General features: G+C 42.3%; 2 protein-coding genes across 7 annotated transcripts; one reads left to right on the top strand and one right to left on the bottom strand.

The window, feature by feature from the left end:
* Window positions 1-33175: 33175 nt before the first annotated feature.
* On the top strand, window positions 33176-52632 carry LOC120054119 (aryl hydrocarbon receptor nuclear translocator-like protein 1). Of its 2 annotated transcripts, XM_039001525.1 has the most exons (19): window positions 33176-33357; window positions 39044-39270; window positions 44077-44129; window positions 44246-44393; window positions 44690-44710; window positions 45167-45205; window positions 45492-45649; window positions 45755-45834; window positions 45925-46017; window positions 46135-46252; window positions 46511-46660; window positions 49647-49893; window positions 50331-50437; window positions 50554-50704; window positions 50886-50974; window positions 51259-51367; window positions 51675-51762; window positions 51973-52063; window positions 52196-52632. In XM_039001525.1, the coding sequence occupies exons 3-19, from the start codon at window positions 44117-44119 to the stop codon at window positions 52342-52344; spliced, it is 1851 nt and encodes a 616-aa protein (XP_038857453.1). In that variant the 5' UTR covers window positions 33176-33357; window positions 39044-39270; window positions 44077-44116; the 3' UTR covers window positions 52345-52632. The 2 variants fall into 2 exon arrangements, with proteins under 2 accessions (XP_038857453.1, XP_038857452.1); XM_039001524.1 differs by lacking the exon at window positions 39044-39270.
* Window positions 52633-53131: 499 nt separating this feature from the next.
* LOC120054120 (BTB/POZ domain-containing protein 10-like) lies at window positions 53132-71176 on the bottom strand. Of its 5 annotated transcripts, none has more exons than XM_039001527.1 (9): window positions 71002-71176; window positions 69318-69454; window positions 61885-62093; window positions 61163-61472; window positions 60961-61063; window positions 57475-57595; window positions 55227-55424; window positions 54115-54225; window positions 53132-53815 (listed from the first exon to the last, which is right to left on the bottom strand). In XM_039001527.1, the coding sequence occupies exons 2-9, from the start codon at window positions 69446-69448 to the stop codon at window positions 53511-53513; spliced, it is 1488 nt and encodes a 495-aa protein (XP_038857455.1). In that variant the 5' UTR covers window positions 69449-69454; window positions 71002-71176; the 3' UTR covers window positions 53132-53510. The 5 variants fall into 5 exon arrangements, with proteins under 5 accessions (XP_038857455.1, XP_038857457.1, XP_038857454.1 ...); XM_039001529.1 differs by lacking the exon at window positions 71002-71176 and adding an exon at window positions 70737-70846; XM_039001526.1 differs by lacking the exon at window positions 71002-71176 and adding an exon at window positions 70433-70564.
* Window positions 71177-72089: the final 913 nt, after the last annotated feature.

The following is a 72089-nucleotide window of genomic DNA, read 5'->3' as shown; positions in this document are numbered from 1 at the left end:
TATTTATTTTACTGTACATTACTGTATGTGTCTTAGGGCAGAATGTTGGTGGTTGAATAGTAATGTACAAGATGGCAGCAGGTAATCCACAGGGAAAAAACTTTAGCTCTTCTGTAGGAATCCCGGCATCGTGTCTGTCCACTTACATGACAGAGCCGAGACAATAGAGAAGTCAAGCGTCAAACTGATAGGCCTACATTTCTGAGCTACTATAAGGAAAACCAGTGTTATTAATTGTATAATTTTAAGCTGCTAGGTCATCGCCACACACCAGCAGTGAAAGCACATTCCTGCCCTGAAACTCAATTCACTTTCTCTCTGACGCACCTTGAAATACAATGTTGGCCTGGCAACCTGTTGCCACAGCACCTGGACACAGATTAAACCTGAGGCCTGTCTGCCCTGATGCATGTCCAGCAGCTCCACCTACACTGTCAGCACGAACAGTTGACTACTCAAAGTAGTTACTGAACATTCAGGTGACACCAGACCTTTAAGGAGCTTTTGCTGTAAAGAAGGGGTAATTTGGAGTTCATTCTTCTCACGGTTAACAGCAACATTTGTGTGGATTAGGAAAAACGACAATGTATAGCAAAGCCTAGTTCGCGACACCGAGTAAACCTAACCAGTATTGTGAATTTATATTATGCAAAAGCATGTACCATAGAGGTCAATTAGCTTTGTTGGGTTGTCTAAAATGGGAGTGCCTCGAGGCCAAAGCAGTTTACTGAACTGAACTTGCTGGTGCCATCTCGCTTTACATCACCAATATAGGGCAGCTTAAGGGGTAGAGCTATATTCATCAACTCCAACCCGATAGGCGCACCGGAGATACAGCGTGTAGAGCCTGCGCAGGATATCCTGGACCGAGGAGGTGCACTGGAGACCAGGAGCGCTGAGCCGGCACCACCCATCCTGGACAGATGCCCACTTGCGCACGGCAAGTGCGGAGCTGGCACAGAACGCACTGGGCTGTGGATGCGCACTGGAGACACAGTGCGTATCACCGCAAAACATGGTGCCTGACCGGTCACACGCTCCCCACGGTGAGTACGGGGAGTTGGCTCTGGTTCAAACCCTGGCTCCGCCAACCACCCTGTGTGCCTCGGGCTTCCGTCGTGGTCGCGAACCCCGGTGTCGTCGTTGTTCCTCCCTTGCTGCCTCCGTCTGCTCCCATGGAAGGCGATCCTTTCCGGCCAGGATCTCCTCCCACGTCCAGGATCCCTTCCCGTCCAGGATCTCCTCCCATGTCCAGGATCCCTTACCGTCCAAGATATCCTCCCATGTCCAGGATGTCTGCTCCTCCTGGCCACGCTGCTTGGTCTGTTTGTGGTGGGATCTTCTGTTACGCCCGTCGTTGTAAGAATGGTCGGACCAAGGTGCAGCGTGGTAGGCGTACATCTTACTTTATTCAATGAACACCGAAAAAAAAAATATACAAACGAAACGTAAAGTTTAGTAGGGCTAAACAGCACAGTACCAAAACAAGATCCCACAAACTACAGGTAGGAAAAAGCTGCCTAAGTATGATCCCCAATCAGAGACAACGATAGACAGCTGCCTCTGATTGGGAACCATACCCGGCCAACAAAGAAATAGAAAACATAGATTGCCCACCCTAGTCACACCCTGACCTAACCAAATAGAGAATTAAAAGGATCTCTAAGGTCAGGGCGTGACATTAGCTAGCCCGATCGTGGAAGAAACCCAGTTCATTAAAAGGTAGCATGACAATAGATGGGTTAGCTGACAACGTCACAAAAACGATAAACAGAAAGCTACCAACAATGACAAGGAACTGTAAGTAGCTCGTGTAAGTAGAATCGTAAGTAGCTCGTTTCAGCTAGTTTCATCTTGTTCTTGGTACCATATCTTGTTTTGAGGTGTTTTGACTGATTTCATGTCAATGCTAATATGGCAAATTCACTTGCTACCTAACCAACAACTGTAACAATATATTTGAGAGACAACAAGTGCTCATTGTGCAAATGTATTTATGTTTTCAATAAACATTAGAGAAGAAATATAGTTTGCATGTTGTCAATAATCTAAGCCAACCCTGTCTGCTTTTCCCCGTAGTTGCGTACCAGTCAGTTTTGTTTCTACACAACCAACCATTCATATAGAGAGAATGAGATTTGGTTTCACTGGCCTATATTCCAGAGTACATGAATGGCAGTCAAATAACGCTTCCAACACACTGACAGTGTATTTGCATTTTGGTACACCAGAATTACATTAATTTCCAATGAAACGCTGCGTTTGCCTTGCAGCATTGCAGAGGCAGTTGCAGTGTGTTCGGTGTGGTGCATACGTTGGATTTATCTAACGCATGTGTCAAACTGTATGCTTCGATGGCTTGACAGAAATGTTAGCAGAAGGTGAATGTTGAACTGTTGAACTTTTGTTGCATACATATGCAGATGATGCTGCGTACTATTTTGCGCAATCACGCTGCCGGTGTGTTCGAAGCGTAACTCATTATGTGTGCAATGGTAATAGTCTAGCACAGTATGAGTCATAATACCCATAAAATCTAGAGGTCAAACATGGAAATGGTTACAATTGTTTTTCCACCATTCATTTTATCCATTGTGGATTTTAGAAACACTTCAAATAATGGCTGTTTCGTGTAGGCTTACCCTGGCGTAATGTTTTGATAACCATCTAAATCTCTTGGACTAGGTGACTTTAATCAATATATTCGCCTGTATTAACCCCCCAAAAATGAAATGCTAATTAGCTGCTAATGTGGCTATCATACAGAACTAAAAATGCCTGTCTCAAGCTTCACATTACTCACCAGGGCCATGATGATCTGGATGAGACTGACGAATTGAGGCAAAGGTAAGAATCTCTGGATTAACTAATGTTAGCTAAATTTAGTAATTAATAAGTTGTTTAAATTGACAATTCTGTGAACTGTCTTGGACAAGTTTTAAATGTAAAATGCCTGCTAGCTAGCTCATGGTTAGCTAGTTAGAAACATTAGCCTGGCTAGATGGCTACATTAAACTTAAAACTTGCCCAACTTGCTCAATGTAAAACTTGCCCAAGACAGTTCACAGAATTCACAGAATTTCACATATTTTCTAGCCATTTAAATGCATGAAAAATTCATAAAAACAAGTATATCTTTCTTTTTGCTTTTCTAAACCAACAGTCTAGCTTGCTAGTTAACTAGCTAGCTAACTTTGATGGTGAAGCTAGGGCTAGGCGTTCTTGATAATGTTTGTTTGTGTCTGTGGGTGAGGGGTGGGTAGCCTACTTCAAGTACTACTTGACTTGTAGCTACCATAGCTAGCTGTATTATTTTAGTCTGGCTTTTTGAGTGGTTCCAGAGAGGACTGATAATCATCCTCTCTTGAGTCAACAGTGTGCTTACTTTACTGCTGCAAAACATGAATATGTTTGCTGTTACCCTCTGGACAGCAGATCATTAGTATAGCTAGTGGGCAAGGTTATGTAATAAATAAATATGCTTATTCATTAATGATTATGGATACATTCTGCAATGAGTTAACCTGGCTTTAAATCTGCAACAGAACATGTCAACAAGTTAGTTCTGAAATGCATTCTGACACCATGAAATTAAATCACCTTGTTCACATACAGTGCATTCGGGAAATATTCAGACCGCTTGACTTTTTCCACATTTTGTTACGTTACAGTTTCATTCTAAAATGGATCAAATAAAAAAAAATCCTCATCAATCTACACACAATACTCCACAATGACAAAGCAAAAACAGGTTTTTAGAACAGATTTTCAGACCGTTAAATATGAGACTCGAAATTGACCTCAGGTACATCCTGTTTCCATTGATCATCATTGAGATGTTTCTACAACATGATTGGAGTCCACCTGTGGTAAATTAAATTGATTGGACATGATTTGGAAAGGCACACACCTGTCTATATAAGGTCCCACAGATGACGGTGCATGCCAGAGCAAAAACCAAGCCATGAGTTCAAAGAAATTGTCCGTAGAGCTCCGAGACTGGATTGTGTCGATTCACAGATCTGGGGAAGTGTACCAAAACATTTCTGCAGCATTGAAGGTTCCCAAAAACACAGAGGCATCCATCATTCTTAAATTGAATAACCAAGACTCTTCCTAGACCTGGCCACCTGGCCAAACTGATCAATCGGGGGAGAAGGGCCTTAGTCAGGGAGGTGACCAAGTACCCGATGGTCACTCGGACAGAGCTTCAAAGTTCCTCTGTGGAGATGGGAGGACCTTCCAGAAGGACAACCATTTCGGCAGCCCTCCACCAATGAGGCCTTTATGGTAGAGTGGCCAGACGGACGCCACTCCCCAGTAAAAGGCACATGACAGCCTGCTTGGAGTTTGCCAAAAGGCACCTAAAGACTCTCATGCCATAAGAAACAAGATTCTCTGTTCTGATGAAAACAAGATTGAACTCTTTGGCTTGAATGCCAAGCGTCATGTCTGGAGGAAACCTGGCACCATCCCTACGGTGAAGCATGGTGGTGGCAGCATCATGCTGTGGGGATGTTTTTCAGTGCCAGGGACTGGGAGATTAGTCAGGATCAAGGGGAAGATGAACGGAGCAAAGTACAAAGAAATCCTTGATGAAAACCTACTCCAGTGAAATGGCTAGCTAGTTAGCGGTGGTGCGCGCTAATAGCGTTTCAATCGGTTACGTCACTCGCTTTGAGACATTGAAGTAGTGGTTCCCCTTGCTCTGCAAGGGCCGCGGCTTTTGTGGAGCGATGGGTAACGATGCTTCGTGGGTGACTGTTGTTGATGTGTGCAGAGGGTCCCTGGTTTGCGCCCGGGTCGGGGCGAGGGGACAGACGTAAAGTTAAACTGTTAACTTTAACTAACTAACTAAAGTTAAACACACAGCCAAGACAACACAGGAGTGGCTTCGGGACAAGTCTCTGAATGTCCTTGAGTGGTCCAGCCAGAGCCCGGACTTGAACCCGATCGAACATCTCTGGAAAGACTTGAAAATAGCTTTGGAGCAAAGCTCCCCATCCAAACTGACAATGCTTGAGAGGATCTGCAGAGAAGAATAGGAGAAACTCTCTAAATACAGATGTGCCTAGCTTGTAGCGTCATACCCAAGAAGACTCGAGGCTGTAATCGCTGCCAAAAGTGCTTCAACAAAGTACTTAGTAAATGGTCTGAATACTTTGTAAATGTGATATTACAGGTTTTTATGTTTAATAAATTAGCAAAAATGTCTAAACTATTTTCTGATTTGTATTCATGAGGTATTGTGTGTAGATTGATGAGGGGAAAAAATAATTTAATCTATTTTAGAATAAGGCTGTAATGTAACAAAATGTGGAAAAAATAAAGGGGTCTGAATACTTTCCAAATGCACTGTAGTTAGCAGAAATTATAGGGGATTAAATAAAGAGCTCCACCTGATCAAGGAGAAGAGGATCTAATCTAGTCCAGATCCAAATGCAGATGCCAAATCCAAATGCAGAAATAAGACAATATTAGTTAAATAAAATATTGAACAGTAAATTAAAATGTTCAGTATATATTTCATTTTGTATCAAGGTAGTCAGTAGCTAGCTAGCTGACAGCAAACGTGTCAGCTAGAGATGACGTGCAGGAGCCTGCAGGGATTTGTAGTCTTGCATGATGTCTTCTTTGATGATATTTAGCATTTTCGAATCTGAGAGTAAATAGAGCTGAATATATTGATAAAAGTCACCTTGTCTGAAAGATATTTACATGTAATCAAAACTTCATGCCAGGGTAAGCCTACACGAAACACAGCTCTTTTTTGAAGTGTTGCTAAAATCCACAATGGATCAAATGAATGGTGAAAAAATGATTGGAACCATTTCCGTGTTTGACCGCAAGGTTTTATGGGTATTATGACGTGTCCACTGTGGGACACAATAGTCACAGTGCTTCAAGATTAGATCACTTTTAGGGAATGGACTAGTGTCATCTCAGTCAATTGTGTTCCGAATGATCCTAGAAAGACCAAAGACCACGAGCGAAACATTTAAAGATGGGCGTCATAGATGAGGATGTGGATATACAAGGGAACACAGCCTGTATTTAGGCACTGGGTCAGTCTGGGTTAACTACGCACACGTAGAGGAGCTGTGGGGACTTGCAATCATCTTATCAGTCTAGCTTATCTCTCTCTCTAACATCAAAGATGTATCTTCTAAAGAACCTGCCCACCTTCACGTCAGAGGAGAACAGACAGAGGCCTATATTGCTTTGGCCTGTGGGGAAACAATGGAGTCGGAGATATTCAAGCTTAAACCCCCTCAATGAACAGATACAGCAGATTGTTCATGTCATATTGATATTACTCTCTCATTTCTACAGGTTTCCTGACAGACGGCAGGTTAATACAAAATCAGTTAGAAAAGTGATCCAGTAACACAGAAAAAAAACACAACAATCAGGTTATCAGGGTCATTAATAAAAAAATGACACACCACAAAAGCTCACCAAAACAAGAGACGTTAGCACTTTGCAGAGGTCAGCCAAACATTAGAGTGGTTCTAAGGTTGGATAGTGAAGAGTATAGACAAATGGGCTGTTGAGGTGTTGATGTCTTCTAGCAGGACTAGGTGAAGTGATGATGTGGAAAAGAGGGCAGAGGTCCACAGTAGCAGGAAACCTGATACAGGGTAGAAGGAGCTCTGAAAACAGGACAGTGTGTATGGCTAAAAAACTACCTGGGACGGAGCCAAGGAACACACACTAGACTGCCCAGAGTAATGTAAAAGCAGAAGAAGAACAATGCAAAAGACCTACCTAGCTGCATAACAACATGGCTGTTTTCAGAAGCAACACATGGTCAATTTTGAACCTTGAAAGACGTCACAGAATTTAGCCATTTGGGAAGGACTGGTTAATAAGTGAGGCGTAATAGTGATGATATGAAGATCTGTTGAGCTCTGATTTACTGTACTGTTTTGCATCCCAGTTACTCCAAGTTACATAAAGTTATAGTAGACCTACAATATCAAAAATCAGTAGTTATGTCAACATCTTACAGCATGTCACATCATTTCTTATTCCCTTTCGTTACGCAATCCCCTGAGACAGAGAGATCTGAATTGCTTCAGTGACTGATTAAGAATGAGGGATTGAATAATCCCATCTCATCCTTCCATCTGTGTAGCCTTTCTGGATAAACTCCATGAATCCAAAGTAAACAAAGGGATTTTTGTATCCCACATGCCAAGATCTAAACAGTGTTATAACTGAAACACAAATACAAAACAGGCTGCTTCCTGCCTTTGGACAGCAGGACTGTAAGCTTTTTTTTAGGAATCTCTTTAAATAAAACTCTCAGGAATACGAGACAGGTTGCACGTTGTGAGATTATACAGTTCATTCAAGAAGAGTTACGCAACAACTGATATGATAAAGCATAGCACATGACCCGCCAATACATCCACTCCTTCCCTCCGTTCAGGGTAAGCTCAGGTAGGCTGCCATCTTGCAGATATGCCATTTCACAGATGGGTGTTCATTCAGTGTGTGACACGTGTGAACACTAATCTTAGACCTAACTAAAATACATGATTACCGTCACTTTGCTCTACCCGGGCATTAACTGGTAGTTGTACACTGGTCCTAAATTGTAGCAGAGGATGATCCCCCTGCTTTTCAATACGTGTTACAACAGGAATCTCTGAGAGAACTTCAATGTATTGACTCTATTACGTTTATTACTCCATGAATTCAATGAATGACATGTATTCACTCATTCCTCAGAATTACTATCAACTATCTGGAGCCATAACAAACCCCTAGGGTTTGTAAGTAATAGTGTAAGTAATAGTTTGACGCTTGTTATCATAAACTCATGAACTTCAGGACCCTGTCTTTCAAAGATAATTCGTAAAAATCCAAATAACTTCACAGATCTTCATTGTAAAGGGTTTAAACACTGTTTCCCATGCTTGTTCAATGAACCATAAACAATTAATGAACATGCACCTGTGGAACGGTCGTTAAGACACTAACAGCTTACAGACGGTAGGCAATTAAGGTCACAGTTATGAAAACTTAGGACACTAAAGAGGCCTTTCTACTGACTCTGAAAAACACAAAAAGAAAGATGCCAAGGGTCCCTGCTCATCTGCGGGAACGTGCCTTAGGCATGCTGCGAGGAGGCATGAGGACTGCAGATGTGGCCAGGGCAATAAATTGCAATGTCCGTACTGTGAGACGCCTAAGACAGCGCTACAGGGAGACAGAACAGACCGCTGATCGTCCTCGCAGTGTAACAACACCTGCACAGGATCGGTACATCCAAACATCACACCTGCGGGACAGGTACAGGATGGCAACAACAACTGCCCGAGTTACACCAGGAACGCACAATCCTTCCATCAGTGCTCAGACTGTCCACAATAGGCTGAGAGAGGCTGGACTGAGGGCTTGTAGGCCTGTTGTAAGGCAGGTCCTCACCAGACATCACCGGCAACTGCGTTGCCTATGGGCACAAACCCACCGTCGCTGGACCAGACAGGACTGGCAAAAAGTGCTCTTTACTGACGAGTCGCGGTTTTGTCTCACCAGGGGTGATGGTCAGATTCGCGTTTATCGTCAAAGGAATGAGCGTTACACCGAGGCCTGTACTCTGGAGCGGGATCGATTTGGAGGTGGAGGGTCCGTCATGGTCTAGGGCGGTGTGTCACAGCATCATCGGACTGAGCTTGCTGTCATTGTAGGCAATCTCAACGCTGTGTGTTACAGGGAAGACATCCTCCTCCCTCATGTGGTACCCTTCCTGCAGGCTCATCCTGACATGACCCTCCAGCATGACAATGCCACCAGCCATACTGATCGTTCTGTGCATGATTTCCTGCAAGACAGGAATGTCAGTGTTCTGCCATGGCCAGCGACGAGCCCGGATCTCAATCCCATTGAGCACGTCTGGGACCTGTTGGATTGGAGGGTGAGGGCTAGGGCAATTTCCCCCAGAAATGCCCCGGAACTTGCAGGTGCCTTGGTGGAAGAGTGGGGTAACATCTCACAGCAAGAACTGGCAAATCTGGTGCAGTCCATGAGGAGGAGATGCACTGCAGTACTTAATGCAGCTGGTGGCCACACCAGATACTGACTGTTACTTTTGATTTTGACCCCCCCCTTTGTTCAGGGACACATTATTCAATTTCTGTTAGTCACATGTCTGTGAAACTTGTTCAGTTTATGTCTCAGTTGTTGAATCTTGTTATGTTCACACAAATATTTACACATGTTAAGTTTGCTGAAAATAAACGCAGTTGACAGTGAGAGGACGTTTCTTTTTTTGCTGAGTTTACATTACCTAAGGGTAGATTCCCATTGTGTATTAGTTTGCTGCTCATTAATTACTTTCCTGGCAGCTGACAGACTGTTTGTCAAGCAAATATCAACTGGCACGAGCTGTTGCGCCTGATGTAAACTAGCCTAAATCCACTGAACAGGTGTCTGGTGACAAAGAAAACCTCATAAGGAAAAGATTCAATTAGAATTTCAGCACAATACAAGCTAAATTAATCTCCATCAGGGAACCAAACATTCTATGGGCTCTTATTATTCATTTTATGAAATAACAAATATTTTATGCCAAACGTTAAGTTACAATCTGCTTCAAAATGCTCTTGTATTCCTATACAGCAACATGTCAATATTTGAGCCACTTGGCCTGTGCCTTTCCTATTTCTGTTCATTTGAACTGTAGGCTCTGGCTCATACTCCTGGTGGGGCAAAGATCTCCCAGAGCAACGGGTGCATCACGAGGAGATAGGGCCATGGCGCTCTAGCAGTAGCCTAGGCAGAGAGCTTCTGTACATTGTCTTTTCTTTTTACCTACAATCTTTTTGGTTTAGGAATGAACAATGAATATAGATGTTTTCTTGATTGGCTAGCTAGCTAAAGTTAGCTGGCTAGCTGTTTTGATTCGAATGCCAGCCAGTATGCGGAGGTTGAGGATGGAGGAGAAGCAGAAAGCAAGACGGCAGAGGTGTGCAGCGATGAGGATCGTAGGGAGGACGAAGTTACAAGGCTGCTTTTGAATTATTATTGAAATGTGGTGGGCTTTCTGGCGCCATGTAACTACCGCAGCATCATCCAAGTGGGTGCATCGTTTTTGTAGTAGTGAACTAGTAACTAGTTAGCTACCTACTACGGAGTCCATTGACTGCAGTGGCATAGCCGGAACTTCATCTGACTGAGATCTACTATGGGAAAACTAGAGACAGCGAGACACCTTAATGAGACTGCTCTTCCTGCCTGCCTCCGGACTTTCTCTCCCTGCTTGAACACCTCCCTCAGATGACCACTCAAGCCATGAATGTTCTAATGACTGTCCATCTAATGATGTTGTTTTTCTAAATGATGTGTCTTTTTTGTGTTGCTTTGAGATTCTTTGAAATGCGCTATAAGCATTTAATCAATTATTATTATGAGGATACAATGGAGGTCCAGTGGAGGCCAGTCAGTCCACCATTGTGTACATTGGGAGTCTGCTTTCTTCATCTATCAGTCAGTCGTTGCTCATCTCTGCTTGATAGCCATCGATCAGCTCCCTGGAGAAGATCAATCAAAGAGGTCAGGTTACAAAGGCTCCTCAGACACCCAAAACTGCCCACTTCCCAGGATGCTAAATAACTCCCCGTGAGCTGTCCTCCGCACATAAATAAGAACATTCAAGTATAAACCAACATTGCTATCTGTAGCCAACTGGAGTGTCGTCACAGACTTACCGTGAACGGATAACAATTGTGTAATTGCTCAGTGTAAGGAAATAAGTACAGATATATCACTTATACCAGTAACAAATCAATACTAATAAACACAGAATGAAACTGATAATGATATTCCTCAATACATTTTTGCTATCTGTTATTTCTAGATTAGGGTAACACACATGTTGTGAGAGGGAAAAACATTCCTTTTAACCTCAAAAACTGCAAAAGCAGAGTTCGCTAAACCCCAGAATTCGAATCACAAATAAGTAATTATATTTCCATGCTAAATGTTAAACAAACTCCCTTGTCCTTATTTTTCTCCCCTCCACCAACAGCCTATTCTACTCCCATGATTGTTCCGTCATTGTGGGCATTTCTAATCAGTCAAGAGGCCAATATTGGCCACAAAGAGGTAGAGTGTGGAGGGCATTGCTCGAAGAATAAGAGGGAGAGGTGTGGGCCAATCTCTGTGACCCTGAGGTTTGAACCGACCGCACCCTCTGATTCAGGCCCTCTGTCTTGATAGGGCTCTAAGCCTGCTGCAAAGTCAAGGGTCAGCCTGGGGTGCAGAGGTCAAACAAGGATCCTGAGAAGAGTCAGTGGAGACCAAGGAGGGATCAAGGAGGAGGGGCAGCTACTTTACAACCATTCTCTCTATTCTACGAGGCATTTTAAAAAGTCATCACATAATTATGACTGTCAAAACAAGAATTATGAGCAATCTGAAAGATCTGGCCTATAATTTTACCTCTTTACCAGCTTTTTCATTTCATAATTTATCATGCCAAAACACTGACAGAAGCCTGAAATAAGGCGTCTCCAACTCCAAATTTGAGAGAAATGACAGGCTGCAGCACATTCAGGTCTTATCCTCTCAATCTGAGGCTGCACAACATGTCAGTGTGTGTGTGTGTGTGTGTGTGTGTGTGTGTGTGTGTGTGTGTGTGTGTGTGTGTGTGTGTGTGTGTGTGTGTGTGTGTGTGTGTGTGTGTGTGTGTGTGTGTGTGTGATATTGGGGGGGGGACATGTGAGGAAGCTTCATCCCCTCCAAGACAACGAGGCTCCATAAGAGGATCGGTCCCTGTCTTGAAAAGAACAGTTTCTCTTCTCCAGATGGCTGACACAGTTACACAAGGATACCCTGCATCATATCTCTGCCCTTTGCATGTCACTTTTTAAAGAAGACTTTGTAGAAATAAAGTACAGATCCCAGCATACAGGACTGATCATTGTCAGTTAACCCACTTTGGCTCTATAAGCGGTAGATTGCATGCATATTTTAACCCCTCAATTATGCCCCATATTTCTACACCACAAGTAAACATTATTAGGGAACTATTAATTATTGAGAGGCCTCCTGCTGGTGTTGGTTTCCCTGCATTTGCACTAATTCAAAAGATGGCCCATTCTGGCAAACCTGCTGTGACAGTCCTCCTCAGGGTAAGCACATGGGTGACTGGAGAATCAGGCTACTTGGGAAGGGGGACTAACAGATTTTGGGGGATTTGCACCATTTTGACTTCAGAAAACTGTACTCTGTTCAGGATATGACCCTGTGCAAGGCTAAAGTGCACAAAGAGGACAGTGACTCCCAGGACTGTTGGAGAGAGTTGAGGAGGTAAAGCAGATGAGCCAGCCATGGGACCCAACTCACTCTGCTGTCCCTTCAGATAGAGCACAGTCAGGGGAGAGGATGTACCTACAAAATACACAGAACTGCAAAAAGCCAGACGACCTTTGTTGGATGAATTTTTCTAAATCCTTGGACCATTAGGAAGGCAGTTAAACTTATGGGTTATTAGTGGCATTAATATATTGATGGTTATGCAACATTATTTGTAGAGCATGATATAAGGTTAGAAATGATTTGTGAAGCATTTATGTAGGATGCACTTCAAATAAAGCAGGACCAAATTTTCTATAGATAACTGGATTGACTTGAGTCAGGCATGTGGTCTGAAACCAGCTAGCCTTCTCGGGTTACAGAGAATTATACCAAGTCAGAGATGTAGCTCAGGGACAGAACGGTACATTGCAAACGGAGGGTTTTCTAATCAGCTCGTTTTACGTTTAGAGCAAAAATATCCCTGCTATCGCTTGGGCTTTATCCAAGGTGACACAGGTGACTCAGGCTGTAGGCTTAAACATTCAGCTCAGTCATGCAGAAGCTCAGAAATGTCCCCCCGAGGTCATTCATTCACCTGTGGGCATTCATCTGCACAACCCTACATGAATGGAAGAACATGCCCTGACATGAAGTTATGAGAGAAAGCCTGGTCTTGAACGCCTTGTCAGGTAACACCGGGCAAACACATTCTGACCTCTTGAAATCTTCCCTGATGTCTACAAAGATCCCAAATATGCAGCTACTATACACACGTTGTTTGTATTTCTAGTTGGTATCCTCTGTCTGATATAGGCACAGCCAGCCAGATTTACTTAGCATTGGTTCAACTGCAAATGACAGCTGTGTCATTGCACCAGCACAGTGGAACAACATGTCGAGAAAGGGAGAGAGAGCCACCTGCTACCACTGTTGTGCTGACTTAAGCACTAGCACCGGACCTGAGGGACAGAGCAGCAAGCCAGACAGCTCACACAAGCGGAATATAATCCTGCTCATACACTGGAGGTAGCATCTATGCACAAAACATTCAGGGGTGTTTTCAGATAGATCTCTTACAGTTCCAAACATACTATTACCTAAATTGTTTGTCTTTTTATACCCATTTTGAGGTCTGCCAGTTCATGCATGCATCTTTCAAAACTAGCTATTTTAGAGGAGAATCTCATGTCTATATGATATCATGATAAAACATTTAAATATTTGTCTAATGCTTCGGAGTCGATGTGCAGGGATACAAGGTAATTGAGGTAGATATGTACATATAGGTAGGGATAAAGTAACTAGGCAACAGGATAGAAAATAAACAGTATCAGCAGCGTACGTGATGAGTCAAAAGGGTTAATGCAAAAAGGGTCAATGCAGATAGTTAAATAGTTAACTAATAGCTACCCGGACTAACTATTTAGCAGTCTAGAAGCTGTTCAGGGTCATATGGTTCTGCGGTATAGAACTTTAGCTATATATAGCTGTAGAACTTTGAGGATTTGAGGACTCATGCCAAATCTTTTCATCCTCCTGAGGGGAAAGAGGCATTGTCGTACCTTCTTCACGACTGTGTTGGTGTGTGTGGAAAATGATCGTTAGTGATGTGAACACCGAGGAACTTGAAGCTCTCGACCCATCAATGTAGATGGGGGCGTGCACAAGGTGTTGGCGCTGCTGGTGATGATAGGAGAATTTGAAAGAAAAGAAAATGTTGCATCCTTTGATATGACAGCTAAGTATAGAAGCCCATTCCTGCCACCCCCCCAAAAATGTTATGTCAATACTATTTACAAATTTTGAGATAAAAATGTACAATCTCAAATTTTCTAGAAACTAGCTAAACATTTTGAGATACTAACTCGAAATTTTGAGATAGTAGAACATACACTACCGGTCCAAAGTTTTAGAGCACCTACTCATTCAAGGGTTTTTCTTTCTTTTTACTATTTTCTACATTGTAGAATAATAGTGAAGACATCAAAACTATGAAATAACACAAATGGAATTATATTTGAGATTCTTCAAATAGCCACCCTTCACCTTGATGACAGCTTTGTACACTCTTGGCATTCTCTCAACCAGCTTCACCTGGAATGCTTTTCCAACAGTCTTAAAGGAGTTCCCACATATGCTGAGCTCTTGTTGGCTGCTATTCCTTCACTCTGCGTTCCGACTCATCCCAAACCATCTCAATTTGGTTGAGGTCAGGGGATTGTGGAGGCCAGATCATCTGATGCAGCACTCCATCACTCTCCTTCTTGGTAAAATAGCCCTTACACAGTCTGGAGGTGTGTTGGGTCATTGTCCTGTTGAAAAACAAATGATAGTGGGACTAAGCCCAAACCAAATGGGATGGCGTATCGCTGCAGAATTCTGTGGTAGCCATGCTGGTTAAGTGTGCCTTGAATTCAAAATAAATCACAGACAGTGTCACCAGCAAAGCACCCCCACACCATAACACCTCCTCCTCTATGCTTTACGGTGGGAAATATACATGTAAAGATCATCCATTCACCCACACCGCGTCGCACAAAGACACAGCGGTTGGAACCAAAAAGCTCACATTTGGACTCCAGACTAAAGGACAAATTTCCACCGGTCTAATGTCCATTGCTCATGTTTCTTGGCCCAAGTAAGTCTCTTCTTCTTATTGGTGTCCTTTAGTAGTGTTTTTTTGTTGTTGCAGCAATTCAACCATGAAGGCCTGATTCATACAGACTCCTCTGAACAGTTGATGTTGAGATGTGTCTGTTACTTGAACTCTCTTTTATTTGAGCTGCAATTTCTGAGGCTGATAACTCTAATGAACTCATCATCTGCAGCAGAGGTAACTCTGGGTCTTCCATTCCTGTGGTGGTGCCCATGAGAGCTAGTTTCATCATAGTGCTTGATGGTTTTTGCAACTGCACTTGAAGAAACTTTCAAAGTTCTTGAAATTGTACGTATTGATTCACTTTTAAGAAGGCACGGCTGTTAATTGAAATGCATTCCAGGTCAATACCTCATGTGTTATTTCATAGTTTTGATATGTTCACTATTATTCTAAAATGTAGAAAATAGTAAAAATAAAGGAAAACCCTTGAATGAGTAGGTGTTCTAAAACTTTTGACCGGTAGTGTACATATGGGATATGTTTCTTAATTTGTAGCATTGTGTGGCAATTTCCATCTATCCAGTTTGCAGAGATCAGCACAGCAGGGCCGCCGGCAAATGTGTTACGATGCTGGCATTTGCCCCAGCACTTGATTCGGTTTAATAAAAAATATTGACACAAAAGCATTGAAAAAAGGGCCAAAGTACTGTTGTTTAGACAGATTTTCCACATGATTTGTCAACTCGTGCACAATTAATCTGTGCTTCAGTCTGATCAAGACTAGAGAAGCCTACGCGCTCTGATCACCTCTGGCCAGTGGAAACGAAGCGGTAATGTATTTATTTGATCACATTTATGTCCTCTTATGACAAATAAATGGGCCTATTTTAGGTTATTAATACATAGCTTAGACTTTAAATACATAACGTTACCACTTTGTTTCCCCTGGCCGGATTAGAGTGCATAGGCTTCTCTAGGCTACCTGCAACTGTGGTTGTTATCAGTAGGCTACAGTTGATCAGACTGAATAACAGATTAATTGTGCATGAGTTAACAAATCATGAGGCGAATCAGTCTAAACAACAGTACTTTGTCCCTATTTTCAACACTTGTGTAATTTAATTAAACCAAATCAAAGGTGCTGGGGCAAATGCCAGCTCATCACATGTTTTCCAGTGGCCCTGCTGTGCTGATCTCTGAAGAAAGATCTCCTGTACGATTTACTATCTCAATTTGTAGATAGCATCTCAAGTATCGACATACAACATTTTGGGGTGGGAATGGGCTTCCATAGCTGTCATAAAGGTAGGAAGGAGATGAGAGACTGCTTCTTTGAGGACAGATAGCAGGAGCCCTAGGCTATACTCTTCATCTGCTGAAATCTCAAACGGGCAGATATGGGGTTAACTAACTAACCAAAATGAACACCTCCAGTAAAAACCCATGTAACTGGTTCAAATCATCTATATCCTTGTGTACCTATAACAGCTCCACCCTTTTTGGACTTCACTGGGCCCCTCTCTGTCATCGTTTCTATAGAGCAGGTTGTCAAAAAAGGACCAAAGACAGTGGCCAGGCTGGGCCTAAAGGCTTGGTTACTGATGGGCTTTGATTTCGCTCCTCTCTCCCTGGGGTCAGAGGGACAGCTAGCTAGACAGCAGGCAGTGTGGATGACTCATCCTGACTCACACACAACGGCCTGATGAAAGATCTACATAGTAAAACCTGCTGCTATGCTGAGCCTTTCAATTAGCTTTACAGTGGGGCCCCCTTGTCCGGATTGATCCACACTGACAACAGGCCCTGTGGTGGCCATTTTGCAGTCATACTGTGACTCATTGACAGTGCCTCTGGGAGTCTATCCCAGTCTGAGAGCCAATGCAGTCTCAGAGAGCAGACGGAGCAGAGTGAGCGTGCTCGTGTGTCAGATAGCATTCCAGCACGTCTGGTGTGAAGAGGAAACTACAATAGGGAGGGGGAATGTCGAGTCGGCTACTGAATAACTCAAGATATTTTCCCCATTGGTCTGCCAAGAGATTATAGACAACACAGCGACGTGACTCAGACACAGACACGGAGATCTGGGATCAGAGCAGCACAGAGCGAGTAGCAGCTAATCAACAAGCCTTTTCACTCTCAGAGAAATTATGGTACTTACTAAGTGCCTGAGACAGTGCCAGGATGATGGCTACAGGCACTGTAGCTTTGGGAGGGAATGAGGATTACACACACACAATAGTAAACATAAACACAAAATGAAGGGTCCCCACTGGCCTGACCCAGTTCATCTCCACATCTTTGAATGGTAAATCACTGTCATCCATTAGTACCGTGGGTGAAAGCACCACCACAGTCCAGTGAGGTATACTACAAAGCAGGTTAAATGAGTTAGCCAGCTAACTTGACAAAATATTGTGAATGATATGCTTTAAAATGGGCATGGTCTAATTGACTCAACAAACAAAAACACATGCCTAAGTTCAGCTTTCTTAAATGAACCAGAAAATCTGGTTGTTATTTCTGGTTGTTTATCAAAGTTAGCTGGATAACTCATTGAATCTGCTCTGTAGTATACCCTTCAGAGCCCTAGACTTTGACTCAGGTTTGAGGAGTTAGCGAGGTAACTTTGGTTAACTCTGAGTTCAACTCAGGATGACTGGTACCACGAAAGTGGCTCACCTTTCAGCCAGGTACATTTCAATGGCAACGAATCCTTCAGAACGTACCTGCTCCAGGACAGGCTAAGTCAGGGACGACTACATTTATCCTGAATGAAGTGGCTGGGCCGTGAGTTGAGGACCAATGAAATCAGATTCTCTCCCTCCCGCAAAGATTGTGACATAATCCACTTCATTTGAGGAAGTCAACTGATTAAACTGCACGCGCAGCTACAAGCCTGCTAGAGTTAGCGGCAGGCAGACGAGCAATATCCACCGTCGTAGTATGGATAAAGCCTGAGCTGGAGTGGGAAGCTTACTGAAGCTGGCTAGCTTTAGAAAACCCTGAGTAGATCGAACTTGCTTCGTAGTATACCCCTCTGGACTGAGTCATGTCAACATTTCCTTAATTCTTCACTTCACCACTGAAAACAAAAATGAAGCAGAACCATAGAGTGAGCAACACCATGATCCAATGTGGTATCAACCAATTTGCTACACCGAAAAAGAGGGAGAGAGAAAGAGGGATAGAGAGAAAGAAAGAGCCCACAGTCCCAGTTGAAAGATAAACAAGGACAAAATTACTGAGAAAATAGTCCGTTTTGCAACACAAAGCACAGAAATTCAAGAGTGAGCTTTGTGAATCATCCCCAGGGTCCAGGTAAAATAGCTCTGACATTTAGTCAGGGTGAACAAGTTTCTTACAGACTCACCCTGCCAAATCCATTACAACCATGGGCCAGCAGATAAGGCCTGGACACTGGAGACTGCGCATCAGAGAGGAAGACTATCTCAGGATCCTCTGTCAGACCTTACCACTTAACTTTTAGTTTCCCACCCACTTCTCCCGTTACAGTATCGGGGCCGGTCATTGGTCGAACACAGAACTCAGGGGGGAGTCACGCCACACAGGAGTCAGGTAGAGTAATTGAATTGCAACACTACAACAATATGTCTGTGTTTTACCTGGGTGGTGTCCCTCGTCAGTTTCATCCAACACCAGGCTTTTCATGCACTTGATCTCCCACTCCTGTACTTTGGCACTCCGCAGGGCTGGGAGGAGGACACAATGCTGAGAGCTGAGGGGGAAAGCGAGGAGGTGGGACAGACAGGGCTTCACATTAGGACACCAATCTCCTCATTCAACTTTGATCACCCATCACATCGGTTGGAGACAATACATGACAGTGTGCCCTAAAGACTCAATGACGTTAGTCACACCTTTGATATATCATGGTTATAAAAAATATTAACTTAAAAAGCCCTCAGAGCTGGGACACAACTTGTCCCTGTGCTTCATGTCATACTGGCTTTTACATAAGCACTGTGAAAAAGGGGCCGCATTGAAGTGGGCTTGTCAGTGAAACAAATGAGCTGTCAACTCCTCAGGCAGAGAGATGTGTCAATGGGCCTGAATGGAGAGAAGGGGGGAAAGGGGTGGGCAGTGAGAGTGGGGGTGGAGTGAGGGCATAGTAGTCCCCCTATGGCAGGACCAAAGCATTGTTATCACCCTGGCTCTGGTGACAAGTGATAGACAGCCACTTTAGGGCAGAAACCAATAGATGAGATGGATGAAACATAAAGTCCTTCATTAACCAGATGATCTATTGGTGTTTGACTTGTCCACCTTGGCCACTCTGTATTAGATTAAACAGGCCAAGGGGAATGATCCAGCCCATGGCTGTGGATTTTGAGTTAAAGCCAGGGTTAAAGCAGGTCTCTCTTGAAAATATATGATATTCTTAGTGGGGCAACTGGGTGATTGGATACAACATAAAAACATCCTCTAACCAGCTGACTGCTGTATGGATAACTTTCTGACCCTATGCCTTTGTGCTTCCCTCCCACTCTCTCTCTCACTGAACAGGAGGGCTATGGTTTCAGAAAGCTTGGTTCTTCCCAGGTAGCACAAAACATTCCTGGAACCTAAACCAACGTTGGACTTAGGTTGGGAAAGGTTGTATATTGGTGTTGCAAAAACAAACGCTGTAACAATGTTCTCTCAACATTCCTAAATAAACGTTTAAAAATAAATGTATTTGAAACATATTCCAACGTACACACTATTGCCAATGTTTGCCAATGTTTGTTCAACGTTTGTTAAACGTTGGTGGATGTTCATTAACATTTAAAAAGGAACTAATAGCCAACGTTGTAAATTACACTAATACCAACATTTACCAAACGTTGATGACACCTATGACAAATGTTTACAAAACGTAATCTGTCCCCTACACTTTAACCAAAACCGAACGTTTATCTGAATGCATTCAGAATGTTTAGACAACCAATCCAACACCTAAAAAAATAGTTGATTAAACCTATTTTTGCTACCTGGGTTCCTTTCGTAAGAGGATCCTGGCCTCAGAGACAGAGAAACCACTTAACCATGACCTCACTGGGCTGGAACATAGATGCCAGGCTAGCAACAAGAGGCTTTCAATGGGGCATGTAGCTCGGTGCCCGCTGACAACCGTCAAAAGGCTAAACATTCAAATGTGAACGCATGCACATGAATGACTTGATTTGCAGGGAAGATCCTCAAGGAAGCTAAAAAGTTATTTCATAACTAATCTGAAATGAATACCTCAATTCTATATTGCTTTGCAAAGTACTGCTTCAAACAGAAAGGGAAGTTAAATATGATACTAGTCGAGATCAACAATTATTCCAAGTTGAGCAGAATCAATAAACATGCAATAGGTCCCATTACGCCATCCAAATCCTACTACAAGAACAACAACATAGTGTTGGCAAGACACTGTTGCTATAACAACACCCCCACCTACTAAAACAAAGCCTGGATTTCAAAGAGCTCTTAAACTCCAATGATTAACATGCTGATGGGACTCAATTTGCTGTTCAACCCACAGTAACAAGAGGATAGTCCACAGTTCTTTGGCCAAAGTAAACTTATTGTCGTGATATAAATATTTCTTCTAAGAGAGGCGGGCAACAGAACAATTAAAAGGTTTTGGTTTAGATAGTATGGTCCCTGCTTCGACATCATGAACTGGCCAGCCACATTTGTATACATAAACCCAGTGCCCCTGCCATGTTTCCATAGGAAACTGTTAGACGTCAACAAAACCTGTCGAACTTCTGACGCTATATTGACTGACTTGCATTCATGAGAGAAGTCTATTTATTTGAAAACGACAAATGCACTCAAATGGCTGTCCAATAAAAGCAAATGTATATAAAAAGGTTCCTATTATGATTTTAGACTACTGTGTGTGGGCCCAAGTCTCTCTGTGTTATTGAATGAGGAGGGATGATGTAACACTCACACATCCACTGTTACCCTCAGCAGCAGGGGCAGCAAGGTCAAGGCTCAACAGCCAAGACTCCTACAGCTGGAGGATGGTGAGACCAGTACTGGACATACAAACATGAACCAAAAATATAGTTGGCAAACCGCAAAACCAATCTGGGACCATTTAGTCAATGACAGTCAGTACAATAAAAACACATCTAGATTGTGAGATAAGCAGGGACCTCTAGGACCTGGGAGTGTGTTTAAAAAAAAATCGAACTCAAACCTCTAGTGTCTGAGTTAGAATTTGTGGTGGGCCTAGAGAAACCCTCAGTGCTAAACGCTACAAATGCTCCCACGCACGGCCCTCCCTCTTGACTTCACATTCATCCTCCCCCCCGCCCAATAGCATCATAACTCAGACACATTTTTACATTTACATTTTAGTCATTTAGCAGACGCTCTTATCCAGAGCGACTTACAGTAGAGTGCATACATTTTATTACATTTTACATTACATTACATACTGAGACAAGGATATCCCTACCGGCCAAACCCTCCCTAACCCGGACGACGCTATGCCAATTGTGCGTCGCCCCACGGACACTAAGCTAACTGACTCCCTACTTGTCCATGTGGCTCTTCATACTCCAGTCTGAGAACTTTGGGGGCCTACAGGAGCAATCATGAGCTGATCCAGTAGATATACATACAATGTTAAGTGGGAAAGAATATGGTGAAAATATAACAGTGAACAAAATGGTAGGGTGAAAAACAACAACAATAAAGTACATGATGACAAAGGGTTTACAGAATCACAGAGGCTGTGCCTCCCTGTACCATGCAACATGATGAGGTCCCATACAGCCAGCAGAGTCCCAGCAGGTCAGGGATGTGAACAGGGTTATAACAAAATGGATGGATGAAACCCCTACACCATCCTAAAGTGAGAGAGAGGACAAGGAGAAAGTGAGGGGGAGAGCAAGAGAATTTGGCTTTGGCATGAAAAAGTTACGTAATGAAAACTTAAGATTTTCAGTTACATGACAAACTTTTTCAGCAGAGCTCTATGAAGAGTCAATAGCAAAACGCTGGTCTGTACTTCAAATGATATGTTAGAAAAATTTACTCAAGTGCATTTAATCCCCTGTGGTGTGCAGGCCGCCAGCACTGAATGGGCTGCTTTTCTCTGAGACGTGCTGAGTCAAAACTGAGGTCCCAATCAAGACAATCAAGCAGCACAAATTACATATACTGTAGATGATGGTGGAGGGGTGGGTGGGTGGAGGTTTAGTCTCTCGTGGGGGCCTAAGGCTGCAGTCAGAGGGGTTGGTGGGACTTGGAGAGCTGAGTGTGATAACAGAGGCCCAGCTGGTGAAGAACCTTCCATATTTCATTCACAGACCAAGATCTCATTACTTAACTAAAACTGTTGCTGAGAGACAGCTGCTTCAAGAGCCATCATGGTTGCACAGCTTCCGCCTCCTGACATAAAGCAGGAGGCATCTGGAAGAAAAGAGCTTTCACTGCTGTCATTTCCAATGATAAAGCTGTGTAACATGAAAATGGGCAAGCCTCTTTCCGTCATAGGAGGTTGGTGGCACCTTAATTGGGGAGGACGGGGTCGTGGTAATGGCTGGAACGGCATCAGTGGAATGGTATCAAATACATAAAACACATGGTCTCCATTCCATTCGCTCCATTTCGGCCATTATTATGAGCCGTCCTCCCCTCAACATCCTCCACTGCTTTCCGTGCATGAGCTCTGACTGTTACTGGGAAGCATCTGTGGATCTTATGGTAAACCCAGTCTCTGAGGACAAAGAGCTGCAGTGATGATGATGGTCTATATGAAAAGGCCATGATTTTAGAGAGGGATGCAAAGTGAAATAGTGTTGAGAAAGAGAAAGAGCACATGAGGCATGTTAAATCATCAAGCAGATCCCCTCCAAATATCCCTGAATTGCAGTTTTATTGAAGTCTTCTCAATGTGAGATTTGTGCCTAAGAGCTACAAGTTGTATGCACAGAGCTGGGGTAGGCCGTCATTGTAAATTAGAATTTGATCTTAACTGACTTGCCTAGTTAAATTAAAAAGGTTAAAGAAGAAACCTTTTGTGCACAACATTTGAGAGAAATAAGCTTTTTGTGCATATGAAAATTTTCTGGGATCTTTTATTTAAGCTCATGAAACATGGGACCAACAATTTACATGTTGCATTTATATTTATTTTCAGTATAAAGTAATCAGGAATGAGCAGGGTCAGCTATACCATAAGGACCCCTTATTCATGTCCTCATTGCATATAGTGCAACAAGACCACTCATGGTCTGGAAAGTTCTCTACTTTTGATAGATTTAAAAAGACAATATTGGAATCACCATGGTTACAACCATAAACTGTCAACTTAATCTGCCTGCCTGATAGATTAAAATATAATATGAATTTTGGTTCAAATATGTTACATTTAATTAGGTTTAAGAGTCATAAAGAAACTTAGGAAAATGAAGGTAAGAGATCTAGTCAAAACTAAATTGCTACTGTGGATACTACTTGAATGAAGAAAAAGGTCAAAAAGGCTTCTTAACAGCTTCTACCCCCAAGCCAAAAGACTCTTGAACAGTTAATCAAATGGCTACCCGGACTATTTGCATTGTCCCCACTCCACCCCCCATTTCTACGCTGCTGCTACTCTCTGTTTATTATCCATGCATAGTCACTTTACCTCTGCCTACATCTACATATTACCTCAATGACCTCCGCACATTGATTCTGTACCGGAATCCCCTGTATATAGCCTCGCTACTGTTATTTTATTGTTGCTCCTTAATTATCTGTTATATTTCTATTTTTATTTTATTTTTCTTAAAACTGCATTGTTGGTTAAGGGCTTGTAAGTAAGCATTTCACTGTAAGGTGAATATACCTATTGTATTTGGCACATGTGACAAACAAAATTTGATTTGAAAAATGCCATTTCTGTCAACTCCATAAAACAAACCCAGTCAGATTTTAGTCTAATGTCAACTCCGTCAGAGTGCTGAAAGATCTGATAGAATGGTTGTTTTTATTGGAGCTTTTCAAATGAATTATTTTCCATATTTGACAAATGTCTGTATTGAACTTTTATTTTTAGAGTGGCTTGTCAGTGGCTTGTCAACTCATTCACTGATAGCTAATCCCCTTATGATAGATTTTTCTTGTCAATATTCAGAAAAATATATTGTATTCACTGTTCTGCAATGATTACAATAAACAATTTAAGTATTTGCCGTGCTAGACCTAAGGGGTCATGTTTGCTTTATAAATGTTGTTTTATGCTCTATATCTAGAAAAACATGCCAAAACGTTAAAGAAATTATCCTGGAGCGTTTAACAGTGTTATAAATCAAAAAGAAGTTTGAAAATTTGTATTACATATTTGAATATTCTAATATTTGAATTAAAATAATCTACGCCTTTAAACACTTGTTGGACAATAATTGTAAAAATGTTATGGTGTCTGACAGAGTTGACATAAATCCAGTTAGTTGTTATTTAGTAAATACATAAGTTGTTCCTTTACATGGTGTGATAGCTGATACTTTGGTCTATCAAAATATATATTTCAAATGTTGTTAATAAATATTTGTGGGGAAAAAAACGAGGGCCCCCTCTTTCAAGAATCCCTGTGCTCTAAAACAGCAACATATGCTGTGTGTATGCAGTTTCGTGTAATTTCTGAAAGCGCTACAATGTGATATACATTGAAAGTACATTCTTACTTCTTCGAAGAGATGTCAAACAGCTCTGACATATTTAGACTTCCCTAGAAGAACGACCAGAGCCCACAAGGCCTCCTATTGGCTTAGGTTCATAAGAAGCACTGCAGTGATGTATGACATTCCTGATCAAGACAAAAGCAGTCAATGAGGCGCTACTAATATGGCTGAAATAGACCAATGTAGCATTCATTATCAGATCATTAAAAAATACAAACATACTGTAGTATTGGAAATGTTTTTGTGATTTGCTTGGCAACATGGTGCTGTACCGGCTTAGTATCTACTTAGACTCTGCTTCCACCATGTGGCTAAAGTATAGAACTTAACATTTTACTAAGAACTGCATGGATATTGAATTGTTTTTGCATCTCATGAAAGTATACTGATAATAAATGCTGTCCTTGGAAACTAATTCAAAGGGAATTGCTTATTGACAAAACTACTGTTTTTGCATTCATGTGTCTGTGCTTCCGTCAAACAATCCCACTAACATCTAAACCAGTGGCAGAACTATAGTTTTAGACATGGGGTGGCCAAGTCTAGACCATGACAGAAAATGAGTGTGTAACCCTAACCTGGCATCTAAGGAGCATGAATGAATCATATGATTGCTGATTAGAGGTAGAAGTGATAATTCACTTAACCCCGGAGTTCTTCAATGTGGCAGATAGTGTGGTCCAAAAAGGTTACTTCACTAGAACTCTTTAACATACTATGAATAGTCAGTGTCTCTACCTTAGAACTGCAGCTCAATTTCTCATACACACACACACACACATGCACACGCGCACACACGCACATGCGGAACACACACACACACACACACACGGGTCACTCTGTTTTCATGAATATATAATCTGGGTCTATAAGTGTTGAACATCCAAAATATTTTCAGAAAATAAATCTCATGCATCAAGGTGATAAGATAAATTACATAAATTGCAAAGTTTATTTATAAAAAAGTACAATTACAAAAAAACACACTGCAATTTCACGTACCAGGTATCAAGCAGAAATGGACTTCAAAAATATAAATAATTTTTGTGGCCATCAATATTACAAACTTAAATTATCATATTAATGCGCATATATATTATGTTAACTAATAGCAAAGAAAAGTTTTGGAATTGGCCTAATCAAGACCAAATTAAATCTGTGTGACATGATACCCTTTGGATTTATCATTTTAGAATGTCAGTGTACTAGCTAGGACACAGTGCAGGTTTTAATCATGACCAGAGGGACCGCCTAAGTGCCAAATTGTCCTAGGCAGATTTAAAACTGCATAAATCTGCAGTTCTGGTGAGAACTGGCAAAATGTTTCACAAACTCATCCATGTTGAGGGAGCGTGTTCTCCTTGACTCAACACTGAGAATTCCGAGGTGACTTAACCTATCATCAACCATTGTTGTCCTAAGGTGGATTTTAATCAGTTTTAAAGCTGAGAAGCTTCTCTCGCAAGAAGCACTGCTGACTGGTGTAACAGAAATCTTACAAAGTTGAAATAGCTCATGGAAGACCTCTTTATAAGGTTCTAGAAACACAACAAAGTCAAGGAGAGTAGACGGTCTGTCCCTTCCACTTTTCTCTTTCCTATCAAGAAGCCATTTGGTTTGATGAATCTCATATTTGAGGTCCTCTAAATCTGACTCAAAGGTCTGAGCAAAGGCAAACAGAGGCTCCTCATTCAAAAATGTTGTACTCTTTGGATCGAGAGACTGGACCCCTTGCATTATCTCGCAATTCTTCTGTGAAAAACGCCTCTGCAGCTCAGCTGTGAGACTGTCAAGCACCTGATAAAAGATAGCTCTTTGGAAGCTCTCACCATCACTTTGGTCACTATTTTTCTGTTCTACAGTGCTTATCATCAATGAGTTGTGAAATCTTAAGCTTGTTTTAGGCTGTCTACACACTGTTTGTACACTTACTTTGCAGTGCTCTGAAATCTCTTCAACCTCTTTCCATAAGTAAGTAACCCTCACTTCTGTAGTCCTGTAATGTGTCTGTAAGGGCACCTACTAGATCCTCAGCCCTTGCTAGGTCAAGAGAGCTTGATTGGAGCATGTCAGAAAGACATTTGGCATCACCAAGCACTTTACAAAAGGTAACCAAAAGCACTATGAAATGTAAATCTGAGAAAGAAGGCCCCTTGCGTCCACTGATCTACCATCACTATTTTCAAGTGTGAGATCCTGTAGCACTCTCAGAACTGCTGGAAGACTGTCCCTCAGATTACGGCATGCCATGTACAGTTGAAGTCAGAAGTTTACATACACCTTAGCCAAATACATTTAAACTCAGTTTTTCACAGTTCCTGACATTTAATCCTTGTAAAAATTCCCTGTCTTAGGTCAGTTAGGATCACGACTTTATTTAACGAATGTGAAATGTCAGAATAATAGTAGAGAGAATGATTTATTTCAGCTTGTATTTCTTTCATCACATTCCCAGTGGGTCAGAAGTTTACATACACTCAATTAGTATTTGGTAACATTGCCTTTAAATTGTTTAACTTGGGTCAAACATTTCTGGTAGCCTTCCACAAGCTTCCCACAGTAAGTTGGGTGAACTTTGGCCCATTCCTCCTGACAGAGCTGATGTAACTGAGTCAGGTTTGTAGGCCTCCTTGCTCTGACACGCTTTTTCAGTTCTGCCCACAAATTTTCTATAGGATTGAGGTCAGGGCTTTGTGATGGCCACTCCAATACCTTGACTTTGTTGCCCTTAAGCCATTTCTGGCTCTGCCCCTGATCTAAACACAGTATCATTCAGTATCATATGCTTGTGTGCATACCGGTATGTGAATGCAAACAGTCAGCCACGCTAACTGTACCTTGGCTATACCCAATCTTAGGGTTGCACTTTACAAGGACTCTGAAGCGCTTGGCTTGGTCTTTGATTGCTTCAGGACTCTCGCCCATTAAACACGCTATACGATATCAGTTTGTGAGTGTGTAATATGGGGGTTGGAGACCGAGAGAATTACAAACTTGTATAAATAATGGTAACACTTTGATCTGAGCCTTGCTGTTGGAAAACCACATTAGTGTCCGACTTTCAACTGTCGGGGGTTGTACCACCCCTGATTTCACTCCTCAACTTTCGTCTACAGTCGGTTGCTTAAGCCGCCCTTACCACTCAAACGTGCCCACTTGTATGACCTAATGGGGCGCCAGCCCATTTCTCATACCAGTGAAGCGAATTCAGGGGGGTTGTGTACAGGTGTCCCCAAGCTAGCTAGCAGCCTCAATGGAAGTGGGCGTGACATGTAGTGATGCGTAGTGGGCGCGGAATGTAGTGGGTGCTTCATAGGCTCCCGAGTGGCGCAGCGGTCTAAGGCACTGCATCTCAGTGCAAGCGGTGTCACTACAGTGGTTCAAATCCAGGCTGTATCACATCCGATTGGGAGTACCATAGGGTGGTGCACAATTGGCCCAGCGTCGTCTGGGTTTGGCCGGGGTAGGCCGTCATTGTAAGTAAGAATTTGTTCTTAAAACTGACTTGCCTAGTTAAATAAAAATGTAGTAACAACAGTCCATAGATAGACATTGTGTGTGTTTGAGCAGATCAATTTTGTCTAGTCAGTGGCCATCATTGGTGTGATGCATTATGGGAATACAAATTGGCCGAAATGCGACTGCATGAACTTTACAAAAAAGATAGGCTCAAAGGTCATGCAGTTTTTAATGAAGTCACCTTTAAGTCACTGCAGTTACTTCTCACCAACTGCACCATGGAGCCATCGCCTGCATTGTGGGAGGCACTCTTTGTCAAACAATAATTAGGGAGCTTTTGGTTGACCAACACAAACTTGCACAAAGATGTGACTGAAACAGGAACCAACTTTGCCGCAATTCTTGTATACAATGGATATGTACAAATGAATGTGATATGACGCTCTTTCTCATTAATTGACAGTACAATGTACACACATCATTTATATTTACAGTTTGTGAGTGTGTGATATGGGGGTTGGAGACATGTTTATTTTGACATTACAATGAAAAACTTGTATAAACAATGGCAACACTGCCATGTGGCACTGAGCCTTGCTGTTGGAAAACCAGATCAGTGTCCGACTTTCAGCTGTGGCAGATGCACCTCCCCCGTCTTCACTCCTCGACTTTCGTCTGCATGTGGTTGCTTCAGCTTCACTACTCAAACGAGCCCACTATTGGTCTCGTTCCCCTGCTCAATTACATGCATCAACCAATGGTTGCATGCCGCGTCATAGACTGCTTCATCGATTGACAGATTTCTGTATGATGTGGTTAGCTGATACATAAAATACCTATCCAGCCATTGTAACGCCTCGCTCAGACCGACAGGGTCATTGCGTTTTGGTACACCAGAAGAAGTAGTGGTAAAAGGACCCAATTGTCATACTTTAGTAAAAGTAAAGATACCTTAATAAAAAATGACTCAAGTAAAAGTAAAAGTCACCCAGTAAATACTACTTGAGTAAAAGTATATAGTTTAAAATATACTTAAGCTCAAAAGTAAATGTAATTGCTCAAATATACTTACAGTAAGTATCCAAATTAAAAGTATAAATAATTTCAAATTCCTTATATTAAGCAAACCAGATGGCACCATTCTCTTGTTTTTACAATTACGGAAAGCCAGGGGCACACTCCAACACTCAGACATAATTTACAAATGAAGCATGCGAGTTTAGTGAGTCCGCCAGATCAGAGACAGTAGGGATGACCAGGGATGTTTTGTTGATAAGTGCATGAATTGTACTATTTTCCTGTACTGCTAAGCATTCAAAATGTAATGAGTACTTTTGGGTGTCGAAGAAAATGTATGGAGTAAAAAGTTAATTATTTTCTTAAGGAATGTAGTGAAGTAAAAGTAAAAGTAGTCAAAAATATATATTGTAAAGTCAAGTACAGATACCCCAAAAAACTACTTAAGTAGAACTTTGAAGTATTTTTACTTAAATACTTTACACCACTTGACCGGAAGTAATTTCCAAAAGTTTGGACACACCTCATTCCAGTGTTTTTCTTTATTTTTACTATTTTCGACGTTGTAGAATAATAGTCAAGACATCAAAACTATGAAATAACACACATGGAATCATGTAGTAACCAAAAAAGTATTCAACAAATCAAAATATATTTTATATTTGAGGTTCTTCAAAGTAGCCACCCTTTGCCTTGATGACAGCTTTGCACACTCTTGGCATTCTCTCAACCAGCTCATGAGGTAGTCACCTGGAATGCACTTCAATTAATAGGTGTGTCTTCTTAAAAGTTACTTTGAGGAATTTATTTCCTTCTTAATGCATTTGAGCGAATCAGTTGTGTTGTGACAAGGTAGGCTTGGTATACAGAAGATAGCACTATTTGCTAAAAGACCAAGAACATATTATGGGAAGATCAGCTCAAATAAGCAAAGAGAAATGACAGTCCATCATTACTTTAAGACAGGAATGTCAGTCAATCCGGAACATTTCAAGAACTTAGAAAGTTTCTTCAAGTGCAGTCGCAAAAACCTTCAAGCGCTATGATGAAACTGGCTCTCATAAGGACCGCCACAGGAAAGGAAGACCCGGAGTTACCTCTGCTGCAGAGGATACGTTCATTAGAGTTACTGTAACTGCACCTCAGATTGTAGCCAAAAAAAGTGCTTCACAAAATTCAAGTAACAGACAGTATCTCAACATCAACTGTTCAAAGGAGACTGAGTGAATCAGGCCTTCATGGTCAAATTGCTGCAAAGAAACCACTACTAAAGGACACCAATAATAAGAAGAGACTTGCTAGGGCCAAGAAACACGAGCAATGGACATTAGACCGGTGGAAATCTGTCCTTTGGTCTGATGAGTCCAAATTTGAGATTTTTGGTTCCAACCGCCGTGTCTTTGTGAGATGCAGAGTAGGTGAACAGATGATCTCCGCATGTATGGTTCCCACCTTGAAGCATAGCAGAGGTGTGATGGTGTGGGGGTGCTTTGCTGGTGACACTGTCTTGATTTATTTGAATTCAAGGAACACTTAACCAGCATGGCTACCACAGCATTCTGCAGCGATACGCCATCCCATCTGGTTTGCGCTTAGTCGGGCTATCATTTGTTTTTCAACAGGACAATGAACCAAAAACACACCTCCAGGCTGTGTAAAATCTATTTGACAAAGAAGGAGAGTGATGGAGTGCTGCATCAGATGACCTGGCCTCCAAATCACCCGACCTCAACCCAATTGAGATGGTTTGGGATTTTTATAGATTTTTTATTTTTATTTAACCTTTATTTAACTAGGCAAGTCAGTTTTGTTGACTCAACATCAACAAAACAAAGGAGATGATCGTGGACTTCAGGAAACAGCAGAGGATGCACCCCCTATCTACATCGGCGGGACCACAATGGAGAAGGTGGAAAGCTTCAAGTTCCTCGGCGTACACATCACTGACAAACTAAAATGGACCACTCACACATACAGTGTGGTGAAGAAGGCGCAACAGAGCCTCTTCAACCTCAGGAGACTAAAGAAATGTGGCTTGTCACCTAAAACCCTCACAAACTTTTACAGATGCACAATTGAAAGCATCCTGTGGGGCTGTATCACCACCTGGTACGGCAACTGCACCACCCACAAATGCAAGGCTCTCCAGAGGGTGGTGCGGTCTGCCCAAAGCGTTACCAGGGGCAAACTACCCGCCCTCCAAGACACCTACAGCACCCGATGTGACAGAAAGGCCAAAAAGATCATCAAGGACATCAACGACCCGAGCCACTGCCTGTTCACCCCGCTATCATCCAAAAGCCGAGGTCAGTACAGGTGCATCAAAGCTGGGACCGAGAGACTGAAAAACAGCTTCTATCTCAAGGCCATCAGACTGTTAAACAGCCATCACTAGCACATTAGAGGCTGCTGCCTATAGGCATAGACTAGAAATCACTGGCAACTTTTTAAGGAATGGAACACCAGTCACTTTAATAATGTTTACATATCTTGCATTACTCAACTCATATGTATATACTGTATTCTATACTATTCTACTGTATCTTAGTCCGTTCCGCTCTGGCATCGCTCGTCCATATGTATATAGTCTTAATTCATTCCTACTTAGATTTGTGTGTATTGGGTATATGTTGCGTAATTTGTTAGATATTACTTATTAGATATTACTGCACTGTCGGAGCTAGAAGCACCCGCAATAACATCTGCTAATCATGTGTATGTGACCAATAACATTTTATTTTATTTTGATTTGATTTGAAAAACAAATTCTTACTTACAATGACGGCCTACCAAAAGGCAAAATACCTCCTGCGGGGACGGGGATGGGGGCTGGGATTAAAAATTATATAAAAAGATAGGACAAAACACACATCATGACAAGAGAGACACCACAACACTACATAAAGAGAGACCTAAGACAACAACATAGCATGGCAGCAACACCGCAGAGTGAAGCAAAAGCAGCCAACTAGTGCTCAGCATATTTGGGAACTCCTTCAAGACTGTTGAAAAAGCATTCCAGGTGAAGCTGGTTGAGAGAATGCCAAGAGTGTGCAAAGCTGTCATCAAGGCAAAGGGTGGCTACTTTGAAGAGTCTAAAATCTAAAATATATTTAGATTTGTTTAACACTTTTTGGGTGACTACATATGTGTTATTTCATAGTTTTGATGTCTTGACTATTATTCTACAATGTAGAAAATAGTTTAAAAAATAAAGAAAAACCCTTGAATGAGTAGGTGTGTCCAAACTTTTGACTGGTACTCTATATCCAGCAAACATTTTCGATTACATAATGAAAAAAGTTTTACTGCAGAATTTATTATGGAGCATGATGCAATGACACAGTCTGATCCAGGTGTAAGATCTGGCAGGCATCAGCAAACCCTGGGCAGAGGAACTGGGCATATTTGAGTGGTAAGGCGAAAGCAACCGACTGCAGCTGAAGGTGGAGGAGTAAAGTCGGGGGAGGAGCATCTGGGACAACCAAAAGTCACACTTATGTGGTTTTCCAACAGCAAGACTCAATGCAACATGGCAGTGTTGCCATTGTGTATACACGTTTTTCTTTGTAATGTCAAAATAAACATTCAACTCCCATGTCACAAACTGGACATGTGTGTGTGTATATTGTACTATCAATTTGTGAGAGAGCCTCAAATAGCACATACATTTGTACACTATATTCATGAATCATGGCAAAGTTGATTCCGCTTTCATTTGTCTTTTGTGACATTCGGTTAGCATGGGTCAAACAGAAACACCCTAATGATTGGTTGACAATAGAGCCTCCCACAATGCAAGTGGGATGAAGGATGAAGTTGATGAAGAGCAACTGCAGAAACTTGCAGTCGACTGCAGTCAAAACTTCATGAACTTTGATCACATGGTTTTTGTAAAGTTAATGCATGCGACTTCTAGGTGCAAGTCGGATATTTGTTTTACCCCATAATACAACACACTTTGAAAGGCGGTGACCAACGATGGTCAACGGCTTAACAAAATGATTCGCTCAAACGCGCCCAATGTTTAAAATCGGCTGCAATGCCAAATGCGCCCCCTGTGATTTGACAACCAGTACGTCCATCATCTTTTCCTGTTCTTAAACGTTTTGTGATTGATGAGAAAAAGGATATGGTGTAGTCCTCCTATACAATTGGGTTAGGAAAAACTAGGTTAGTAGTGCGGCAGTCATGACAGAGGGGAGAAAGTAGGTCACAGACTGAGTACCGTATATCACTGTTTTTTTGTAACAGAGGGTTCTATCATTGAATGGAGATGGCCTAGCTGATTTATCTAATGTAAGTACGTCATGTTTTCTTATGCTTTATGTTCAATATATCGTGATGACAAATGGCTAGTTGGTTAGATAGTCGATGGAGGTAGCTAACGTTAGCTAGCTAGCACAACAACGACTTGTTTTTCCTGGTCATACTGATTTTCTAGAGGGGCATTAGGTAATGTGAGCAACCTAGCTAGCTAGCCCAATACAATAGTAACGTTATCGTGCTGCAGCCCCGCAGCAGTAGGCTGTGACTAAAACTAGCCTGTCACTAAAACCAATACTATCGCCAGCTACTGGCCGTGGTTACCACATACATGTGAACTCCTTTTCTTTCCTAGATTCCTTTCTTTCTTAATTTCCTCTCTACTTGCCGTGGTTAATCTCGACCACATACATGTGAACGCCATGGTTGGGTGAATTCCATTTCAATTCCAGTCAACTCAAAAAGTTAACCAAATTCAAAATGTTCCTAAATGAAAAGCATTCAAGAGAATTTGAATTCTAGTGTACTTACTGAATTTAAATGGAACTGACCCATGTGGGTCAGTTGGTAAAGCATGGCACTTGCAACTGAAGGGATGTTGGTTCGTTTCCCATGGCGGACCAGCACAGAAAAAAGTGTGAAAATGTATGCACTCACTACTGTAAATTGCATTGGATAAGAGTGTCTGCTAAATGACAATTGTAATTGACCCCAACCCTGGTGAATTCCTCTTTCCTAGATTCCTTTCCTCACTCATGTCATAGATTCCTTTGCTAACTTCCTTTCCTCTACTGGCCATGGTTAATTGCTACCACATACTTGTGGACTGCTTTTCTTTCCTAGATTCCTTTCCTCTCTCCCTTTGTTTCCTCTTTTCCTAGCTTCCTTTCCTAAATTCCTAGCTCCCATTTCTTGTTCTTTTTATTTCCTAGGTAATTTTCCTTGTGCCCTTTCATTCCTCCTTTCCTAGCTTTCATTCCTCCTTTCCTAGCTTTCATTCCTCCTTTCCTAGCTTCCTTTCCTTCCATATCTCCTTTTCGTTGCCTCATCCTTATTTCCCTTTCCTTGTGTTCTTTCCTTTCCTAGCTCCTATACCCTTTCCTTGCTCCCTTTCCAATTTTTGGGGACCACTTTTGGCAGTGGACTCTACTTTCAGAACTACTGGCTAAAAAGTATACAAAAGTACCAGAGAATATTTTAACCACAGTCATTAGAGATGAAAATAAAGTTAGATGAGGGAAAGAAGGTGAGCTTGGAAATGAAGCAAGGAAAGGAATTTGGAGAAATAAAAGGAGTTGTTCACATGTACAGGTTGTGGTAGGGATTAACCACAGCCAGTGGAAAGGAAAGTAATCTAAGAAAGAAAAGGCATTCACATGTATCTGGTAGGGATTAACCACGGCCAGCAGATTTAATTTAATAACTATATTTTGGCAAATCGGATAAGATAAAGCTATATAGTGAACATAAACAGCAACATTTACACATGACAGATACAAATTCTTAGAGGGTATATACCTCTTTAGGGGCTCCCGAGTGGCGCAGCGGTCTAAGACACTGCATCTCAGTGCTAGAGGCTTCACTACAGACCCTGGTTCGATTCCAGGCTGTATCACAACCGGCCGTGATTGGGAGTTCCATAGGGCGGCACACAATTGGCCAAGCATCGTGCGGTTTAGTGTTTGGCCTGGGTAGGCCGTTATTGTAAATAAGATATATATTATTATTATTGTTTTTTAACCACTCTTCACCTCTTCGGAGGACAAATATATTAGTTTCTTTACAGCTTTTCTGCTACACATACATACACATTTTACATACATGGTACTTTATTATAAAGCTGTCACATAACAATAATACATTACCAAACATAAACTTTTTAATCCCAACTCTCAGCCCATCCCAACTCTCAGCCCATCCCAACTCTCAGCCCATCCCACCTATCACCATAGACCACCCTCGTTTGGTTTCCATGTGACATATATTTTTCATAGTTTTACATAGTTTTTGAACCTTTCTAATCGTATAGGTTCAATAAAACATCTGTAAAACAGATTTGACATTCAGCCTTCTAAGATTACGCAGGAAATACAGTCTTGACTGACATTTAGATAACACTCGCCCACTGTTGGCTCCAATGTTCATCTTATTGTCAACTATTGTACCGAGGTACTTGTACTCCACCTATGCTCTGGTCACCAATGGTGATTTATTTCGGACCTGATTGCTTCCTAAAGTCTATTCTTTGGTCTTGGTGGCATTCAGATATAGGATGTTTTCCTTGTACCAAGGTCAAACTCGTCCACTGTAAACTGAATCATGTACATTTACATTTTACATTTTAGTCATTTAGCAGACGCTCTTATCCAGAGCGACTTACAGTAGAGTGCATACATTTTTACATTTCATTACATTTTTTACATACTGAGACAAGGATATCCCTACCGGCCAAACCCTCCCTAACCCGGACGACGCTATGCCAAATTGTGCGTCGCCCCACGGACCTCCCGGTTGCGGCCGGCTGCGACAGAGCCTGGGCGCGAACCCAGAGACTCTGGTGGCGCAGCTAGCACTGCGATGCAGTGCCCTAGACCACTGCGCCACCCGGGAGGCCATGTAATCAGAATTGGATGTGTCATCGGAGTATTTTATGTATGTTATCTCAGAGCAGATGCTCCAACTGTCATCTGTACAGAGTGATCCAGTTGAGACGGCTTTCTTTGTGCTGCACTCACTGTTGAATGTCACCCATTGTGGTCTATTTGACAATCTCTCCTGTTCTGTTGGTTTTCATATTGTTAAGAGGATTATGTTCTCATGTTCTTTAACCAATTCAATTCAATTACTCAGTCTGCTATATCAGGATTTGTAGGATACTGATAGAAATAAAAACAGACAGAGGCCCAGTCTACAATAGTCAAATGTTTATTTACGGGAACGTTCTCCTTATCATTTCCGGTACATTGGTCTATATACCTCACATTTCGTCATAAACGTTCCTCCTCCTCTCCGATACAATGGCAACATAGTTCACAAGTCTTCTTCTCGTACATTGTCCGCCACCTGTTATACAATCTACTACAAGCCCAAGGTCTCTCCCCTCCCTGGGTGGGGAGACTTCCATCCCTGTTATCAGTTTCACAGTGGTCACAAGTTGTCTGCCACAGTTCCTTGCCTACCAACAGTCCCTCTTTCTTATGGACAAACATTCTTCATCAGACAGGATATAATTCTGTTAGTTATAATTCTACGTTAAATGTATACATCATTTAGTCATTATTCATAAAATTCCCATAACACATATCAACTTTATTTTATTGTCCAGAAGCCAAAGGCACAATCCTAGTCATATTAGCAACCCAGCCCAGTTGTTGCATCTTTAGACCCCCCCCCCCCCCCCTCTCAATGTTTGTTTTAATCTCTGTCACATATGGAACCATTATCAGGTGCTCTGTATAGAATGGTGTTTTCATCCGGATTGCGTTTTGACAAATATTTAAATTGTTTTATTGGCTGCTTCATTACACGAGTTTCATGTTCTGTTAAGAGCATTACCATAATCTAAATGTGACTTCTGTCATTCTGAGCACCGTAGGTGGACGCCTTAATGGCTTATGCACCCAATGCATATGGGTCGGGTTAATTTCTGAAATGGCCGTTAAATTAGAATCTTCCGGGCCTCCCGGGTGGCGCAGTGGTCTAGGGCACTGCATCGCAGTGCTAACTGCGCCACCAGAGTCTCTGGGTTCGCGCCCAGGCTCTGTCGCAGCCGGCCGCGACCGGGAGGTCCGTGGGGCGACGCACAATTGGCATAGCGTCGTCCGGGTTAGGGAGGGTTTGGCCGGTAGGGATATCCTTGTCTCATCGCGCTCCAGCGACTCCTGTGGCGGGCCGGGCGCAGTGCGCGCCAACCAAGGGGGCCAGGTACACGGTGTTTCCTCCGACACATTGGTGCGGCTGGCTTCCGGGTTGGAGGCGCGCTGTGTTAAGAAGCAGTACGGCTGGTTGGGTTGTGCTTCGGAGGACGCATGGCTTTCGACCTTCGTCTCTCCCGAGCCCGTACGGGAGTTGTAGCGATGAGACAAGGTAGTAATTACTAGCGATTGGATACCACGAAAATTGGGGAGAAAATGGGATAAAAAATAAAAAAAATAAAAAAAATTAGAATCTTCCCAGTCACATTGTTCGGGGCGCCACATTTTCCTAACGGAAACCCTGGGACATGTTAACCAGCTTAATCGGAGTTTGAGCAGTGTATTTGATTTGGCATGTGCCAGCAGTGCAAGCCTCCTTAACGAGTGACGTGAGTTCGGGGGGAAAAGTAGCCATCATAGAAATGTTCACATACAAACTTTTATATGCCCGAACTCAGAATTAGACTTCCCAAAAATAACATGGTAGAACGTTTATTTTGATTGGTGATTTTTCTGCATGTATCCCATCAGGATTTCAGATGTCCATGTAAACAGGATTATTAGGGAAATTGTTCTTCTTGCAAAGCATGTAAACATTTAAATCAAACTATTTACATAGAGCAGACGCTCTTATCCAAAGTGATTTACTGGAGAAATTAGGGTTAAGTGCCTTGCTCAAGGGCACATCGACAGATTCTTCACCTAGTCGCCTCAGGGATTTGAACTTTTCGGTTACTGGCCCAATGCTCTTAACCTCTAGGCTACCGGCCGCCCCATCTCACAGGTCATGGGTTATACACGCAGTTGAACAGGGGATTATATATTTCCTCTTTCACAGTGCACGTCAAGCCAGTGTTTCTATGTCACATTCTTTTCTATGTGGGCTAGCTATCTATCTAGCTATCTATCTATCTAGCTAGCTAGTGTACTGTACCAACCCAACAATGCTGCTTTGTGACACAACTTTGGGAGGTGGGTTTTTGGCTCCCTAAAGTTTGTCAGTTGCCAGTGAGTTGTATATAGGCAGAGTCCAATATTTCCTAGATCTTAATCGTTGTCTGAATGCCAGTGCTTAATTTGGTAATGTTACATTCAAGTAATGCTCCAAACTGCCTTTTTGGATATTGAATATGCTCACAAGTTTATTGAAATGTTCCTGACACTATGGATCATTTCCAAGATATCTGTCAAGAATGTTGGTTGTAAATCCATAAGCCATGGAAAAAGCTTTGTAATGGAACTGCTATACAGTAAACCACTGTCCTCAGTTGCGCTGGGAGCCTTACTGTGATCATCTCCTCAGAGACCATCTCCTCAGAGACTATGTTTTAATCAAGTAAAGGAGGGAAATTACGCCGGGCAAAGCTGACCGTTTTGGGCTTCGCGTTGTGCTGATCATGACAGTGTTTTTCCTGGGGCTTTGTCCCACTCTCACAGAAAAGAGACTAACAAGAAGTGCTTTGCTTTTTCAGGCCAGGAGGGAATAACTTTCACAAGCCTGAAGTCTTTTAACAAAAAGGCCCATGAATAGTATGGAAGATTAACATAATATTATTCTACATCAACAGTATGCCTATGCTCTGCAACACTTCTGATTTTAATGATAGCCTAAATATCCATATTATACATATGTGATTTTAATATGAAATAGGGGGCATTTTTGTTTTTTTACTGTGAAATTGCTTCTATGTTACTGTCCTTGATTTTCCAACATAGTATTGCATGAGTTTCTGTGATGTGTAACCTAGGATGTTAGGATTACTGCCGTAGTCAGACCACATCTGACAGTCCTCTTCTCTGTACAGGTAGAGCACATAGCTCAGTGTCTCAGAGAAGGAATATCAGACGAACCAACCAGGAGGCATCTCCCCCCCCCATCTCAAACTAAGTAAACACTCACTAGCAGAGGCTTGGAACTCGCCACCCAACGAGTCATCCTTAGATCACCTGACAGACGGTGATGAGAAGATTACACACAAGCACACGTTGTCCTTAAGATACCTTTTTGAACCTGATTGAGGCAGCCTCGTAGGTAGGTTAATCGGTCAATAGCCCTGTGGTGTGATTAGAGCACTCCCCTGGTTGAGGACAGAAGCCGAGATGATGAGCTTTGGCCGGGCCTCTGTTTGCTTTTATATACTGACTCAACACTTTGTTAGAGTTGCATAAGTGCCACTGATGTGTTGAAAGGTGCTAGGTGGGTCAGTTTAGGTGAGGTATGATGTACATTTGAGGTTTGTTAGGATGCAGAACGCACTGTAGGCCCGTTTTTGATAAAAAGGCGACCGCCATTGGATTTATTTTGATGCAGTCAGACAATGGCCCTTCACTGTCCATTCTTTACCCTCTGAGATCCATTAGTAATCCAGACATGTCCTAGATGGCATTTTTTTCTTGCGGTATCCTGGCAACCAGTCTAGTCTGTAGCAGAGCCCGTGTGTGTGTGCGTGCATGCGCACAGTGTAAAATTCACTCTTTATTCTCACAAGGACGGCAAACTTGACTTAATTGTTTGAAGCAATGAAATGTAAAAAGATGAGCTATGATTTAGAATTAACATACCGTAAAGCTTAAATTAATAGCCCGTGCATTTATTTACTTTAATCAATACAACCAACGCTTATTAGAGACCGGATTCTATTAGAGCCAGGTGTCTATTTCCCTAATGCACACAGCTTTTGCTCAATAAAATGTAGAAGACTCCCACACTGTTTGTGACCGTTATGACCACTATAAACATTATACACTGAACAAAAATATAACGTGTTGGCCCGATGTTTCATGAGCTGAAATAAAAGATCCCAGAAATGTTAGATGCGCACAGAAAGCTTATTTCTCTCAAATTTGTTTACATCCCTATTAGTGAGCATTTCTCCTTTGCCAAGATAATCCATCCACATGACAGGTGTGGCATATCAAGAAGCTGATTAAACTGCATGATCATTACACAGGTGCGCCTTGTGCTAGGAACAATAAAAGGCCACTCTAAAATGTGCAGTTTTGTCACACAACACAATGCCACATATGTCTCAAGTTTTGGTGGAGAGTGCAATTGGCATGCTGACTGCAGAAATGTCCACCAGAGCTGTTGCCAGAGAATTGAATGTTAATTTCTCTACCATAAGCCACCTCCAATGTCGATTTTTGAGAATTTGGCAGTAATTCCAACCAACCTCACAACTGCAGACCAAGTGTAACCACGCCAGCCTAGGACCTTCACATCCGGCTTCTTCACCTGCGGGATCATCTGAGACTAGCTCCCCGGACAGCTGATGAAACTAGGTTTTCACAACCGAAGGATTTCTACACAAACTGTCAAACAGTCTCAGGGAAGCTTGTCGTCCTTAAGAGTGTCTTAACCGACTTCAGTGGGCAAATGCTCACCTTCGATGGCCACTGGCATGCTGGAGAAGTGCTCTTCACGGATTAATCCCAGTTTCAACTGTACCGGGTGTATGGCGTCGTGTGGGCGAGCGGTTTGCTGACGTCAACGTTGTGAACAGAGTGCCCCATGGTGATAGTGGGGTTATGGTTGGGCATGCATAAGCTACGGACAGCAAATACAATTGCATTTTATCGATGACAATTTGAATGCACAGAGATACTGTGACATGATCCTGAGGCCCATTGTTGTGCCATTCATCCGCTGCCATCACCTCATGTTTCAGCATGATAATGCACGGCCCCATGCCGCAAGGATCTGTACACAATTCCTGGAAGCTGAAAATCTGTTGTTCCATTGTCTAAATACTCACCAGACATGTCACCCATTGAGCATGTTTGGGATGCTTTGGATTGATGTGTACGACAGCGTTTTCCAGTTCCTGCCAATAACCAGCAACTTCGCACAGCCATTGAAGAGGAATGGGACAACATTCCACAGGCCACAATCAACAGCCTGATCAACTCTGTGAAGCATTGCGCTCGACCTTTGGCTCTCCCGAGTCCCATCGATGTAACTCCCCTACGGACAAGACTAAGTTCGAATTGGATATCCCGAAATTGGGGAGAAAAATGGGTAAGAAGTACAATAAAATTAACTATGCGAAGATGTTGCGCTGCATGAGGCAAAGGGTGGCCACACCAGATACTGACTGGGTTTCTGATCCACGCCCCTACCTTGTGTGAATTTCTTTTTAAGGTATCTTTGACCAGCAGATGCATATCTGTATTCCCAGTCATGTGAAATCCCATGGTTAGAGCCTATTGAATTTCTTTCAATTTACTGATTTTCCTTATGAACTGTAACTCGGCAAAATCTTTGAAGTTGGGGTGCAGGGGTGCAACTTTGGTTTTAGAAGTTCGGAGGAGTCATAACCTGGCGGGGGATCTGGTGGTCCTCCCTCAGAATTTTTGGGGCATGTAAAGCTCATTTCCTGCATTTCTACACAACCTAATATGACCATTTTGGGGTAACTTTTATTGTAAATAAGAATAGCATATGTTTAGGGCCTAAAATGAACACCCACCACCTGCCAAATGTGTGTCGCTTTTGACATTGGTGGGTAAGATGTCTATTTCACTAGTCACGTTGGCTGGTGTTCACGGCTCCACAGTGCAAGCATTTCACTCGCCTTTGTGAATATAAATAGTCAAGTATGATCACATTTTATAGCTGTTTCAAAGCTTCTGCCGTTTTTGTTTCATAGCTGGTAAATTTAATCGCACAGTCAAAGAACAACGAATCTTATGGAGCCTATCCCACCTCGCGCTGCATCCCTGGCTGGGGGCTTTGCGCACATGAAGATCTGAGTGAAAGATTCATTTTTAGAGGTGCAGGCATATGTTTATCAAATTTACTTTAAACAAAATTCTGCTGAAGTGAGACTTTGTCCTTGTGTTTCTTGGCTATTTACATTGTTTTGTTCACAAGCTAGGTTGTTTTTCAATGTTTGAGATTCAACTGCTAGGGAAGAGAAGACCGCTGCTACTAGTCAGACTCAATCTCACAGGCACAAACATGACTCGAGTCACATTACCATGGTAACCTCCCGCCCTTAAAGGGGCAGGTGAAAATGTTGCTTCATCTGATATTTTGGCTAAAAGACTTGAGGTCACAAAAAAATGAAATGAACTTAAACAATATACCACATTACTTCTAGTAACACATTTATTGTTTTAGAAACATTACAAAGCATGCTCATCCATTTTTTTTTTTTTTGTGTGTGTGTTGCAGGGGAAAAAAATGTTTTGACTGGTAAAAAAATCTGAATGGCTGGTAGATTTTTAAGTCCACCTGCCACAGGAACATTCTTTGGTTTCAGGTGTGTTAGGCCAAGACCAGAGTGACAACCAACAGTACGGCAGACTGTTGGTTTTACATGTTTTGTGTCATTGGGAAAAGCCAATGATACAGTTTGATTTTAGAGGTTTTTCATTCTTTGAAGCTTCTGGCGTGTTCAGTGTTTGTTGCACAGATAGAATAAAGTGTTGTATATGCGAAAGTTCACCTCAGTGCTGTCAGACTGGTTTTTCCTGTTTGCCTGACCTGCTGAGACCCCTGTCACCATCTGATCCTGCTCAGAGGAGGCATGACAAAGAATTGCCTTGGTGTAGATTTATACATTATATTATCCAAGAACAGAATCAATGGTTCATTTACTGAATTGACCATTATTCCCAGACTGTAGCCTGTCATAAACTCAAGATGGAACTTTGTATCCATTCACTGATTGTTATAATATACTGCAAAATTCACCTGGGCTCCATAGACTGGTCTTCCCTGGCTGTCTGACCCTGCTTTGACACCTGTCACCACCTGATCCTGCTAAGACATGAACATACTGTATTTAGTGTTGTGTACTGAATGCACCATGACAATGAAGCCTGTGGAGCTGTTTTATACCTTGTCCGTGTGAAAAGTAGGGAAACGGACAAATCAATGTTACATTGCTATACTGACTTTTATTAGGGCAAAAATAACATCTAACTTTTGGCTAGCTTTTTAATGGTACATCAACTGGCAAAAACGAGCCAAGCTAATTTACTTCTGTTAAAACGGGACAAAACAAAGGGTACAAACAGGCACTCCTACCTGATGGATATCTAGAGACTAGCTAGAGCTGAACTGGCTGTGGTAGCTGCTAGTTAGCTCATTCACTACAGACAGAACTTCAGTCGAGGGGATGAAACTCTAGCTAACGTTACATGTCAGTTACACTACTAGCTCAGCACTGGGAATAAATGCTTTTTTTCTGTTAAGTCAAACAGCATTTACCTTGCCAGCTACATCAGTCAAATAAAGAGTAGCCAGTTTCTGCTCTGCTTGCTTTTACAACTCAGAGAAAAAGCACAACACACAAAGCCCTCACCTGTTCGCACTCGCTGTGGCTGAAACCACCAAACAGCCTACCTGACCGCTCTGAGGCGTCCGCATGGTCCTAAAGTACACCGATGCTGGTGTACTTTGTAGCGCAATGATATAACTTGGGGGACATTTCTTGGGGGGGGGGGGGGCATTTCTGAATGTGGGGGTTCATGTCACCCCCCTGTCCCCAGTAAAAGTTGCGTTTTTATATTTTTGTAAAGTGTAATAACAAATCCATCCCAGATCAAACTTGCAAAGACTAGGTTGCCTATCATATACACCCCAGATTTTGCACTTCAGCACCATAAATTTGACGTTTTCTTTTTAGTGGCACTATGGCTAGCAATGATGACAGAATAAAATAAAGTTTTTAATGCATATGACTGTGGGAATATCAGACGTGTCGATGGTAACCTCGTAAACAATTCATTTAGAACCTGAGTTTTATTTGAAACAGGCATTTTATTTGCTGAAATGTGTGCCAATGTTCAGCTATTAAAGTTTTACGGTATACACTTTTTTTTCATCCAGAGCAATTGCAAATGGATGGAAGGAAATTCCAGAAGCTGTAATGAACATTTGTGGTGAGCGAGATCCCTTTTGTGCCTTGCTTTGTCCGGCATTTTTCTTGAATTCCATTTGAATGATCCTTCCTCAAAATAGTACAAGTTAGTAACTCCAATTCATATTTCTGTTTCAGATGATCTAATGGCAGACCAAAGAATGGACATTACCTCTACAATGAATGAGTTCATGTCCCCCAGCTCCAGCGACCTGATCAGCAGCTCCGTCAACACCCCAGGCATGGACTACACCCGCAAGAGAAAGGGCAGCACCTCCGACTACCAGTAAGCATCCCCATCACCACACTGTGGCCCACTCAGTCCCTGTGCAGTCTCCCACCACAGTCAGTGCTGGAGATGATGGGTTCACTGAATTCTAAAGCTATGAATTAATAATTAACCCAACCCACTTACTTTGCACATTTTCTCTGAAATATAGCAGGCAATCTGCAAAAATAAATATTTTAGGGTATTGTGCTATATTGACTAATTTGTATGTCTGCTCAGTAGTTTTCCTGCAATCTGTCATTGATCCACATTCATCTGACAACGGAATGATTAACGCATTATTTTCTTTGCAGAATTGATGGATTTTCTTTCGAGTAAGTATGTTTCATTTTTTACCTTTGGTTGCAGTTAGCTGTTTTGGATAAATACTTTGAATATTAAAGGTTTGGAAACAGGACTTGTAGACAGAACTATTGCTAGGAAGGGTTGATGATGGCATCCGATTAACTTCCACAGCGATAGCAATGTGGATACAGACAAGGATAAACTTAGGTGAGAATTTTTGCAGCAAAAGGCATGAATTACCCTACAGTGAGGCTTATTTATTTTATTTATTACATGTAACTGGTTCTATATTGTACAGGGGAGGCATAGATGTTGAGATAGTATAGGGCTGTGTATGGACTTGTACCATTTACATAACCTATGTGGACCAGTGGTGAATGGGATGCAGACACATAAGGGGTTGTTATTGTAACAGGACCCATGTTGTGGGATTGGTGCAAGACAGTTTCCACTAAAACGTGTCTCCTTTTTCCCCCTTCTTCCAGGGAGTGTGGTGATCACCAGGGCCGGATAAAAAATGCCAGGTACCCAGACTCATTCCTGAATCCTCATGGTTCACTTTTAAAAGTCTCTGTCGGCAGCTACGCATGGTGTTTCTAGTGACCTGGCAAGCGGTTGAACTCCAGGATCAAATATATTCTAATCTCTCTTGCAGGGTGAATTGAATGCTCCTTTTTATTATTATTAGAGACAGAGAAAGCTTTGTGTCCCATTGATGAATAGGCACTTTATGTAGTCTATAGATTGCACTGTGTAACAGAAGGACTAGGAGTTGTTCTGACTGTTTGCTTACTGCTACACTGCCAATAGGGAGGCACACAGTCAGATTGAGAAGCGGCGCAGGGACAAGATGAACTGCTTCATAGACGAGCTGGCGGCACTAGTCCCTACCTGCAACGTTATGTCCCGCAAGCTGGACAAACTCACGGTCCTACGCATGGCTGTCCAGCATATGAAGACATTAAGAGGTGCGATGGAGACAGAGACAGCAGGCAAATTATCACTGGACATCAAAGAGGAGGGAGAAGTTGTGACTTGAGAATTCAATGACAATTGTTTGTGTTTTTCTACAGGAGCAGCAAACCCTTACACAGAGGCGAACTACAAGCCGTCTTTCCTGTCCGATGATGAACTGAAGCACTTAATATTGAGGGTAGGTTCAAGCCCTTTAACTCCTTTGCTAAGTTGCTCTCTGGGTGAGCCTGACGACACAAGCCTCAATGTTTTGTGTGTCTTCCTTTAGGCTGCTGACGGCTTTCTGTTTGTTGTTGGATGTGATCGTGGGAAGATCCTTTTTGTCTCGGAGTCAGTTTACAAGATCCTCAACTATTGCCAGGCACGTCTCCATTCCTGTCAAATGTCCTACTGTTATACTGTAATTCATGTTGTACTATACCAGACCAAATCTGAGCTCACAAATGCTAATTGACTTTGGAAATCTCCCTTTCCTCAGAATGACCTAATTGGCCAGAGTCTGTTTGATTACCTGCATCCTAAAGACATCGCCAAAGTCAAGGAGCAACTGTCGTCATCAGATACAGCACCTCGGGAGCGGCTCATTGATGCCAAAAGTAAACTCTCCCTCCTGTCATGTCAGACCCTGTCCTCATAAGGGCAGGTCAAGTCAGGAAAGTAGTCTGACACGGGGTGAAAAAGTCAATACAGCATTGTCTCATTAAATACTGTATGCCAATTACCTGGCAGTTTACCTGCGATATTAAGTATATAAACATCATTGCATATAAGATTATAATGCTTTTAACATTATATACACGTTATTGGGAATGATTAGCTCACAATGTTCAGCAGACGTAATTGTTCTCCCTCAGCCGGTCTACCAGTTAAGACAGACATCACCCCTGGGCCATCTCGACTGTGCTCCGGGGCCAGACGCTCGTTCTTCTGCCGAATGAAGTGTAACCGGCCCTACGTCAAAACAGAGGACAAGGACTTCCCCTCCACCTGCTCCAAAAAGAAAGGTACCCATCTCAAGATCTAGGCCGGCCTCCTTCCCTGATACCTTTATTTCGGTACTTATAAACCTGGCATCACAGATTATTATCATCATACTAGCATTACAATTAGAGTACAGGATGTATGCTTCTCTATGTACCAAGTGGCTTGGCTAATAAACAATATGCTTATTTTAGAACTTCAAGTGAAACTATTGAGGTTTTTAAACTACCTCATTTTTTTTTTTTAAACCTCTCGTTTTGGACTCGACATGTCAATGTATGGCTTATACATGCAAACTAAACCATCTGCAGTCCTCTCCCAGCCGAGGAAAGGCAAAAAATGATGTGCACTAAATGATGCCAGGTTAGAATGCAAAGATCTACGCGCTCGTTCCTGTCACGTGGAGCAGGGATAGTTAGATCTATTAGACATCGGTAGTAGTTTAATTTCTCTTTCAACGCGTATCTCTGGAAACCAAGAAGAAAATGATGTGCACTGAAGCCAGACATACATTAGAAGATAATTCATTGTCAGCCAGATCAGAAACACTATGCTCACAACCTGTATATCGTAAATGGTGTCACTGGTGTACTGTGTTAGTATAGTGTTGCACCCTGTAGTGAAACTTTTTGTTACTTTTTTGATACTAGAACATGAAACGGTTCGGTAATATCATTTTTGGTACTTCTGTCAAGTCTCACGTCACATACGGATTGAGAGGATCGAGTCTCTAGTAATTTGTTGGAGTCTTCTCAAGGAGGCAGTTGTAAGCAGTGGCGTAAAAATACTTTGAAGTACTACTTAGGTACTTTTGGGGGGTATCTGTACTTTACTATTTGTATTTTTTACAACTTTTACTTCACAACATTCCTACAGAAAATGATGTACTTTTTACTCCATACATTTTCCCTGACACCCAAAAGTACTTGTTACATTTTGAATGCTTAGCAGGACAGGAAAATAGTCTAGTCTAAATCACACACTTATCAAGAGAACATCCCTGGTCATCGCTATTGCCTCCACTCTGCCGGAATCACTAAACAGATGCTTAGTTTCTAAATTCTGTCTAAGTGTTGGAGCATGCCCCTGGCTTTCCATAAATGAATTAATATAAGCAATTTGAAATTATTTATACTGGGTGACTTTCACGTTTACTTGAGTCATTTTCTATTAAGGTATCTTTTACTCAAGTGTAACAATAGGGTACTTTTTCCGCCACTGTTTGTAAGCTAGCCAGGCTACTTATGCATGCAGCTGACACAGCGCGAGCAGTGATGCCAATTTAGCAATTTTGTTGCTAGATTTAGCAACTTTTCAGACTACCCTGGCAACTTTTTTTCAAACGGCACCTAGAAACAAATTTAGGGGGGGGGGGAAAATGATTTTGAACTTTTAGCAACTTTTGAAAGGTGACGCAAATGCTAAAATGCACGCATTTTCCCTCTAAATGACACAAAAACTATTTTTTTCTGTCACACACTCGGTCACAACACACGTGCCTGGCTGCAAAAGTGCATTGTGCGTGACGTCAGCAGCAGGCGCTCAGCTCGTGCCCAGGCAGCAGCAGGCCAGCAGCAATTTCAGAAAATTGCAAATCATTGTTGGCTGACTGCAGCAGCAGTAGTACGGGTGCGACGAGGCAAACCCAATGAATGTAGTTGGTCACGAATGTTTGATCTTGAACAGAACTTACAACATCAATCAACATGTCTCAATCAAAATTGTACAGCCAGAAGAACAGAAAAGAGTGGGAGTCTGTACCTGAACAAATGTCAAATCATATTTTTCGCTGAGATGGCCAGTCAATTTGAGTAACGTTATTGTGTATTCTACGTAATAATCACGCAATGACATCACAACACCATTTAGCAACAAATCAACCTGCCTCTAGCAACTTAACCTGAAAATTAGTTGGCAACACTGAGCACGAGACACTTTTGAGAAGCAAGCGAGAGGAGAGAAAATGGCAACAGCATGGCTTCTAACGAAAATATCATACCTTCACGCCCACAGCTTGTTGACTAAACTGGCTCCAGAAGCAAACTATGGGAATATTTTGCTTAGAGAGCAGATGATTAGGACCAGCCCACCGAAACCACTAGGCAAAAGGTGTTACAAAGCAGTGCGGTGCAAGGGCGGTTTAGTTCCAAAACATTAAAAAAGCTACGTTAATCTTCTAGCAACTAAATTGGAATTATTGAGTGACAATGGCATGAACGTATATTCAGCATGACATTCATGTGAGCATTATAATATGATAACAACCCAAAAGTAATGTGAACTGCATTCATAACTTAGCTATGACCACAATATATTTAGACTACTTTGCGTTTGTCTGGGCTTTCTAGCAGTAGCCAGCCAGTAGCCCTGGGCGGAGCATTGCACCCTGGGAGTCGAAATTCATTAGCATCATTAACACACTGAATCTGTTAAGCTCAAAGTCTTGGAGAATAGATACTATCAAAAACAAATAATTTGATTAAAAAATATATTTTACTGCTTATACAATACACTCCTACCATGTATTCATTACATACTGTTTGATACAGTTGTCAATGGGGATATCCAACAAGGAAAACCATTATGTAGTGTAAAAGCATCAAAACACTAAAGACAACATGACGTGATGACGTACAGAATTGTGCACAGTTTTCGGCACCCTTTTAGTACTCTTGAGTGGTACTTTCAGAACTACTGGCTTAAAAGTATACAAAACCTCTTCAATCTCTTTTAAAATGTGCTGCAATTTAAAACCATTTAGTAAGCAAAGCTGTGCAGGTTATGCAACACGACATGCAAATGTCCAGCGAAGCCCTCATTGAATATTTCAGTGCTTATGAATATTTTATCTACCACTGATTTCAGATGGCTGGTTTTACTTGTTTGCTTAGCTTGTGGTTTTGTCATTAAATCAGTCATTTAGACTTGACTTAAAGTCATGGACCACCCGTAAACAGAACCATTGTATGGGAGGAAATATATTTACAATGTTTATTTTTCTACCTACAGCCGACCGCAAGAGCTTCTGCACGATCCACAGTACTGGCTACCTGAAGAGCTGGCCGCCCACCAAGATGGGCCTGGACGATGACAACGAGCCCGACAACGAGGGCTGTAACCTCAGCTGCCTGGTGGCCATCGGCCGGCTGCATCCCCACATCGTCCCCCAGCCCTCCCACGAGGACATCCGCGTCAAACCCACCGACTACGTCTCCCGCCACGCCATCGACGGGAAGTTTGTCTTTGTTGACCAGAGGTATGATGATGGAGCTTATAACTTCATTTTACTATGACATTGTTGGTTTAGGATTAGATGTGAGCTAGTTGTTCATCAAGTTGGCCAAGAAAACACATTCTAGAAGTATGGTTTAAACTAATATGTGAAGAGGCAACAAATCGTCTGTAAATTTCTCCCCTTCAACCACCCTTCACCCAAAATTAGCCTGTGTACATAGGCACGTCAAGGCAGATTTCAGCCTCTGTATATTTTATGAATTAATCTCCTGGTCACAGCTTGACACCTCACAGGCCATTATTACTCATGGCGATAGTTTAAATTATCATAAAAATGTCTGTGAACTGATTAATGTTCATAGTAAATGCTCCGGTGCCATTTTAAAGGCTCTTCAGTGTTCTCTTCTCAAAAACAAAGAACAGCACAGATAAGAAACTCTATCTTTCCTCTCTATTCAGGGCCACAGCCATTCTTGCATACTTACCCCAGGAGCTTCTTGGCACCTCTTTCTACGAGTATTTCCATCAGGATGATATTGGCCACCTGGCAGAATGTCACAGACAAGGTATTGGATCAACTGTCTGACGTGACAACATTAATTTGTGATTTACATCTTACTATATTTAGTCACCACATTTTGTTCTGTGATCTTACATCCTGGGTATCTTGTGTTTTTAACAGTGCTTCAGATGAGAGAAAAGATCAACACAAACTGTTATAAGTTCAAGATTAAAGATGGCTCCTTCATCACTCTGCGAAGCCGCTGGTTCAGTTTCATGAATCCCTGGACCAAAGAGGTGGAGTACATCGTCTCCACAAACACAGTGGTCTCGTAAGTCACCCTTCTCTCTACCGCCCTATTTATGACGAAGTTTACATTGGAAAAAATACTCTTAACTGTTCATGTATCATTGGGGCTCCATTGATTGTATTAGAGCTAACTGGCAGTACGTGGATGTACTGTTTTTGTACTTGAAACTGGTCCTGATGTTGCTGTGTGACTCCATCTCTAGGTGCAGTATGCTGGATGGTGCAGACTCCAGCTATCCTCAGTCTGCCGTCTCTCCCACTGCCTCTATGGACAGTGTGCTGACGTCAGAAGGTGACATTTATTGAGTGATGCGAAAGAAGGCATGCTTTTCTACATATCAGAGGGGCTTCCTTTAGGGCTTTGGAACAAGATCTGAGATTTGTCAGCTGATTCTCTCTGTACGCAAAGATGCATGCTATAATGAATAGCTTTCTTTGATTAAATGTACTGTATCTACGTGTACGAAATGACAAAACATCTGATCTTGTAGCAAGACTATAGGAGCGTTGGATCAAATGTAATGATCTGTCAGTCAGTCTAGGAGCAGTCAGTGTGATTGATATGCTTGATTGCAGGTGGAGGGAGACGGGCCCTTCAGACGGTGCCAGGCATCCCCGGGGGAACACGTGCAGGTGCCGGTAAGATCGGTCGCATGATCGCAGAGGAGGTGATGGAGACTCAGAGGTGAGAGATGGAGAGAGTGAAGGCAGAAAATGGATGACAGGTTAATAGCTGTAGAACCAAAAGAATAACACCCAGACCATCTTGTTCGGTGATTTACTTTTCTGTACACATCCCTTCGCGGGCAAATTCCCTGCTCTGATATTTATGCACCCTTTATCAAAAAAGTGACGGGCTTTGCAAATGAGTCTGTTCAGTTGGGCTATGTCAGCTATGATGAATTACCTGGAGCAGAAGGTTTATCAGCTGAATTGTTCACACTGTCTCAGAGCCCTAGTCTAATGGCGTTGTCTGTTCTTCTCTCTGCCAGGACCCGAGGCTCGACCCCCTCCAGCTGTGGCTCTAGCCCCCTGAACATCAGCACCCCTCCTCCAGACTGCTCTCCAGGGGGCAAGCAAGTGAGTCTGAGGGAGACACGATAAAGAATATTGGGATGGTTGAAAGATTACTTTTAATTTTTTTCAATTGCACTGTCTGGCACTGATTTTTAATTGGGTGGATCTTGTGCTTGATCCAGTATTGTCTGTTGCTTCCTTAGTTAGGCCTGTGTCCTGTGGTTGAAAGCTGATCTTTTATGTAGACCACCACTGACCTATTTGTTCTGGCAGATTCAAAATGGAACGCCAGACCTTCCGTTGGCAGGGACGCTACCAGGACCCGACACCATTGGATACCCATACTCCAACCAGTCTATTATGAGTAAGTAGCTGTGCACACAAAGGTAACATGTTCTAAGAATTTCAAACACTGAATCCTGCCCATTAAGTAAAACCAAAACCGTATAAAAAAAAGTGTGACTGACTACAGCATTTTCCTTCAACACCCCTCCAGGTGACAACTCGCACCTCAGCATTGACGAACCAGGCTCCAGCAGCCCCAGTAATGACGAGGCAGCCATGGCTGTGATCATGAGTCTCCTAGAGGCTGATGCAGGCCTCGGTGGCCCTGTAGACTTCAGTGACTTACCCTGGCCCTTGTGAGGACAGCCCCACATAACCATGCTAGTGAACTACAGCTACTGCGGGACTGGTACAGGATGATTCAGTTAGCATTATCCTAACGGGGATTTCTATATTGAAAACATGTCTTGATGCTTTTACACTACAGTACATAATGGTTTTCCTTGTTGGATATCCCCATTGACTAATGAATACATGGTAGGAGTGTATGGTATCAGCAGTAAAATATTTTTTTAATTAAAGTTTGAGCTTAACAGATGCAGTGTGTTAATGAATAAGTAGTATCCATATTTAAAATGTTCTAAACAATCCGAGGGTGGTTGAGTGAGTCATTCAGGGTATTGCATGTAATGGAAGCAATTCGTCACATTTATTTCAGATTTGCTCCATTGAACCTATTGGTGCAGTGCTGGGATATTTTTATCATGTTGCCATCCAGTGGCAGAAACAACTAAGCTGACATCAGCACAAGGATTTGAAGTAATATACTAGTTTAAGCCCTGACATTTTTACTACATGGGTAACCAGTAAGAGACCTCGTATCCAGGAAATCTGAGTTGCAATGAGCATTTTTGGAAAAGTTTGCCAACAAATGTATATGTTCATGCAGTGAGCAGTACTAGTCCCTTCAGACACAGTAAGTGGTTAGCGCTGATGGCTGACAAGGTGCAAATATGTTAAGCTTGCTCTAACTGAAACAGTCAATGGCGAATAAGGAACAACATGTAAGCTTAGCTTGGGGTCCTTTCTAGCACAAGCAAACATTGATAAGGAAAAACAAACTCATTGCCAAATTAGGAGTCATTAATGAAAGTGAATATTAAATAAAAATCTTTATTGAGGTCAAAGCATCACAGTGAGGCTCCCCAGGTGCTCTGGTGGTAGTCTCACCCGTACCACAACAGGGAGAGCAAGCAGAAGTGGATAAAACCAAACCCTTTAGGAACTACAGTACTGTACACAGCAGCACCACCACACCCACAGACAAGTTTGTGATTTAAAAGATCTCCTTTGGTCAGTTAACAGTACAAGGAGGCAATTGTGTGCTTTGCTACTCCTTCCCAAGCTGTTGACAATATATACCAGTTGTTTTTTTTTTGCCTTAAGGCTGCAGAAGAGGTGCAAAGGCAATTTGGTTTCTGCTGTCAAACTCGCTCGTCACTACAGTACTCTGAGGGGGCCCAGTCTCAGACAGCCGGTGAGGGGGCGTCTGGGTCTGGCTCGTAGTGGTAGCTTGGCTGAGGCTGGATGTCCAGTTCGTCCACCTGAGGGCCAGGGTGCATGTTGACCAGCTGGTCCTGGGGAATGTCTGCAGCGGCGGCTGCTAGGTTTGTGATGGACTTGCTCTTCACACACTGGAAGTCAACATGGCGGCTCTTGCCCTCCTCCTTCTCCCAGGACATGCGGATGAAGGGCCGCTGCACATAGTTGTAGATGACCTCTGGCCGGCCACCGGGACGCTTCTTCACCTTCTCCTTGTAGGTGGGATAACCTGGGAGGGTAAAAAGAGACGTATGTTTTCTGTTCAAACACTGTCGAAATACCTTCTATTAAATACATCACCTGTAGTCTTTTTTTTACCCAATTGAGGTAACATTGAGTTGCTCTTATACCTGTATAATACAACTACTCTTCTAGTAACATTGACACATGAAGCAATAAGACCTATAAGGATTGCACAATAGTGATTCTGGTAATTACAGGATTACTATGCAGGTTTAAGAACTTGCTTGGTGTTATCAAATTGTAAAGACATGTGGAAGAAGGAAATTCAGTGATGATCCAGCATACCTTCAATTCCAAGTCTGATTTTCTTAAGTCCTCTGTCTTTTAATACTGATTTGGCAACGTCTCGATTCTCTATGTACTTGAAGAATCTGTACAGTTTTGTGCTGTATATAACTGTAATGAAAAATTAAGTCATTCATATTAGAAGTTAAACCACACAGGCATTCAGCAATACATAACTATTAGGTGTTGGGTTTAAAGGCCTAGTGCACTCATTCTGTATTTCCAGGGTTTTGTATCATATAAACAGCTGATGAAACTTGTTGTTTCTTTTTGACCATTTTAAGGAAAAACCATTACAGTAAGTAACTTGTTGTCCAGAACTGACACACTGGGCCTTTAACATTAGGGATACACATCATACCAGTAAAAAACATACAAGGATATAAACCACTCATGGATGATCATATTCCAGCCTCTATTATAAAAGGGGACTGTCTAAAACAATTAAACCAAAGGGAAAGTTTTTGGATTTACAAACTACAGGCCACTAAATACCCCGGTTTAAATGAAGACATGGATTCCTCACCCTTCCTGTAGGGTTGTGACAGGTCCATTTGCTGTCATCTAGTGGACATTTTGCTCAATTGCCCTCAGCTATGTTTAGACTGTTGTTGTTCATGTTTTGCTGTGTTCTAGTGTACTATGGACTATATTGCTGTCTTATTCTTGACACTTCTCCCAGTCATATTTAAGGTTAGAACTACCTTTCTATGTGTCCTGATACTTCTAGCTTGGAGTTGTATTTTTATGATAACATAGCTTCAGTATTTCACTTTTTAATGTGTATAGTATTGCTTACTAGGTGTGTCCAATCAATTTTGTAACCACTCCCTCTTCTAATTAGGGCTAATTGGAAAAGCTGTTCAAAAGAGGACATTGTATTATTTTTTGTACTCCCTGACGAAGGCCATGCAGCCGAAACGCATCGGATTTAAAAAAAAACTGTTTCTATTGAACATGCCATACTAATAAAGGCATTTGAATTAATTATATGAAGAGTGCCTTGGTCCTCCTTTTTGATGACTCATGGATGATTGTTGAAATGGCTTGCTTGTAGAGTATTCCACATATACTATATCAACAGAGCCAGTGAGGCGAATGACCTAACTCACTCTGTGAATACTCCTCTCCCATCTGCGGAGGGTACTCCTCGTCCCAGTCCACCACGTCGTCGTCAGTCAGGACCACCACGTGACACTCCCTCTCTCCGTTCTGGGCGCTGGCAACCATCAGCGGCACCACCATCTCCTCCAAGTAGAACTCAAACTGACGCCTCGCCCCATCGTTGGACAGCTCGTGCATGAGTGCACCTAGAAGATAGGAGTGGGTGGTCATGAAAAGTGCATCACGGGACATGTGTGATGTGATGATCGTACTCCAGTTCTCGCGCTGAAATGTAAACAGTATGTTCGGGAAGTATTCAGACCCCTTTACCTTTCCCACATTTTGTTACGTAAAAGCTTTATTTCAAATATGTCCCTCATCCATCTACACACACAAGACCCCATACTGAAAAAATCTAACAGTTTATTTTTTAATACATTTGCAAAAAAATTAAGTATTCAGACCCTTTACTCAGTACTTTGTTGCAGCACCTTTGGCAGCGATTACTGCCTTGAGTCTTCTTGGGTATGACTCCACAAGCTCGGCACACCTGTATTTGGGGAGTTTCTCCCATTCTTCTCTGCAGATCCTCAAGCTCTGGCAGGATGGATGGGGAGAGTCGCTGCACAGCTACTTTCAGTTCTCTCCAGAGATGTTCGATCAGGTTCAAGTCCAGGCTCTGGCTGGGCCACTCATGGACATTCAGAGACTTGTCCTGAAGCCACTCCTGCGTTGCTTGGCTGTGTGCTTAGGATCGTTGTCCTGTTGGACGGTGAACCTTCGCCCCCAGTCTGAGGTCCTGAGTGCTCTGGAGCAGGTTTTCATCAAGGATTTCTCCCTACTTTGCTCTGTTCATCTTTCCCTCGATCTTGACTAGTCTCTCAGTCCCTGCTGCTGAAAAACATCCTCACAGCATGATGCTGCTGCCACCACCATGCTTCACCGTAGGGATGGTGCCAGGTTTCCTACAAATGTGACACTTGGCATTCAGGCCAAAGAGTTCAATCTTGCTTTCATCAGACCAGAGAATCTTGTTTAGGTGCCTTGGCAAACTCTAAGCGGGCTGCCATGTGCCTTTTACTGATGAGTGGCTTCCTTCTGGCCACTCTACCATAAAGGCCTGATCGGTGGAGTACTGCAGAGATGGTTGTCCTTCTGGAAGGTTCTCCCATCTCCACACAGGAGCTCTGTCAGAGTGACCATCGGGTTCTTGGTCACCTCCCTGACCAAGGCCCTTCTCCCCGGATTGCTCAGTTTGGCCGGGCGGCCAGCGGTAGGGAGAGTCTTGGTGGTTCCAAACTTCTTCCATTTAAAAATGATGGAGGGCACTGTGTCCTTGGGTACCTTCAATGCTGCATAAATGTTTTGGTACCCTTTCCCAGATCTGTGCCTTCGACACAATCCTGTCTCGGAGCTCTACGGACAATTCCTTCGACCTCATGGCTTGGTTTTTGCTCTGACATGCATGGTCAACTGTGGGACCTTATATAGACACGTGTGTGCCATTCCAAATCATGTCCAATCAATTGAATTTACTACAGGTGGACTCCGATCAAGTTGTAGAAACATCTCAAGGATGATCAATGAAACAGGATGCGCCTGAGCTCAATTTCGAGTCTTGTAGCAAAGGGTCTGAATAATTATGTAAATAACGTTTTTTTTATTTGTAATACATTTACAAAAAGTCTAATAACCGTTTTACCTTTGTCATTATGCGGTATTGTGTGTAGATTGATAAATTCTATTAATCCATTTTGGAATACGTCTGTAACGTAACAAAACAAATTTTTTAAAGGGAAGGGCTCTGAATACTTTCCGAATGCACTGTACATGTTCACACACACACACACACACACACACACACACACACACACACACACACACACACACACACACACACACACACACACACACACACACACACACACACACACACACAGGCTCACTCGCAGCAAGTCAACAAAACTAGGCACTCATCCACATTTCAAACAACGTCAATCAATAGCTACAGCAGTCAGTGACCCACATTGTGGAAACCTGCGATCATCTGACTTGCATCAAATCTGTAGGCTAATATTGACCTGGTTTCAGAGCTGTGCATCATGTCAACAACCTGACAACACTGAACACAGGCAAAAATTTGCAGCTAATACAGAATATGGCATGAAATATTACAGGAATATTCTGCCTAAAATGTAATAACCCATTATCAACTTACAGCAATGAGGGGGAATCATACAATATATACACACTCACTGAGGTCTCTACACTTGATGGTGCTGTAGTCAAAGGAGATGCAGAGGTAGTCACATGCTTCTCTCAGCTCAGGAACGGGGATCCCATCAGGACAGCAGATTATCCCAGATTTGTAGTAATCCTGCCATTTAAAAGTCACACAGGAAAAACAAAACAGGCAGCCATTACTGAGGCTGGTCTGCGCACACACAGAACAGAGCCTTCCGACAACAGCAAATGGCAGCGACGTCACACCCTCTCTCCCCCCCACCCCCACAGAGCTATTTACAGCCAGTGGAATATTGACAGAGTTCAAGTATAACGATGAAAAGAAACGGTATCAAGGCAGCAGCAGCGACGCGCAGCTCTTCACAAGACCGCGTCGGAAACGGCTGTTAGCTTGCTCTGTGCCCTAAATGATAATGCTGCCAGCCATGGTTTTCTTTCTCTCCCTGCTATTATGGTCGGGTCGCATTTGATAGAAGAGCTTTTCCCAATTACAGAACGGATCGGTACTACGAGACGTTCAATACTGAAAACCCAAGGTAAGCATTGAAATCAAACACAGAAGTGCTTGCAGCATACCCGAGTCCTGACTATCTACATTAGCATTTCTCTCCCACATACAAAGAAGCATACAGATGTGAAATTGCTACTCTGGCATGCTAGAACACAGTACTACCTCTGAAGCACACAGAGAGCTGCCCCTGATAATGTAATAAAGCCCAGAAACCGTATGATACACACAAAACAGATGCAATTACCTGGTTGTTCTCCTGCCCTGTGTCTCTGGAGACTTAAGTGGAATGCCAGGGCGAACGTACACAAAAATGAAAGCACTAGCATGTTGTGCAGTATTAGTAGCTCTGATCCCTGAAAATCTGCCTTACGTAACACTGCACAGATTATCTGCCCCGCATTTCCACACTTCCCCAAAAATACACAATGTCGGATAGATAACCCCGGAGATGTTTGTAAACGAGCTTACTTGTCAACGTATCACTTGACAGTAATTGCATACAAACACAATACAAGTGTTTGAATAATAAGGAAATGATGCAGCAATAATGTGCTCAAAAAAACAATGTATTGACCCCTATACATATGGCTACTACAAAATCTGTGGCCATAACTCCACAATGGAATTTAATAAATACATTAAAGGGATTCTTTGGGATTTTGGCAATGAGGCCCTTCATCTACTTCCCCAGAGTCAGATGAACTCATGGATAAAATGTGTATGTCTCTGCGTGCAGTTTGAAGGAAGTTGATAACTATACCACCAGCGGAATTGCTAACTAGCATTAGCGCAATGCCTGAAAGTCTATTGGAATCTGCTAGCATGACTTCCAGTCATTGCGCTGACGCTAGTTAGCATTGGCTCACGAAACTACACTATATATACACACACACATACCCCCCTTCAAACAGGATTGGCAAAAAGTGCTCTTTACTGACGAGTCGTGGTTTTGTCTCACCAGGGGTGATGTTCGGATTCGCGTTTATCGTCGAAGGAATGAGCGTTACACCGAGGCCTGTACTCTGGATGGAGCGGGATCAATTTGGAGGTGGAGGGTCCGTCATGGTCTGGGGCGGTGTGTCACAGCATCATCGGACTGAGCTTGTTGTCATTGCAGGCAATCTCAACACTGTGCATTAAAGGAAAGACATCCTCCTCCCTCATGTGGTACCCTTCCTGCAGGCTCATCCCGACATGACCCTCCAGTATGACAATGCCACCAGCCATACTGCTCGATCTGCTTGTTATTTCCTGCAAGACAGGAATGTCAGTGTTCTGCCATGGCCAGCGAAGAGACCGGATCTCAATCCAATTGAGCACGTCTGGGACCTGTTGGATCGGAGGGTGAGGGCTAGGGCCATTCCCCCCAGAAATGTCCGGGAACTTGCAGGTGCCTTGGTGGAGGAGTGGGGTAACATCTCACAGCAAGAACTGGCAAATCTGGTGTAGTCCATGAGGAGCACTGCAGTACCTAGAATCTGGTGTGGCCACCAGCTGCATTGACTTACTTTTGACCCTCACATTATTCAATTTCTGTTAGTCACATGTCTGTGGAACTTGTTCAGTTTGTGTCTCAGTTGTTGAATCTTGTTATGTTCATACAAATATTTACACATGTTAAGTTTGCTGAAAATAAACGAGGATGACAGTGAGAGGACGTTTATTTTTTTGCTGAGTTTATAAGTGCTGTTATTGTGAAGTGGAAACCTCTAGGAGCAACAACAGCTCAGCCGCGAAGTGGTAGGCCACACAGGCAAACAGAACGGGGCTGCCCAGTGCTGAAGCGCCTAGCGCGTAAGAATCGTCTGTCCTCGGTTGCAACACTCACTACAGAGTTCCAAACTACCTCTGGAAGCAACGTCAGCACAAGAACTGTTTGTCGGCATCTTCAAGAAATGGGTTTCCATGGCCGAGCAGCCGCACACAAGTCTAAGATCATCACGCGCAATGCCAAGCGTCGGCTGGAGTGGTGTAAAGCTCGCCGTCATTGGACTCTAAAGCAATGGAAACACGTTCTCTGGAGAAATGAATCACGCGTCACCATCTGACAGTCCAACGGACAAATCTGGGTTTGGCAGATGACAGGAGAACACTACCTGCCCCAATGCATAGTGCCAACTGTAAAGTTTGGTGGAGGAGGAATAATAGTCTGGGACCATTTTGTATGGTTCGGGCTAGGCTCCTTAGTTCCAGCTAAGGGAAATGTTAACGCTATAGCATACAATGACATTCTAGACGATTCTGTGCTTCCAACTTTGTGGCAACGGTTTGAGGAAGGCCCTTTCCTGTTTCAGCATGACAATGCCCCGTGCTCAGTGTGGAAGAACTTGACTAGCCTGCACAGAGCCCTGACCTCAACCCCATCGAACACCTTTGGGATGAATTGGAATACCGACTGCAAGCCAGGCCTAATCGCCCAACATCACTAATGCTTTTGTGGCTGAATGGAAGCAAATCCCCGCAGCAATGTTCCAATATCTAATGGAAAGCCTTCCCAGAAGAGTGGAGGCTGTTATAGCAGCAAAGGGAGGGACCAACCCCATATTAATACCCATGATTTTGAAATGAAATGTTCAACAAGCAGGTGTCCTACTTTTGGTCATGTAGTGTACCTCAACGTCCTTCATACTGGACACAGAGACATAAATATGGTATCCACGAGTTCAACTGACTATGGGGAAGTAGATAAAGGGCATCATCGTCAAAATCCCAAAGTATCCCTTTAATTTGGTGCCATAATCAAGGTCTGTTTTAGAAAGATAGTGTTCTGACCTGAGTGCCTATTCTTCTTCCTAATAAAATAAATAGGGGATGGATATAGAATCTGAGAGAGAATGCCTTTCCCATTCCAGTCATGAAGATTAATGACGCAGCAGCGTAATCCTTCACTTCGTCAATACCAACCTGTCTCTGGGTACATTAGGTGAAAAACAGTGACATTATCAAACGTGAATGAGATCTTATTATAACGCCAGAGAGTGTCTTACCAGGATGGCTCTAAAAACCGTTGAGCTGATTCCATCTGCCACCTCAAACTCTCCTTTGTCATTGGGCCTAGTGAAATTGTATTCTCTCCCGGATCCAAACATTCTATGAGAGAAGAAAAACATTCGGATTGAAATTCATTTGTTTTAATATCCCTTTTGGATGTCACTTTAATTTCTGGTGATACAATAGTATGCTTTATACCTTCCCAGCATGGTGTTGGGCTGGGCGGTGAAGATGGCCGGGTCCACCAGGAAGCGGGTGTTGTCCACTATCAGAGTGACCCTCTCGGCGGTCCGTAATGTGCGCGTCCCCTCCTTTGCGTTCTCATAGACGTAGAGGTGGTCACAGGGACCGTGCACGTGTCCATGGCCCAGACTCTTACAGTGGGTCTCAGTACTGAAAAGGCTGCTCCTGCTCGCTGCGATGCAGCTGGGCCCCACGGAGATTAAGGCCCTGGGGGGCCGAGGACTCGACGACCTGGAGGAAGAACCACCCTCGCACCGCTCACGATCTGGGAGACAGACAGGCAGAGTACCATAATTAAGGTGCCAACACTGCTGTCTCATCACACTGGATGAAAAGGGACATTGTTAACGCTGGTCAAGTAATTGAAAGCTTTTGCAAGAGTCAAAATGCTTTCCTTTCAAGACTCTACTATTCAACTCTTACTGTAGCAATTTAAACATCATTCAGTTATAGGCTTAATTCCCTGAGTGGGTACAGACTGAGTAGGAGTAGTATGACTACCTGGCTCCGCCTCTGGGTGAGGCTTTAAGGCGATTTCAACACAATGAAACCACATTTCTGAGAGCTCTGATTCAGTCACTGCTTTTATGTAGTTAGAAAGGGACTCAATCTCACAGCTGTACCGGAGGCATGAGAAAGCACCCTGTGTGGTCTCAAAGCAGTAATGGAGTACTCACCGCTGTTGTGCTGTCGGGTGGGCGAGGTGACGTTCCTGATGCAAGGGGTCAGCTGACCCTCTCCCCTCTCGTGGGAGGAGTCTCGGGAGCGGTCGCTAGACCTCCGGCGATCACTGTCCCTGCAGCGTTCGAGGCCTCCGCTGGCGCCATGCAGGTTCATGTTGACCAGGTCGGCCTCTAGTTGAGGGACTGGAACGCGGGGCTGGGCACTGAGAGGAGCACACCACACACAGTCAGACCCACACACACGAGCACGGAGGGGGAAAGGGAGTATTTTGTATGCTTCTCTGCAGAGAAGTGGGTAAAAGCCTGCAGTAAACTCATATGAACCCTCTGAGAGAAAAAAAAAAAATAGCAGCGCTGACTGCTGTAGAAAGACAGCCAATACAACACTACTGCTTGCTGCCTGCAGTCCTATACTTTGAGAAACCCATTAGGGAGTGAAAGAACACATAAATAGGACTATTACACCTCTTGGAGTGGCATTGGTAAAATATGAAATATTACACTGATGGAGCATGAAGTACCAAACACACCTTCTTGAAATCATTTTTTAAAAATAGTTCCACAGGATAATAACCCTATTATCCATCGCAAAAGAGCCTATCTGTAGGGAAACTGGAGAAACTGGCCATCCCATTGAAACAGGCAGAGAAGCCGAAAGCATCCACAAGAGCTGTTATGTTATCTGCGGCAGCCACCTTACCTCTGAAAGCTCTCTCACACTGTCTGGTCTGTCTAGTCTGACCAGCGTGCCATGCAGCAGGTCTCCCTAATAAAGAGTGCGTCCCTCCCGAGGGAAGTGATTATCAAATATGATGAGGCTAAAGTGAATGGACTGGAGAGCAGCAGCACAAAAGAGGAACTCAAAGACGGGAGAGCTCTAGAGAAGCTGCCTTTATAGCCCCTCAAATGGACGACATCCATCCACCTTCTAGCTCACGATAGAAATATTCAACCCAGTCAACCGTTAACAATGTCTGACTGAGGCGCCACCTCCACTGATGAAGTCCCAGAGAGTGCGAGAGATGGCTCACTGACTGAGTAGGAAAAATCTAAGTCATTCCACTACATGTGGACAACTTCATTTCAGCAGACATGTCTTTAATTTTTTTTTTAAAGGATGTGGAAAGATTGGGCTGATTGTAATATCTTGTTCATAGTGTTAACACTTATTGAAACAAATAATTGTCTAAATTTCAACAGCAACTGAATGGATGCTAATGACTGGTACAGAAACGGGAAGTTGTAATCACATTGTATGCAGGTCAGGGACCGCCAGGCCTGCCCTACAGTATGTGGGTCCCCTGATCTTTGTGCAGCTTGTCCTCGTTACTACACCTGCATTGAATTCTGTACTGCTATGAGACCTCCAGCCATGTAAATAAAAACAACAATGAGAGAACTAAATGTACATCCCTTGTGTCCTCACATGACTTGTGGACTTCATAAAATGTATTGAAAAAGGCTCTTATCGAAAGACAGTTCTTGACATGGAGCATACAATTGCTCTACAGGCTCATATGAAATGTCAAAAAGAGAAACTCTTCAATAGAGTGATGAGTCTCATCAGGTTGGGGAATGTGATTAAGAGCTTGAATGGAGAATCAGCACTAGTTATGGAGTGATGCCCCCATTGCACTCAGCAGAAATTCAGGTGTGGAAACATAGCAGTATCAATCCCTCTTTCTATTCTACAATATTTTGGTTCCTTTTGCATAACTGCAATTCTGAATATAAAGTAGAATGTCAAAACGGGAAAAGTTTGGTGACCAGATTTATTTTATTTTATGTATATAACAAATCTTCCCCCAGTGCATGAATAAGGCAAGTCTGGCAGGATTAACAAACAAAGGGTCAGCGAAAGCGATAGAGCTCATCTCATCTTTCATGCAGGCAGAAATGCAAAGCTATATCCATCCACATATCAACTCAATGGCTGCCGCTATTACCTCACATAACCTCTTAGAAAAGGCATTGATTTCCACGAAATGATCAAATGCAAATTGCAATGTTTAATGTTAAGTTTCGTCATTTTAAGACGATTACTATGACTGATAATGGGGGTAAAGCACAGATGAACTGGTGTTATAAATAAGCGTCTGCAGCATTGAGTCCCGTTACTTAAAGAAAAGGGTCCCATCAATAATTTAGAGCACTGCTGACACTTTCCCTGTGATATTAAAACAGAGAGAATGCACGCTAGTGTCGGGGTTTAACCCTCCACAAAAGGCGTTCTGATCGGCAAACCCCATGAAAGGACACACTTCATTTTAAAAAGACGCGTAGTCTTGGTTCTTTTCCTCTTGCCATTCATAAGAATGCGTGGGAAAACCACAAAAAGCCGAACAATGAAATAAATATTTACAAAAACATAGGTAATCAACATATGCTATAATAAATGCTTCGCAGACCTACCCGTTTGTATCGCACGGCAAATTAAAGACAAAGCAGCACGGGATGAGCTGAGGAATGAAAGCACAAAGGACTTGGGCTCCTCCGAACAATGCAGCCTTGCCAGCCGGTTTAGCATCCTTGGGCATTACTTTCGAACTTCAGCATTATTTCGTAGACTGTTCAACTTGCTAGCTGTAAATGTATCTTTCGAAAGCCTCGATCGCCACAATTGGAAGGGGGAAAAAAGGGAAAAAAAGAGCGAGGACCAGTCATTCAGTTCAGACAGGGAGACCCGTAGAAATGAATGGCTGTGCGTTTTTTTTCCACGACACTGAATCAGACTCACAGAGCAGCCCTTCTGACGTAGTGCGACCTCCCAGTCTACTGTCCTGATATTGCCTGACGCGACAGGGGAAGACTATAAGGACACAGTTGACGCTTAAACCCACTAGCAAAACCCTAAAACGGACCCTTACCTTAATAACCTCATTGTGATTAATTCTAAAATGAAATATCGGTTTGGGCGTCAGGCGTGTCCTTATATAGCCTTTTCCGACTCGACACGATTGTCTTCAGCAGAATTGCTTGGCTGATTAAATAAAATTGCTGATTTGCGAATGATGAACATGACAGCGCACCAATTGACCTCTGGATTTTACTTGGCTGTAGATTACAATGCCAATATGTGCTAAAAATGTGTTCTGTTTGTTGATATTAATAAAAATGTAATTTGAGCTAGAGATTCATATAAATGATTGATTCCCCAGATAAGGGCTTTGGTTGAGAATCACAGGACTGAGAAGTCCATCCAGAGGTAGGATTACAACTACAGCAACCTGGTCTCAGAGAATTTTGTATGATTCTGTGTGTAAATGTAGGAAACTCAATTTATTCTGAACAAAAATATAAAAAACGCAACAAGTGTTGGTCCCATGTTTCATGAGTGGATAAAAAAAAAATCTCAGAAATGTTCCATATGCACTAAAAGCTTATTTCTCACAAATGTATTCTACAAATTTGTTTACATCCCTGTTAGTGACCATTTCTCCTTTGCCAATATAATCCATCCACCCGACAGGTGTGGCATATTAAGACTAATTAAACAGCATGATTACTACACAGGTGCACCTTGTGCTGGTGAAGAAAGACCACTAAAAATGTGTAGTTGTCACATAACAATGCCACATGTCTCAAGTTGAGGGAGTGTGCAATTGGCATGCTGACTGCAGCAATGTCCACCAGAGCTGTTGCCAGAGAATTTAATGTTAATTTCTCTACCATAAGCTGCCTCCAACATCTTTTAGAGAATTTGTCAGTACATCCAACCGGCCTCACAACTGCAGACCACGTGTAACCACGCCAGCCCAGGACCGCGACATCTGGCTTCTTCACTTGTGGGATTGTCAGAGACCAGCCCCCCGCACAGCTGATGAAACTGAGTATTTCTGTCTGTAATAAAGACCTTTTGTGGGGAAAAACATTCTGATTGGCTGGGCCTGGCTCCCCAGTGGGTGGGCCTATGCCCTCCCAGGCCCACCCGTGCCTGCGCCCCTGCCCACTCATGTGAAATCCATAGATTAGGGCCAAATTCATTTATTTCAATTGACTGATTTCCTTGTATGAACTGTAAACTCAGTAAAATAATTGAAATTGTTGTTTTAATATTTTTGTTCAGTATAGTATGCATTACATTTCATATGGTATGTATTAATTTGTGGATATCCATCACCCATTTCATATGTCAGAAATTACAATTTGTATGATATGTTAAGAATTTGCAAAAAACATGTTACGAATTCTAGTTAGGTGGCTAACGTTAATTAGTATTGGCTCGCAAAACTACCTCCAACTGTGGGTTTCCTTTGAACATGATAATTCGGATAGCCATGCTAGCTTCGCCCACATGTAGGTGCTAGGTAGTGAGAGGTAACGGCCAATCCAGTAGGGGATAGAAAATATATAGTGAGTTTCGATTGGTCAATAGGACTTGTGGTATAAGTTCAGCTTCTTCACGTCACCCAATGGTCCCCCGACCACTTCACTTCCCTCCATTGAAAGTGAACGGCTTCCAAAATGTCATCTCCCCTTGTCATCTTCTATGGAAAACCACTAACTTCCTCCATACTGGACGCAGAGACAAAAATAGCATCCACAAGTTAATCTGACTCTGGGGGAGGTAGACAAAGGGCTTCATTCCCAAAAGCCTGAACGACCACTTTAAGGAAGTGTATGACATGATTAACAGTCCACAATATGCATCTGAGTGTGTCAAAAATACATAGGCTATCTGATGGACCAGAATAGCCACACCCTAAAAAGCTCTCATTTGACACATTGTGGTGATCCTGGTCTACTAGACTAGACACAGTAAAAGTAAATCCAGGATACCCAAATTAGTATGGTATGTTACGCAAGACAGGTGGTTACTAAAGGCAAAAAATGAAAGTAGGGTGGTTGGTCGGGTGGGTGGGTGGGCGTATAACGCAAACTTCTAGCTGCGAGTTCGAATATTTACTGCATTTTTGCTAACCCTTCCCCTAACCTTTTTTTAGCTAACCCTTAAACCTAACCCCTAAATGTAACTTTAACCCTAAAACATTGACAGGTCAGGGAATCAGTCGCAAGATCATTCATCAGTGATTTAAAAATACCAATCGGGACAAGTTCTTCCAGTTTAAAAGTATTTTGTAAGGCGTTCCAAGACGATGGCGCTAGCTTAGCTAGTGTTAGCTCAAAAATGATGTATAAAATGTTTATTCATTGCATGTGTCATTGCATGTGCCTAGTAAGTTCACTAAAAGTATATATTAGGCTATCACTGAGTATGGCTAAGCTATTTTACATAGTGCCAGTGAATTGAAGTTGAATATTGCCAAATTAGTCAGTTTAATTAGGCCTAAATGTGCAATAAAAAGTAGGCCTATTGTACCTATAGCTTATTTAAAAAATGAAACCACAGCTGGCTGTTGATGTCCTAGGCAATAGATCTTAAAGCAGGGCATCCCCGCTAAACAATTTGTAAATGGCAAGTTCACTTTCTGGGCCATAAAAGCATCAAGCGCAAATACTGTTCAGCAGCTCAAATCAGAAAGGGTGGGGGTCATTTTTGCTAGGAAGGACATCTACCATGGATAACTAAAATAATGACACTTCCTCAATTTTAAAATATTATGGGAACACCTATACATTTGGCAGCCAAATACCGTCACATCTCGAATAAAAACCTCCAGGTTTCCAGCATAAAAATGTAAAATTACCAGGGTGCAGTTTGGAAACTGTGTGAACCGTCATCTGGAATAATGCACATGCTTGGATAATTACTTAACCAAAGTCTCAAGTAATACTGGCTTCATCCAATAGGGCTATATAACACAGCAAAGAATAGACTTATCAGCGTAGAGTGCGCCACATGGGATCTGTCAAAGCGGCGCACGGCAGAAATATTCTAGTTCCTCCACATCTACATTCAAACAAGTTGATAAGCAAATACGATGCTTCATACTCATGCCAGTCCTCTCTAGAACGCAATAATAGTCTTAGTAGGACTGCAATAATGAGGTGGTGTGTACGTATGCACAGCCGTTTCAATGTGTTTTGGGTGTCGAGCAAGAGTCGCCTGTGCTTAGCTCCATTCGGTTTATTTTTTATCCTGAAAAACTCCCCAGCCCTTAACGATTACAAGCACTCATAACCTGATGCAGTCACCACTATACTTGAAAATATAGAGAGTGGTACTCAGTAATGTGTTGTATTTGCCCCAAACACTATGTATTCAGGACAAAAAGTGAATTGCTTCTTTGCAGTATTACTTCAGTGCATTGTTGCAAACAGGATGCATGTTTTGGAATATTTGTAGTCTGTACAGGCTTCCTTTTCACTCTGTCAATTAAGTTAGTATTGTGGAGTAACTGAGCCATTCTCAGTTTCCTCCTATCACAGCCGTTAAACTCTGTTTTAAAGTCACTATTGGCCTCAGTGAAATCCCTGAGTGGTTTCCTTCCTCTCAAGAAACAGTTAGGAAGGAAGCCTGTATCTTTGTAGTGACTGGGTGTATTGATACACCATTCAAGGTGGAATTAATAACTTCACCATGCTCAAAGGGATATTCAATGTCTACTTTTTTTTCTATTTTTACCCAGGCATTGGGTATTTTTACTGAGGCATTGGAAAACCCCCCTGGTCTTTCTTTTTTTAACCTTTATTTAACTAGGCAAGTCAGTTAAGAACAAATTCTTATTTTCAATGACGGCCTAGGAACAGTGGGTTCCTACTGCCTTGTTCAGGGGCAGAACGACAGATTTGTACCTTGTCAGCTCAGGGATTCGAACTTGCAACCTTTCGGTTACTAGTCCAACGCTCTAAACACTAGGCTACGTCTTTGTGGTTGAATCGGTTTGAAATGCACTGCTCGACTGAGGGACCTTACAGAAAATGGTATGTGTGGTACAGCAATTAGGTTTTCATCCAAAAATGATATTAAACTGGGGTGGCAGGTAGCCTAGTGGTCAGAGCGTTGGGCCAAAGTTTGCTGTATCGAATCCCTGAGCTGACAATGTAAAATCTGTTGTTCTGCCCCTGAACAAGGCAGTTAAACCACTGTTCCCCGGTAAGCCGTCATTGTCCTGCCAACATTGTAAATAAAAAATGTTTTTAATTGAAACACTATTATTGCAGAGTGAGTCCTTGCAACTTATGTGACTCAGTAGTCAAATATTTAATCCTGAACTTATTTAGGCTTGTCATAACAAAAGGTTGAATACTTATTGACTCAAGACATTTCAGTTTTTCATTTATTTGTAAAAGTGTAATCAATTTTAAATTCAGGCTGAAACAAAAAAATGTGGAAAAAGTCAAGGGGTGTGAATACTTTCTGAAGACACTATATATAAAATAGTACTGGACAGTTGTCTTGAATGCTGAACAATCAAGAACAATCCAGCACATTCAGAATTCTTTCTAAAGTGATGTCCTTGTTCTACAATTCTTTTTTTAAGTAGCAATACAGTACTCTTCCCTAATGAGTGCTAGTTTATTACCTTGAGTGTCTGTGAAGATTACTTTCCCAGTTCTCAGTGTTGCTTGAGTTGTCATCTAAATGTGGACATTCAGCCATCACAGGTAAATAGTTAGAGGTGTCAATAGGGAATCTGCCACCATCAGCACTCATGATGTCCTGTTAATACAAAACATACATGTTTGTTGTTCTCTTCACATTAGTTGAAGAAATGTAAACATAATTTATAATGGAACGCTAGATAACACCCAAAGCCTTCTATTGGCAAACATAATAAACTTACTCTCTATCTAGCCAAGTTAGACTTTACTAAAAATAACAAGCTTGCTACAGTAGTCCAACTTGTAAGTCGCTCTGGATAAGAGCGTCTGCTAAATGACTTAAATGTAAATGTAAATGTAGTAGTACCACCACCAAGCTAGCTAGATGGGCCCATTGTTTGTTAGCTAGCTAGCTAAGTTAGTTAGCTTGACATGGAATAACTTAGCTACCTCTACTCAAGTTATAGTACTGGACAGTTGTCTTGAATGCTTAACAATCAAGAACAATCCAGCACATTCAGAATTCTTACCAAATGGGTAACTGAAAACATTGCTGTGACATGGCTGGCTAGTTAGCTAGCTAGACTGAACCTCTTAGACGTGTCAGCTATTAAGTGCAGGAGCTTGCAGGGATTTGTTGTCTTGCTAGCCCAATATTCGACTAAAGGAAAATATTGTTACTCCTTCGTCCAAGTTACATGTTCTGTTTAATGGCGAATTGGTTCTGGAAGCCAGAACAGCCAAATACTCCATCTAAACGTGAATAGATTGACTCGCGGCACGGTTCTGGAAACATTGATCACTCTTTCATATCACAAGAAAACAATTTCACAAATGCAAAATACACACTTACTGTACGATGTTTTAACAGTTACATCCGGCAGTATTTTTCAGTGACAAGTTTGTGGCGTCTGTCTTCTGTTTATACATAGGTGTAAGTTAGTTAATTAACACAGGTAACGTTAGTACACTCGGTCCTTCTGACTGTTTTCCGTAAACAAGCGATGTAACATGGAAATATGGCCGTTTGGGAACACTAACCCTATAAAAAATGTACGTATCAATTTAAACTGAAAAAAAAAAAGATATTTCTCACCAAGGTCTTTATGCTTCCAAAACAGCACCGAAAGCGCTGCGTGTTAATGTTCAGACCGGGCGTCGTGGCGCTTAACAAACCACCCCCCCTACAAGACGCCTTCAACCAATGACTCATGTGTATGGAACTAAGAGTCCTGATCAAGGGCTATAGTCTTGTATGTGTACTTTGATGCTAATTAGAATTAGAGTAAATAAAGTCGAATATATTGATAAGTCACCTTGTCTGAGAGAGTTATACGGTTATCAAGACGTCACGCCAAGGAAAGCCTACTATAGCTAACGTTACATGAAAACAAACATACCTTGTTTGAAGTAGTTCTTAAATCCCAAAATGAATGAAAAAACAATTGGAACAATTTCCGTGTTTGACCGCTAGGTTATGACTCATGCTAGCAAGCAATGAAGACAGTTTAGACAAACAAACTGCTAGCTCGATATCAAACCGTTTTAACCAGTAAACTTGTAGCTAGCGTTAACGTTAGTTGGATACAATTACGCCCACGTTAGCTAAATATCGTTACCTCACTGCCTGAAGTAGCCCGCTAACTATAGCATGGCGCTCCTTACCTCTTCGGATTCATTGTTGTCTGAGTTTTATCCGAAAGCGAAAGTAAACAAATTCCTAATAAATATTTTTGCTAGATTGGTGACCGACTGATTACAGTAATAATGACAGCCATGTTCCCCGGACAGTCACTAAAACAGGCCTAACTGTAATCCCTTGTTTTGACTGTTGCGCAACTAAGGTGATAGATCGCGAGACTATATAACCTCGGCTTGTTCACGAGGGTCGGAATTACTACACGCTGCGCAATCTGCAGTCTAAAAACCCCACCAAGCCCCCAAACAGTTAGGAAATAAAATATTTGTATTAATTGTTATATGTGTATATAACGGTTATATATCAATGTTTATGTTCATATAGGCTACTAATTATGATGAGTGAATATGCAGCTACCGTGTACATTGACCCCTGTGAACAACACTGAGGCGCTAACAGTTATTGAGCTAACATCAGCAACCAATCACCTCCCGTCTGAGGTGTAAATTCATATTAATACGTACAGTAACCTTCCAATTTCGGAAACATCAGGTTTGATACATTAAGTAGAAATATAAATTAATACATTAGTAGGCTGACTATTCAGCAGTTTAAAAAGCCAGCAGATGCAAATAAAAATGGAAGATTAACTTAATTGTTTATTACGAAACATACAGTATATAGCTATTGTGATAATGCTATTTTATTTACAACAAACAATTACATTGCGGCACTTTGGAGTTGGTTGATATAAAACATATAAGTGGCTACATTTTACAGTTAAAGTGCATAAATATTTAACATTTATGCTATAGCTCATCAACTGTAATGATCCCTATCCCAATTAGGCCTACTGCATATAAGTATCCATGCACAAGTTACACTATTTACTAGTTATTTATACATACTACCACAGTTTTACACCACATATAGAAATACCATAGCACGTATAGAACACGAAAATACAACCATCATCAAGTTAATAAACAATTGTACAACGCTTACTTTTTTCAGATAATAAAAACAATGTTTTGGTCCTAAACAGTATTTGCCCTTCCTTTTTATTTGATTAGGATAAATAAATAGCTTGAACTACTGAATAATAAATACAAGT

Source organism: Salvelinus namaycush, chromosome 9, assembly GCF_016432855.1.
Source record: "Salvelinus namaycush isolate Seneca chromosome 9, SaNama_1.0, whole genome shotgun sequence".
In the NCBI taxonomy this organism is placed as follows: domain Eukaryota; kingdom Metazoa; phylum Chordata; class Actinopteri; order Salmoniformes; family Salmonidae; genus Salvelinus; species Salvelinus namaycush.
The sequence above is the reverse complement of the archived record's forward strand: the minus strand, read 5'-3'. Positions and strand labels throughout refer to the sequence as shown.

What these genes read in the sequence shown, in the direction of transcription:
- LOC120054119 (XM_039001524.1), top strand. An exon ending in GCATATGAAGACATTAAGAG is followed by an intron (nt 45,650 to 45,754) that starts GTGCGATGGAGA and finishes GTTTTTCTACAG; the next exon opens with GAGCAGCAAACCCTTACACA. An exon ending in GAGGTGATGGAGACTCAGAG is followed by an intron (nt 51,368 to 51,674) that starts GTGAGAGATGGA and finishes TCTCTCTGCCAG; the next exon opens with GACCCGAGGCTCGACCCCCT.
- LOC120054120 (XM_039001526.1), bottom strand. Translation starts at nt 70,549, where the DNA reads ATGAGTCATTGGTTGAAGGCGTCTTGTAGGGGGGGTGGTTTGTTAAGC. An exon ending in CATCAAGTGTAGAGACCTCA is followed by an intron (nt 55,425 to 57,474) that starts GTGAGTGTGTAT and finishes CCTATCTTCTAG; the next exon opens with GTGCACTCATGCACGAGCTG. An exon ending in AATCAGACTTGGAATTGAAG is followed by an intron (nt 53,816 to 54,114) that starts GTATGCTGGATC and finishes TTACCCTCCCAG; the next exon opens with GTTATCCCACCTACAAGGAG.